Source organism: Harpia harpyja, chromosome 9 (genome assembly GCF_026419915.1).
Source record: "Harpia harpyja isolate bHarHar1 chromosome 9, bHarHar1 primary haplotype, whole genome shotgun sequence".
Lineage (NCBI taxonomy): Eukaryota > Metazoa > Chordata > Aves > Accipitriformes > Accipitridae > Harpia > Harpia harpyja.
The window spans coordinates 20,530,553-20,602,641 of NC_068948.1; the positions used below are offsets into that span (position 1 = coordinate 20,530,553).

At 37.7% G+C, this 72,089-nt stretch overlaps 2 protein-coding genes and 1 long non-coding RNA gene across 3 annotated transcripts in view; 1 reads left to right on the plus strand and 2 right to left on the minus strand.

Annotated features, from left to right (window-relative positions):
* Positions 1-249: 249 nt before the first annotated feature.
* On the minus strand, positions 250-8,776 carry LOC128146006 (uncharacterized). The gene is made up of 4 exons (XR_008236660.1): positions 8,665-8,776; positions 7,535-7,627; positions 6,745-6,786; positions 250-450 (listed from the first exon to the last, which is right to left on the minus strand). It is a non-coding gene; the product is annotated as an uncharacterized LOC128146006 (long non-coding RNA).
* A 26,954-nt stretch (positions 8,777-35,730) lies between these two features.
* Positions 35,731-38,178, minus strand: LOC128146503 (leukotriene B4 receptor 1-like). The gene has a single exon (XM_052797924.1). The coding sequence runs from the start codon at positions 37,717-37,719 to the stop codon at positions 36,709-36,711; it is 1,011 nt and encodes a 336-aa protein (XP_052653884.1). The 5' UTR covers positions 37,720-38,178; the 3' UTR covers positions 35,731-36,708.
* A 15,990-nt stretch (positions 38,179-54,168) lies between these two features.
* Positions 54,169-72,089, plus strand: part of PLA2G15 (phospholipase A2 group XV) — a 20,584-nt gene continuing 2,663 nt past the window's right edge. The window contains exons 1-6 of the mRNA XM_052796519.1: positions 54,169-54,396; positions 62,414-62,570; positions 64,037-64,155; positions 65,749-65,847; positions 66,240-66,464; positions 70,460-72,089. The exon at positions 70,460-72,089 is cut by the window's right edge and continues 2,663 nt beyond it. Of these exons, the coding sequence (XP_052652479.1) occupies positions 54,255-54,396; positions 62,414-62,570; positions 64,037-64,155; positions 65,749-65,847; positions 66,240-66,464; positions 70,460-70,971 (1,254 nt within the window). The 5' untranslated portion in view covers positions 54,169-54,254 and the 3' untranslated portion in view covers positions 70,972-72,089. The remainder of the gene's footprint in view (positions 54,397-62,413; positions 62,571-64,036; positions 64,156-65,748; positions 65,848-66,239; positions 66,465-70,459) is intronic.

The following is a 72,089-nucleotide window of genomic DNA, read 5'->3' on the forward strand; positions in this document are numbered from 1 at the left end:
CATGAAGGAAAATCAGAGCTCAGGGATCTATTTGTTTCATTTCTTTAGCCCTTTAGAGGATAAAGACATAGACAAAGCTAATTTACATGCTGTTTGAACCACTTCAGTGACTTCAACATCAAATTTCAAAGAATCAAAATATAACAGTTCAGTTTCCTAATCTATTTCCTAGATCAAAATACATCTTATTTCAACCAAGGTAACGTTAATGTTTGGATAGCAAGCTCACCAAAATACATGATCCCATATTATAGACAAATATGCATGTATATCTACATGCATATATACATAGATCCTTTGTTATATATTCATTTTCATTCCTCACCTTTCTGCTCCCTCAGAGTTTTCAAGTTTGGGCCAAAGGCAGACACTTGATCTGTTCCCTTTTAGCATTTCTGGCTTCCTTAATCTTCCTTTAGTTTATATTTTTCTATACTTTCTCTCAAGTATCTGAAAATGCAGAGTATTAGCTGAGTATATAGCAACACGGAATGATCAAATGTCTGTAGAGATCACAAGTTTCCTACAATAGTATTACAAGTATAAATTGAATACGTTTAATGTCATTCATGACTTATAGTCATTACTGTCTCCCCCTTCCACCCAATGAAAGGAAGTGACACTTCAAAGAAAACTGCCTTAATAGGGTGAAATTCACACCTGCTATAATGCCAGTATACACTTCATATTTTTACATTTGATTTGAATGCGACTGTCTCATTTTTCTAACAGCAGTACATAGGACCCTTTTTTAGAATGACTACCTAGGAGAGACATGATCATTCCACATAAACGCTTCTTCATGATACCTTTCCTCCACCCCTCCCAGCAATGCCTTCATGTTTGAGCAGCTTCACTCTGAAGTTACTATACCTATGCAACTGTTGCTCCTTATGTAGCCCTTAATAATTGCCTTCCATTTGGATTATGCTGTTGTCATGTACTCTGCATAAGGCTGCACCTTAAAAACCTAATAAAATGAAGTTCATGTCAGTACAGCAAGGACTACATCTGAACTGCTTGACTCAAAGCAATTTTTTTTTTTTTTCATATGTTGGTTATGAACTACAAGTACTACATACAACGGGTGTATGATCTCTTATATTTCTTCCTCATTACTCCTTCCTTTGTGTACATACATGCCAACACATGGCCACAGTTGCAGTCCATGTGCCTCAATTTGATATCCTTGATATAACAAAAGGCATGACTGGCAGAACTCTCTGTGAGGATTCAGAACCTCAGGATATCTGCTCCTACTTGGAAATGGCGTGAAATTATATTTTAGCCACAATTCAAAAGACATTTGCTTGACAGGGCCTTTGGAAGCGGATGAGGATATGCTTCCATTGATTAAGAGTGTAGAAAAGACCTCTGTGTATATCAAGTCAACTCCAATGGCAGGCATTAGTCCAAAGCTGAATCATGACTGAATTTTTCCTAGGTCATGCAAAGATCCCAAATGTGATGTACGCCATATTCCTGCAAAAGATCTCATATTTCTTACCATTTGCACAGTTTCTCAATAAGTTTCATTGTGACATGACAGATGTCAGTTGTGAAGCCAGCATTCAGCACAGAGCTAACTTGTTGCATTCAAGTTCAACTATTGCTTCCTGCTAAGCAGACTCAATAGAACTCAGCAGATAAAAGACTCCAGTGGGCCTTGTAAAAATTCATTTACTAGCCCTGGAGAATACATGGGTAAATTCCTGTTGGAAGTTAAAGCAAGAAGGGAAAGGCTTTATTGCCATTATTTTTATATAAATTAGTTATACTTTCTAGGCTCTGGATCCATTCTGAATAAAGAATGCATTGCTAGTGTCATGCTTGACGTACCCTATTCCTTTGCACTATTTAGATGCATTTTATTCCACCATGGTAAGATATGCAGTGAATGCTGGTTTTAAGGTTATTCATATACTTGCCTTGATTTTCATTTTGAAAATTCCAAAACTGTGTCCTTTGCCCATGGCTAAAGGGTAGAATTATATTAATGGAACATAACTGTCATTTAATCTCTGCAAGACCACACACTGGCTTAGGAATGCAGTGAAGTATGCTTTAAAAAGCTGAAATCAGTGTGGGATGCCTTTAAGTAGACATAATATCATGATGCATTTGTGTTTGGCCATGAAACTATGAACCCCTTATAAGAAATGCTCTGGCAGATGGTAGTGGCACAGTATCCCATACCAGTGCTCTGCAGTTATTGTCTTACCTTCAAATCAAATGGTAAGTGCTATCAGCTGAACCAAAATCTCATAATGGATTTTCTCCTATGGACTCATTCAAATAATAATCCATACTAATTTGTATGTTGTTCAGGAATAGTAGAAGGATGTAATGTTAAGCTGTTCCTAGATTATTTTTATGGTTGGACCACTGTGCTGATCAAACACCATTCAGATTTGCAAAGTCAGTCTTAAACGACTAACTCTACATGAAGAGATTCTTGGTTTTGTTTGTTTTACAAAGCATTATAGGAGAAATCTCTGCTCAACAGTTGCACATCTTTTGCCTTCTCTTTCTCTTTGCTTCCTTCAATTTAATTCTAATAATTCTCCTTAATGTCTTGGGAAGATGACAGTCAAATTCTACCCAATGATTAGACTTTTACCCCAGGTTTGTGTGTTCTCTGGACCAATTTGAATTTTTTACCCTGAAGAAGAGTATCAAAACAAGTAGATATATCTAAAAAAATATAGGAGGCATGTTCAAACAGTAATAAGTCTCACACTTCATATGCACTACAAAGAAAACCACAGGATAATAGACACATCCAATTTTAAATATAAAATATGTATGTTTATATACATATAATAATGACATGTGGGAATCAGATACGAGACTTTCATAATGTAGAGGTGATAGACAGAAGCCTTGAAAAGTCCATGGATATTCTTTCACTTTCCCTTTTTAAACCGGCATTTTTCTTTATAGCCCACCCAGAATTAGGTCACCTTTGAAAATGTTCTTAGGCAGTGACTGTGCAATACACCCAAGGCAAGCAGACAAACATACTGCTGTTGCAGTTGCACTGCTGTACAGTTTGTCCCAATGAGGCAGGAGGAGAATTTCAACTTGTTAGAAAAAAGATATGAGTCTTTTGTCTTGAATTGTGGCTCCAGAAAATGGAGAGGAAAATTTACAGTCCATAGGAACATTCAGCAGTAGCAGTGTTTGTTAATAGAAACACTACATCAGGTATGTTAAATGGTAAATGTCTATTTAGTTGCTCAGTTTAGCTTTCACCATTACTACATTAACCCTTACAGCAGAATATGGCATCCTCTGCTTGAACATTTTCTACTATGTAGATCAGGGTATTCAAGCTATGATCCAGAAGGCAAACACAATTCACAACTTAGTTCAGCTCTCATGTGGCCTACAGCAAATCGTTTTTCATATTTTGTGTGAATTGTAACTAGTTAACATGGAAGTATGTACTAATAGTTGGCCTGCCAAAAGCATTTCAAAGATCTATTCAGCCTCAGAGTAAGTGAAATGTTTCCAGATCTGGTATAGATAAAGTTTACTTTGTGAACAGTTCTGTCAGCTGAAAACAATAATACATCCCATTTACTCATCAGAGCTTCTACAGCAGAAAGTGCAGCCTTCTTGGGTCTACTGTCAGAAAAGGCAGGTATATACTCTCTAATTTCCTTCAAAGTCATCTGCTTGCTTAAACACCCAACAAAGACTTTTTATGACATTTAGGATGATTTTACCCATAGAGTACCAGGGAGCATTCATACGATCCTTTCTGCTGCAGAAATGCTCAGTAGTTCTGCTGCTCAGAACTGGTCGAGATGACAGGAACAAAAAAACAGGTTATGAGTTATAGCATATTCAGTACTCTCAGCAGCATTGCTAAGAGAATGCTGGACTAGAGTTTAAGAAACTGCTAAAGTCATAGTAAACTGAGACATTGCTCTGCCACTTTTCATCATAGTGGGGACGGTAAGACTACTGCAAAACTGGCTGAGGGTATTTAAGCCTCTGTACATTTTGTTTCATTGCATTGTACTACCAAGGGAAATTTCTACAACTTTAATATAGAGATGATACTCAAGTCTAAAACTTTAATGGTTTGAATAGTTATCAGACAACAGGCTCACATGACCACCTGCAAATTTGAATTTAATTCTGAACTTAAACTCCGTTCAGAAAAATCTTTAATTTGACACTTGCCTTTTCAAGCAAAACTTCTGAACACAATTTTTGAAGTTAAATACTACAGCTAAGCTGGTTTGACAGCTTGCCACTGCCAGAAGTGGGAGGTCCTTCTTGTTTCCCCACTCTTTCCCAGCTTTATTTATCCCATCTCTTTGTACCTGCTGTGGTTGTGGTCAGACTCTAGCTCAGCCAATGCAACTTGTTAATTCACCAGTAAAACACCTTTTAGTCACCAGGCATTGCTCTACACAGAGTCTGTTACTGCCAGAGCCTACATAAATAGAGAGGCATGCAGTCAGGAGCAACACTAAAGAGTCTTCCCCTTTCAGCAAACCATAAGACTGGCCAAAGCCATGATGCAACATCTCTCTCATTGCTTACACACTGTAAAAAGCTGATTTTGTGTTTGTAACCAGGAGTTTAAAACTTGTTTTGGCAAGTAAGTTTTTCAGGGAATTTTCAGAAGCTTTGACTCCCTAACTATCCTTTAGCTAAATTAAGTTGCAGTTTCACAACATTTTTCTTTTTGGGGGTTGGCTGGGGCTGGAAATGCTGTTTTAACTACAAGTTGCTTTACCAAGTACTGCCGTGACGAATAATGACCATGATATTATGCCCTTATAGGGTCCTTCAAAGAAATATAACATTAGTATGAGGTGACATAAGAACAGACTTCCTTAAGGTATCATAACTGAAATGTTATGGCGTACATCCTAATCAGTTTAGTACAGACCATATTGATCTAAAGATGTTACAGTTATTTAGTTCAGATGCATGTGCAGAAGGAGACAAAGCAATAAAGTGAGATTAAACAGTAAGCAGCCAAACTCTTCATTAGTTAATGGGTCATACACTCATAGCTACTTAGCAGTATTTTGAAATATCCACAGCAACTCTTTCAGCCTCTGGGTCTTTCAAATTACTTTTGCAATTTTACATTTTCAAATCTTTTCAGAGTGATAGCTAAAGCACAGATGTAACAGCTGAGGAAAAAGAATAGTATGACACTATCCTTAAACTTTTTATATCACCAATGCATGAGACAGAAACTGATCTTGGACAAGAATGTCAGTGTTTGCTTCCCAGAATATCACAAAAACCTGATGGTGTGAAGGACAGATCTTTTCAGCATATCAGATGCACAAACATATGTATTTTGAGTGTTCCCTTTAGGTAGTTCTGAACATGCATCTATAGCAGTATGCACAGACATACCCTTTTGAACAGTTGCTTTCTTTAGGTATAATTTCAATCTGCTACAAAGTGATTCCGGTTTTCAAGAAGGGACTCCAATCTGATGATTGGAATAGTCATTTTAGACACATCCTGTCCCTATTTGTTAACCAGCTTTGCTCATGAATAAACACCATGCAGCCAGCTTTTTTCCTCCCCATCCTACCTTTTAATAACAAAAGCAGCCTGAGGCCATCGAGCCTTCCGCATCACCTGTTAATCTCCAGGAAACAGCGCCTTTCTCAATTGTTGTTGCTTAACTAATGCAACGTTTAACACCCCAGATGAATCAGCACTGAGCTACTAGTAAGCTTCTGACTCTACTGTCCCTTCAGCTCCACAATACTAAATTTACTGATGAAAGTGTCAGGGCTTAGATGACCTCCATTTTGGGAGGTCATTCTAGAGCCCACATTTGCCTCTGATACTTTCTTACCTCTTCTTCCTTTGAATCTGTCTCTAGATTCTGATAAACGCAATTCATTTCTATTATGTAGTTAATTCCGATTATCAGAACTCATGACATCTATATAGTTTTTGTTCTTCTTAGCTGGAAAGGTCCTAGATAAAGTTTGTGAAGTTTAGGGATTCAGGGTGTAGTGCAATATCTACAGTGATTCCCTGTATGACCTTATTAAACATCAATAAAGTATTCTGTTGGTAGAGCCACTGAAGAGACAGCAGTTCCGGTGAACAGAAAACAATTTCTCTTTCTCATCTGAACTTAACAAGAAATTCCAGTGGGTGATGCAAACATGAGGACAGAAGGATCAACAGATTTGTTAGGAACCCTTTCCTCAACAACATGCATATGTATTTATACACACACACACACACATATGTATTTAAAATGTATATTATATAAGTACATATACACACACTTTTTTCCCCAAGCAGTTATTCAGAAGGATGGCCAAGGATGAAATCTCTTGATGTTTTTGCTGGAGTTATAACTTGTTCCTGTACATAAATTTTTTTGTTTTCCCCTCAATTTCATCAAGCACTATGGTCTATGTGTAATAAAAATAGCATCAGTCAGCAAGATTCTGTCTTCAACTGTTAACGCTTATAACCAGCAAATAAAATGACGCAGATTTTTTTTTTTATTTCTATTCTTGTAATTCCTCACTATCCCAACCAAGAAGAACACGTTGTCTTTTAGGCAACTGCTCTAGTAATGTTTTTCTTCTGTCGTACATATGATCTCATCCACCCTCATCAAGGGGTGAGGCTGTGGGCTGTGTTTATTGAGCAGCCTCTAGTGGTTCACTATAGGAGCTACCCTAGGCTATAACTTCATGTGCTGCAGTTGCAGCAGGTACCTGCTCATACCTTGCACAATGCTGTCCAGGATGCTCTTGACCACATGCTGGCCTATGGACAAGGATGAAGAAAGACAGTAGTAAGATAATAAGCCAGTAACATTGACCTTTGTGCCACAAAAGTTGATTTGATCCTGAAACGTTTACATTCTGGTAATGGCTTAAAGGAAATGCATAAAACCAAAAGAAAGAAAGAAGAAATAGCCACAGGGTGTTTGATTTGTCCCGAGTACAGTATGTGAGGGGAAGAAAAAAATAAATTTCTGACAATGATATTTATCTTGGACCTTATGTATTCATTCTTCAAAGATGCTACAAATTTCCCATACTATACACATGCAAGATTTCCAAGATATCTCATATTCTAATGTGAAAGTCTTCTAGGAATTCCTGTTCCATTCACAACTTCAAAAATCTACAATTTGTGAATCTACAGCAACACTCTAGCAAATATAGCAATTGCTCACAGGAAAACCAGTCCACTATGCAAGTCTTTTTAGCTGTTCCTTCATGTTAGTCAGAAGAGCTAGGTATTAGAGATGCCAGAGTCACAAGACTAGCTAGACTACCTTTTGAAATCTTTAGGAGCCATTAGGTGAAAAGATGGAGGCTTAAGGTATGCCTTGAAGATCAAAATTGAGCTTATTGCTGGGAATGATAAGCCCCAGTTGCTTACCTTCTAATTGCATGCTATTAGGAGTTAATTTGTGATAGTGTGTCAAAACTAGTTAGTGAAACAGTATCTGACCCAGGTAAGATGTTGAACAGTAGAGAATGAAATTGCAGGGGTAGTAACTGACCTCTCAGCTATCCACATTCAGAGACTGGGTAGTAAATTAGTCCTGTTGCTATTCTTTTACATATTCATCTGCACTGGAGTGGCTGATGGTTCCCTGAAGGAAAAATACTGCATATGTGAGCAGGATGAGGCAGCATGTAGGAAAGCAGCCAGCGAAAGAAACCTTATGTTTCAGATCAGAGCTTTTATTGCTGCTTCTTAGTGCAAAAACTTCAGCACTGAGCTATTCACACTGTAATCCTTCCTCATTTAATATATGGCCTGTAGAGAACATTGTACCAGAAAGAAAATCAAAACTAAGTACACAGATTTCACAGATAACAATACCAATCTGGTTCTTATAGACTCATATAGACTCCACTTTTGTTAGAACAGTTTGATTTACCTATCATTTTACCCATTCAGGAGATTAACTGTGGCAAGATACTTCAGAAAGGCTTTTTACTTTCTGCCTATGCTATATTTACTGTCAGTGTCAGAAGTACGCTAGTAAGCCTTAGGTGACCAGATTGAGAACAGCTGGAGCTTCCATCCACATAACATGCCTACAGGCCCAAGAGCCCATTTCAGCTCAGCCCTGAGCCCTTTCCTTAGCCATGCTGTACATGTACCTGTGTTGTAGGTAGCTTATCCTTCTCCAGTGTGATCTCTGGCCCCACCTCCTCCTGCTGCTGCTGACTGGGACTCCTAGAATAGACCCTATCTTGTTAACTTGCTTCATCCAGGGCTGTTGAAGGATCATGACCTCTGCGCATGCATATCAGGTATTGCAGGACTAGCCCTTGCCCAGCAAAGGGGCAGTCTGTGTAATAGCCACCCATGCCTCCAGGTTTGCCATCCCCTCCCAAACACATGGAGCAGCCCCACTCTTACTGGTCCTTAACAGAGAGGTCAAACCAGGAATAGCTTCCCGGGCCTGAGCTGAAATAGGGCTCCTGGACCAACTGGCAAGAGGTGTGGGTGAAGGCCCCAGGTGATGCTTGTCAGAGCAATAAAGGCCCATCAGTGCAGCCACTACTCTAACACTCTGGACGTAGGTTCCATGTATAACTTACCTTCATTCTGCACAGTTGATATCTTCCCCAGTGACACTAAATACTGTATTTTAAAATAAAATAGAAAAATACTAACTGATTTGCAGTTACAGCCTGGGGGTAATTATCTTCTTTAAAAATAAATGTTATAATAACCAAGCTCTTCAGTTTTGTAAAGCAAGAAATGATCATCTTATGTTGGACATTACTGTTGACTTCTTGTTGAAAACAGAAAATATTTACAATGTGCATTAATCTTAATGGTTACAGGTAAAATCAGATTATCAGAAATAGACACTCACCATTTGAATGAAACTTATCTGAGATATTCCTTATCTCACGGTCTGAGGATGTTGAGTTTTTGTAAATAAATTAAACTGTAAAGGATAAAAAGTATAGAGAAGACAGAATCAGACTCTTCTTGGAGGATGACTAAAAGGACAGAGGCACAGGCTGCAGAAAAGGACATTCTGATGACATATTAACAGATGCATTTTTTACCATGGTCAAATGTCCAAACACGGACCCAGAGAGGTGAATCTCTATGTTGGAGATATTCATATCTTTATTGGACATGCCCTGTGTAACTTGATTGCATCACAGACCTCCAGAGGTCCCTCCCAACCTATACTATTCTATAATTTTTCTATTAGAAAAATCCATAAGAATGATTATATGCAATAATCTCTGAAGAGTGCCACTCAACTAACATTTAATTCAAAGAGAAATTAACATGCATATCTATTTTCCTAAAATATTTTTTTCTTCCAAAATATAACAGAACTGTAATTTATGAGTAAAATCTTCTGGATTAGGAATAAAACTGAAACTTGTACTTACAAGGTACAGAAAAAAAAATCTTCAGATGTAAAATTGGTGCTGTTCACTTGTTAGGTTGGAGATTACCAGAATTCATCACCTGGCTCCAGTTGTACCAGTGTAACTGGTTTACCCAGTATTTCTGGTTTTAGTTCATATGTACACTGGTACAGTATAATTTTTAGGAGTTCTCAGAGGTCAAGGGTAACAATCAATCTGACTATTTCTAGCAGGCTCAAATGACTCAATCATATTGTCATATGACAATAAAATTTGTTGAGGAAAGTTAAAGATGACTTCCTCATTTTGTGGTGAAAACATCAGATTATTTTACTGTCTTCTCTTCTGTGAGGGTGCCAGGTAAATTTCAGGATAAGTCTTGGAGAACTTCTGTCACAGGCACTCAGACACTGAAATAAATAAGCCATAAAAAAGTTAAAATGAAGGCTTCATAGGGATGAGCTTTCAATGAGAGTAACCTATCTTTTAGTTTCCTAAACTTTAGGCTTCCTCTTCTAGAGATGTCATTGAAGCGTGAAGATAACAGGCAATCAAAAGCAGTCACTGACCTTGCTTGTAGTTGAGGCCAACCTTGGAAGCACAAAGTCAGTAACTTCCCTACTTTGAGACACCTTTTATAAATATTGGCTTTTGTTTACATGTTTGGAACATACAAACAAAAGAAAAAAACCCAGATTTTTGGGCTGGGAAGGTAAAGAGGGGGACATCATCAAATATATCAGCTGCTTCAGACCCAAAGTTAGTTCTCATGATGAGGCCAGCAAAATTCTTATTTTGTTTCTGTATGTCAAACATGTCATGAACCACCAATACGCTTTATGTCACAAAAAGCAATCCTCAGACACTCTAAACGTCCTGCTACTATAAAAAAACAGCTACTATAAATGTGTTACTATATTGTATTTACACTGGGCAATCCTGAGCAAGCTGTATGGGGAAATATATTTTATGTGAGAGTCTTTATCTAAAGTTTTCTTGAAGCTCAATGAAATTACAGAAGGGATTAATAGAAATTCCCCTAATCTGACTAGGAAAAGAAACAAAGACGACAATCTGCATATACCCCAGGTACTGAGATCACTCAGTTTGCCTTTGAGCCTCCTAAACCAGAACTGCATCATACCTATTTTTACCTTTCTTTCTGTCTTACTCCCTTCTTTTCTTACAAAGGAAAGTAAGACCCTTTACCTTTTCCTTCACAGGCCTAAGAACAGAGCTATTTCCTGTACTGGTGGTAGGGGAATAAGCCCTCTGGGTATCCATACAGGTGATGGTGCAGTAATCAGAGACAAGGCAATTCAATAGGAAGGCACTGCTGCTCACTGAATTGATAACAGCACTCTCCAAGCTTGACAGTCATCCATCTCAGCTAATCTCTAGGTTTTAATTGAGCTGTATAGGAATAAAGCTTCCAGGTGATTTCAGATTCTGTGGACAACACTGGTAAGTACAGAAGAACAGAGAGATTCACAGTCTGAAGTACTCATCTATATATCTTTTTGAGTATAATAAGATTAGTGTAATCAAGTGGGATATTTGGTCCTTTGTTATGGGTAAGAACTGAATTACTTTGTAATTACCCTTGTGGCCTTCCTACTGATGGTTTAGAAGCCTGAACCCTGATAGAGCAGCTGTGTGTACACATAGATAGGACTTCTGTTATGTTAATTGGAATTACATTTATTTATTTGGTCCTGATCTTCTGAGATTCTTCCATATTAAATCTGTGATGTAAAAAGAAAGAAACTCTCTCTTCTCAGAGTATTATCCAGTATAACTGAGTGTAATATAGATTGCTTTTCAAAATTCCCCATAACCCAGTCTGTATGTTCATCCACACTTCAGCAAAGTTGGAAACCATACTCTACTATCTCAGCATATCTTACATTTTGCCTTTTTTCCTGGTTAATCTCCCAACTAATGGTTCATCACACCCCAAAAACTCTGTCCTCCAAATTTTGCTTCTGACAGGAATATTAGTTTCCCTTTTTTTTTTTTTAAACTTAGTGTCAGAAAACTCAAAGCTGAAAATTTGTTACTCATAGAAAACCATAAAAATAAAAAAGGGACTCTTCCCACAATTGGAACTCTCCCCAGGTTCTTATATGACCGTTTTTCACCTATACCCTTATGTTGCACATAATGAGTTTTACCTTTAAACATATATAAGGCTGGAAACCTGGAACACAGGGAGTGTTCTCTCAACTCAGGTCTTTCCTCAGCTGCCTCCCTTTGCTTTGGTGAGTTTTTCAAACTCACTAGAAAGGTCAGCTGCCACTATACATTCTGGAAAGCTGATAAAGCAATTGAGATTCAACCTCAGTTGAGATTCAACCTGTTATTGGTCATGTTCCCTTAAGAATGAGCCATAAACTAGCAGGAAGATATAATAGGAAAAATTCTTTAACCATTAAAATTTAAGAGCTGTCAAGAAATCTCAGTTTCATTTCCTCTGCCACTTAATTCTTATATGGAATCTTGGGTAGAGCAGTAAACATCTGTGCCTCAGTCCTCTCCATCTGAAAAACAGGTTTTGTTTTCCTTTGCTAGGACCAGTTTGTAAGCATGAATAGTAGCTCAGAGAAATGCTCTGAAATTGGCTTCTTCCCTAGAATATTGAAAAAACTGGAGAGCCTTTCTTTAGCCATCTGTGATGGAAAAGGACTTAACTGCAAGGTTCAAGCAAACAACTTGAACTTCACTCACAGACTTAACTGCAAGGTTCAAGCAAACAACTTATTTGAACTTCACTTACAGACTTAACACGCCACTATTACAGGTTTTACAGATACAATGGAGGAATGCACTATTGCAATTTTTTAAGGCAAGAGTAGTACATTATTACAACCACAAGCGATTCACAGACAACCACAAACGCATTTACAAACTTAAAGCATAAGCAATATTCACTTACCCCTCCGGGTAAGGACTCTCAATCCCAGGGAAGTTACCTTGACTGGCATCCCGATCAAGGGGGGGAAAGGGTTTCCTTTGCAAGCCAACTGTGTAGTTAGAGAAGTAACTCCCCCCATTTCCAACCTGAATCTTAGAGTTTTTATCCCCTGACTTGTGGAATGGTGTGTATGACTATGTCTGAGTGGATTATGATATATGCCTAAATGGATCATGTATATCTGAGTGGAGTTTCCCCTTATCTTTCCTTCATTGGTCTGTGATTGTTTGAATACACAAGGTTGTCATTTGAAACTGAAGCTGAAACCCTCCAGGTTTTGGGGTTTTTTTACCTTGCTTCCTCAGCAACTGGATAGTGGTTGGATTGAGACTCAGGGCATACTATTTGTTAAGGGATTTCAAGGCTCAGTTCAGGTTTTGGTTCTTTGAATGGTGCAGCCACTGCCCTGTTTACTTTAGGGTTTATCAGACAACCCAGGGCTAAGCTGTCTACACAGCTCCCCGTGAGTCGTGTCTGCAGAGAGACAGGGCCTCAAGGCAACCCAAGGCTGGGTCACTTTTGTAACCCCCCATGAGTCGCCTGTGTGCACTAGACATGGTGAAACTCATTTGTGAACTATGAGCCAGACAATCCACACACCATCTTTAACAGAGAAATTATTCTAGCAATGAAAAGTCTTTATTAGAATCCAACAATCAAAAGAAAACTTCCTACTACTGAAAGATTCCTGCTTAGGGTAATAAAATTTTTTTTATTCATAAAAGCAGTACTCATTGGGCAGCTACAATGTGAGCCAGCCTACAACTCCCCACGGATTTGGTTCAGCCAGTAAAGGCAAGCATAATATATGTATGCTGACAGTGTCATAGGAGTTACAGACACAGCATCAAACATGACAAGCTTGTCAGGAATGTACTAATCAGAAAATGCTCAGATCCAACATACCTAGACATTAAAAGCTTTTTCCTAGTGACTGCAAGAATATGAAGGAAGTGAAAACAAGAAGGAAAGGAGATAAAACCACTTGAAAACGCTGTGCTATTCTTGACACACAATGCTAGAATTCAAGGCCATTGAAAATAATTCTTTACTATTCCTTCACCGAGGACTGCAGCTGTCCTCATGAACATCACATTACAGGGAAGCAGCTACATAGTTTGCTGGATCAAGGAGAGAGTAGCTCTACAAAAATCCAGAGGCAAAACCTGAACTTGGATTAGACCCTCATGTGACAGCAAACACTGATCATCAGTCAGAGTGGATCAAAGGGGTCTGTAGCAAACTCCTTTATTTTACCTAGTATATTCCATGATCTTTGTTCTGTCCAAGGATTGTGGATCGCAATAGCTTTGTAACACAGCTGACATTTCGCATCAGCAGGTAAGCCCTCGGGTAGGGACAGAGAAGATAGAGCTGTCTAGATTTTATTTATTATCTCCTTCCTGGCTAGCCAGACAGTTTACTAGTCAAAACTTGTTGAAACTGACTTTTATGTTCTGCTGGTCAATCTCCTGCAAGTTAAGGTGTCTGCATATTAGCTGCTCTTTATTAGGCTTTTGTTGCCTTTCAGTGTATTTCTGTTACCTTGCCATATTTGGAATACTGAATACTATCATACTACTGAATACTGAATATTATAATGAGAAATGATGTCTTACTAGCCTCTACTCCCATGCTACTGTCTGTTCATAATAGCATGATCTCACCTTTCCATTGCTTTTCGTTTCTACAGTCCAGACACAGAGGAAGTTTTACAAATCAATTAAAAGGCACACACTGTTTACAGGATCTGCCTGTGCCACGCTGAAATGCGGTCACACTTGAAGTGTAAGTCAGCTGCCTGAAGGGAGAGAACCAGTAACACAGACATCTCAACATAGAAAGTGGAGAAAACCTTGTCTAATTGAAATTAGAGGGGAGAATTTATGTAGGAAATGTAATTATCATACTGGAATTTGGCAATGACACCTGGATCGACATTCTTTCATAGGGAATCAGAGATTTTTGATGACTGCAGGCAAGAAAAATCTTGGGTTTGCCTTTTTCCAAAGCAGCTGCCACTTTCATTACAAGACTGATCCAGTATTGCCAGAAAGACTTTTTTCTCCAAACTAAAATTTACATGCAAATAGAAAAACAAAACAACTGAGGTTTTTGCATTAAAATACAAATTGGAAAAAATAAGTCTATGTAATTCTATCAAAGCCATTGTTCAAAAATCTACAAGCCTTCTATTGTTTATTTCTTACTTTACTTTTACATAAAGTAGTTTAGAACAATTCTTTCTACAAAAACGTTCTAGTAAAAAAATAATTTTCACTAAGATTCTTTTAAAAAACTTGTAAGAATTGATTGGCTTTAACAGAGGTCAACACTTAAAGTTGGAGAAATTTATATATGTCATATATTACAAGAAAAGAGCCACTGACTGGTCCCTGAGCCTCCCTCTCTACAACATCTGGACAGCTCCTGAAAGTTCCCTTTCCACTTAGCAGGTTGCTTCATGACTTTAAACCACTTTAATATGAATGACTGAAACTTTCATTTCTCCAGAAAACTACTGTTATATAAGAAGATGACTTTGCTATTCACAGTAAGAATGGCCAAGTTAATGATAAAAATGTGGGAAAATGTGACTCAGTTGACTCTGACAGGGTCATATAAGAGAAAATATAACCCCCAAATCAGGTAGTGAAAGGTTGTGGTTGATGGGGAGAGGATGTGTACGGCAGGGGATGGGAGGGATGGAGCTACCACTATGCTGACAGAGGTCACCCTGTTCATCTTCGATTGCTGTGGAACTGGACCCTGATTGAGGATAGCCCTGGCTACCTGAGCAACCTGGACCCTGACCCATGGTAAATAATCACCTCAGGAAGACAGGGATCTCAATTAGTGTCTTATAAAAAACTAAGTCATACACTTTATACAGCACAGTTGATAACATACAAAAGTTATTAAACATATGAAAGATTGAATATATATTAGTAATGTAAAAATATAATGATAAAATTAATTATAAGGGCCTTTTAATTGTTGCCACTGTTTATGTTTACATACGTAAACTTGGTGCTCTAACTTTTTGTTATATTAACTTGGAAATTTAGTATAAAGGACTTCAGGTTTACACAGAAATTTTGGTTTCTGAAACTTACAAAACTGTGATGTCTAATTATTTCATGATGATAGACTGATATAAATGAATATGACTCAACTTTTAGCATCAGTTTTTTCCACTAAAGTTCAAGAAAACAAGAGTCAGGCAGAAGGGCTTCGGGCTCAAGGACAGGCTCTACATTCTGCATTGTTCAGGGATGTATGGATCCCTATGTATGGCTGAAACAATAAGGATCTTGTGTTTTAGTGCCTGTCGTGGTTTAACCCCAGCCAGCAACTAAACACCACAAAGCCGCTCACTCACTCCCCCCACACCCAGGGGGATGGGGGAGAAAATCGGGAAAAGAAGCAAAACCCGTGGGTTGAGATAAGAACGGTTTAATAGAACAGAAAAGAAGAAACTAATAATGATAATGATAACACTAATAAAATGACAACAGCAATAATGAAAGGATTGGAATGTACAAATGATGCGCAGTGCAATTGCTCACCACCCACCGATCGACACCCAGCTAGTCCCCCGAGCGGCGATTCCCTGCCCCCACTTCCCCGTTCCTATACTGGATGGGACGTCACATGGTATGGAATACCCCGTTGGCCAGTTTGGGTCAGGTGCCCTGGCTGTGTCCTGTGCCAACTTCTTGTGCCCCTCCAGCTTTCTCGCTGGCTGGGCATGAGAAGCTGAAAAATCCTTGACATTAGTCTAAACACTACTGAGCAACAACTGAAGACATCAGTGTTATCAACATTCTTCGCATACTGAACTCAAAACATAGCACTGTACCAGCTACTAGGAAGACAGTTAACTCTATCCCAGCTGAAACCAGGACAGTGCCATATGTAAAATGTCATTATTTGCTTAGGAAAAAATATCAGTTATGTAAAGTAGAGAGCATTTTTATTTGGGAATTTTCTTTGGTTTGAACATCCCACTAATATTGGTGTTACTCCAGTACTACATTAGTGTGACAATGAGAGAATGAAACTCAGCACCATCACAGAATCGGGATTATCTGTCTAGTTTTCTCTTCTAAACTGAGATAAAAATAATATCACTTATAAGCTCTGACCATTCAAATGTCTTCATGTTACTATCTTTATACCTGCTATTAAATGTATTGGGACCCACATACTTTTTAATGTGAGTATGCAAAACTGGTCTTTTCTAATCAAAATACTTTAGGCATGTTTCTTTCCTATGCCCATGTCACAGATGAGACACCTGAAGTTAACTGAATTACCAGAAGGCAACTAAATAGTCAGAGGGATGCACAAGCTTAGGATGCTGATAAAAATACTGATCCTAGGTATATACCTCATTTCTGCTGCATAGAGGTTCAGCTGCCTATGGATCAGCCCCTGACCTACCATAGTTTCAGAACACCTTGCTACAAACTGCAGTCTAGGAGATGACCTGAGAGTGGCTTTGCAGTTCTGACTAACGAAGCTAAGCTTGATGTGCATCCTGCCTCTGTTCTTTGTTGAGGTTCAGCACAGTTGCTTGTGCAGCTTGTGAAGCAGTAGCTGTATTGCTGCAATTTACAATCCAACACGCTGAAGATAAATATCATAGATTTTGGTGTTCTTTAACATGGCAAGCTGTAAAATGTAGAAAAATATGTCCAAAAATATGCAAAAAGTCAGTAACTGCTGCCTGAATGGCTGTAGCATCCCTGAAGACCAGCAAGGTGGACAGTATGGGTGTGAACAACTGCAATCATCCAAAGCAAAGTGTCCCTGCTCATGAATCTGAGCTGTCAGTCATCCTCTGAGTAGAGACAGTAGCAGATACACAGGTCTAGAGATCTTGTGAGCCAGCTGAATCTAGGCTGGACCAGATCATTAAACCAAGTCCTCAGGCAAAGCTAAGAAAAGAACCAGGTAATTTTCTTCTCATTTTATGCCCATATGCACTAGTTCACATGTAAAAACTAGTGATCACCACAGTGAAAAAGGAAAGCTGTATTTAAAGTATCTACTTAATAATTCCTCTGGTGACCTGAAACTTTAAACTCTCAAAAGCTCTGATTCTGACAAAAGATTTTTCAGCTGATTCTCTTAATTTGCATCCTAAATTGACACAAAGGGAAGAGCCAGCTTCATTGCTAGCTTGGCTCAAACTACTGTTGAAGCAAGCTCTTCCCAGCAGTGATTACTCACTGCAACAGACATGTTTTTGCTTACAACCTAACATCCACCAACCCTGCCCCAAGGGGAGAATAGCTACCCCACCTGTCAGCATGCAAGTATGTTTGGTATGTTCAGTCACATTCACTGGAAAGCTTGTGATCCCACTAACAAAAAGATGAAGGTTTCTTATTACTTTGAGGCACACTTTCAGAAGACCAAAACAGTGGGCCAAAGAGATACTCTAAAACTGGGAAAATAAATTTGCAAGATTTTACACTTCTATAAAAGATACAGGGAACCCCTAAAAAAAAAATAATCTTTTTTGAACTTCTGAAACCCAGTGCAGCCTCAGGCTGTTAACTCAGCCTCATCCAAAATTCAAAATTGCTTTTGGGTGACACAAGCTTCATGTTTTTAGATAATTTCATAATGTTCTGAAATAATCTTTCATAAATCCAGAATAATTAATTTCAAAAGTATTATTTGTGCTAAGTTAAAGAATATTTCTGTTGTCGTTGCTTTGTTCTTCTTATTTCTTGATATCCCAGGCTGATAGGCTGGGATATTCTCACAAGGTAGGAAATGCTAGGAAAGTCTGCCATCCAAGATCTGGGAAATGAAATTATTAAATATCTGGACTCTCATGAAACTGTGGGATGCAAATAGGATCATGGAACAGAAAACTGTTCAATAGTCCTATCTACAGAGTGGTGTTATCAAGGTTTTGCATCCTTCTAATTTGGGCAATGCAAGAGTTCACCCACCGGAACTGTGTGGTCTGGAACAGCGAACAAATAGGCTTGTATCCTTTTTTTATTTAGCAATGTTAAATTTCCCTTTTAAAAATATTTTTCTTATTTGCCATTTACCCCCAGTAAGACTGCATGTCATCTCCATTCTTCTCCCTTTCTTCCCCAATAAAGATGAGGGGGTACAGCAATGGGGTAAGACAATGCATGCTGTGACTGCAACCATGAGTGTTGTTCTTCATATAATATAGTAATCCTGCCTCCTAGCTATGGCAAAGCTTGGTTAGTGTATACATATAGCCTTCACTATCAAAAGAATACAATGTAACTTAGCTTTATCATACATATTTTTGATCCTACCGTGAAGATCTAAATAAGAAAGTTATTTTTAAAGGCATAAAATTACATTATTAAAGGCTGAATCTGTCTACAGAGGAAATAAAACATAATCTGTAATAGTCCAGGCTGGGTTTAACTTTCACATCCTTTAAGCTCCATCTCTCTGCTGATGCTGATTTTCAAATCAAAGGGCCGGTTCAGACAGAATTTTTTTCCTCCAGCAAGAACACTTAAGGATAAACAATAGCTATGAAAAATTTTTAGCGACACAAACCAGATTGTAATTTACTTCCTGTTTTAAGACTGACTGACAAACTTCCAATTGGAGAAACTTTCTCACTAGCAATGATTTGTTCTCACGCCTCCTGCCTTTCCAACTGGTGAACTGTTATTTGTGGTGATGATTAAGCACTTGCTTAAACTTGTCAATGGAATAGATATAATTTTGAAGGTCACGGAAAAGAAATAACCTGTAGAACCACACCTGAAAACGTGTACTGTCTATTTGCAATTATACCAAGAAAACAAACAGAATGTATCTGTAAGAAAATCAGGCAAGTAATGTCTCAGTTCTGCTTCTTTTACTATAATTACCTGACTGATCATCTTGATGTCAATTTACCGGTTACGTTTACGACTGACCACTCTTGAAATATTTGCTGCTCTCTAGTGGCTTCCATAAAAACAATAAAGCACATTTCTACACTGAAAAAATGCAAAACCAAAAATTTACTTTTCAAATGCTTGAAGGAAGGGACTGTCTTGATATTCTATTTTCTGTAGCAAAGTCTGTTTAAAGAGTTCCCTGCTCCCATTCTGGGGTTTGGTACAATGGTTCATACAACTGCTTGTGGGGTGCATGACAAAACATACCCAAACTGATCTGTATTAAAAATAACCCTTTTTCTTAGGATGTTAAGGGTTAAGATAACCCTAAGAAAAAGGGTTATTTTTAACACAGATAATTTCCCTGATTGCTTAACCATGTAGGCTCACAAACAGTTGTACTATTACCACCAAGGACCATGCACGAGGATAGAGGTACAAGGTGAGCAAACTTTGTAAACCTTGTCACTGAGAGAATATACTGTGCACCCACGGTCCAAATTCCTGATTTCTTAAACATTTCTGAAGACTGACTGTGCACAATCAGCTCTTGCTTTGGCAATAACCAGAACACTACCAAAACTAATCAGAACGCGTGCAAAACAAATGTATACACTAGTCATACACATTTTATGTTTTAAATTAAATCTTTCAAAAATGCTGTTAATATCAGTCAGAGGTTCTGCTCACATCTTTCTTTTTTGCCCCCACCTCAGCCTTACATTTACAGGCCTCAATCAAGTTGGTCCTCCACAGTCATTTTCACCTGTCATCCCAATATTTCCAGCTAGACACCAGTTTTTGCTGCTCGTTTATTTATTTATGCCAAACCCTGCCTTTCACACTATCCCTTAAACCTAGAAACCCCTGCTCAAATTAATTAGTATTCAACTTAAAATCCAACCTCAAGACATGTTTTTACTTTGATGCTTACAGTAAACTGCCAGTTATCAGTAGAGAGGAAGATTGCATGCAGAGAATTTTGATACCATAAACACTGTTTACTTCCAGCTTCAGGAAGTCTACTAAATATGGAAATAACTAGACTTGTTGCTCTGTGTTGTTTCTTATTTATTCCATTAAATTAGTTTGCTACAGCTACTGAAATATACTAAATGAAATAAATCTCTCTGTATTGTATTAAGAACATGAGACAGAAAGCTGGCCATTGCTGTATCTCTTCTGTTTGATACTGTAGTTGTATTAAGTAATATCCATGTGCCAGGAGCAAAGTTGCCTAATTTACATTTATACTTATGGTAGTGCTGTGCACAACTCACCTTTTTTTTTTTTTAAATTTTAGATCCATACTGATTTTAACTAAATTTAGAAGCAAAGTTCTTCTTTCCTTAAAGCTGTTAATAAGATATAGTGAATTTTACTTTTATCTGCCTTACTTTGGAAAAGGAGTTGAAGGACCAAAGCCAGGTCTCTTACTTCAATTCTCACTCCATATCCCAAAGGAAAAATTCAGCCATCTGTAAAACAGGAAAGGAAATGTAATAGACCAAACTCTATCAGATCAACTAAGTTTCACCATAATAGACTAATCTGATTCTACTGTACAAGGAGGAAAATCACCAATCCCAGAATTTTATAAGCAGAAACTCAGTGTATTCCTGATTTCTAATATATTTTCTGTGAATACACATACACACACACACACTGGAAAAGGGCTGTTCCTCATCTTGTGAATGTATGCCATTTTTGCATATTTTCAGGGGAATCTATACACCTGCAGAGTCTAGCATGTTAGCAAATTAAAACTCTTCTGAATGTTAACAGATCAAAACAATTCTTTTAGTACTACTATGTTAATGATTATCAATGGAAGCATTACCTATGTACACTGGCCCAGAAAACATTGGCCGAGAAGAGAAGGTAACTATGGCTTGTTACGTGAATAACGCCTTGATAAATAGCTCGTTAAGAGCTTCTTTGAATTCCTGTCTTAGTATGCCAGGGATGTACAGGGTCAATAGACATGAAAGCTTCCATAACTTTTTCAAAAGCACTTATGTTACAGTCTACTCATCAATAGGTTGAGACATAGTTTGCGGATAAAAAACTTTATTATTGCAGCAGTAGCTCACACAGTGTTAAAGGACAATTCGCAAACAGTCACAAAGCAGATTCATTTTATAGTTAGACTATTCAATTTGTGCATGATGTCATGCATTTATGGGGACAAAAGGCAAGAAAATAGACATACAAAATACTGAGCAGAATTAATCAGCTCTGTGTTATAGTATAGCCTCTGTTGTCAGATACTATGTGAGTCTGCTTTCATTTGCAAATTCAAGTTGGACAGAAGGAAAATTCATAGGATAGTTTACAGGACACAGGCTTAGCAGGACTTGTATTAATGCCTCACTGATACAATAGCTCAAACCTACCATTTTGATCCCTCTTCCAATATTTTATATTGTGAGCTTCCTTCTTTTAGCACCAATATGACAAAGGTGCTGTAAAACCTCTCAAAGGGGGGACTTGAATGACTGAAAGATATGGCTAAGGAAACAAGGGCAAGAGGAAACAAGAGGACGGATGTAGGAGAAACAAAAGTTTAAAAATCATTATGTATGTTATAACTGTCAGGAGAGATATACAAAGAGAACACATTGATACAAAGAACAAATACACCAAAAGTATCAAAGGAGTAGCATGATGTACATGAGAAAGTCAATCTAATGGGAAAAAAGCTGCCATCAAATCAGAAAGTATTGATTCTATTTCCAAATTAAGTACTTTGGTTCTAAAAAAAACTTAAGTGGTTACTTAATCTACTACATTTTCTGTTTGTAAAGTCAGAAAGAACGCTTAACTGATAGGCAACACAGGAATATAAACATCTGCATGTAACCTTCAGGCCTATTAAGTTTCATGCACTGGAAATGAGATTTACACAATTGCTTCCAAACACATTTTCTCATACAGCCAGCCCTCCATACATTTGCTGAACAGTGCTCCAGCTTCCCTTTTCTTCCCTCATCTCACTGGAAAACAGACACCTCTTGGTCACAGTCCAAATCTGAAACCCTCCAGCCTACAGTCTGAGCACTTTCCCACAACACCTGAATTGAGCACCTATGCTATGTGATCTATGGCATGAGGACATGCTGCTGTTCGTTTCAGGGGGTCTCCTGTTTATGGAGCTACAGATGTAAGATGCTACAGAACTGGAGAAATTAAAATCCCTAGGTTGATGGAAGCATCTTCTGAATCAAATATTTGGCTAGATCCATAACACCAGGAAAAAGTCAAATCTCTGACTCAGCCTATTTGACAGGGGTTAAACAAATGCGTGAACAAATTTGGCTTGATAAAAAGTGTTGTCTCTTACTTTTCCTGAGGCTCTTTTCCTATTTGCTAGTGAAGTCTTGCTCTGCTACAACTTCTTATGGTTTTTTTCTGGGAAAAAAAGACTGAAATAGAAAAAAATATATAATTGGAAAAATACCCCAAATTAAATGTTCTACAGAAAGTAAGCAATTGTAGAGAGAACTATGTTGTCCAATAGCAAACAGCATTCATAGCAGAAAATTCAAACAGATGTAGCCAAAGCAACTACAGAAGAATGCAAACACAACGATATAGCTAAAAGAGGAGTAATAATGAGAACAAAAGGTATATTGTTAATACAAATGATGGAGTGGAAAGAATTATAAACAAAAAGTCACACACTGAAAGAAAACATCAAAGTAAGTATTGAGTGAATGTGTTCAATAAAAAACAAGAAAACCCATCCCACTCCTGGAAATGTAAACAAAAGGAGTACTAAGAGGAGAAAATGTCACCAGAAAGATGAGAGAGATGCCAAATAGAAAAGATTAACAATGGAAAAAAGTCATTGAGGGCCACAGAATATTTTCCAGCTTGCTCTGGAGGTTGGATTTGGAATGAGGAAGATGAAGGTGTGGTATTTATACCACATAAAGTTAAACCTTTAGTTTAAGAAGATAAATTGGGAAGGTAATCTTATTTTTTAATATAGTTGATAGATGAATATGATCTTCCTCTAAATTCCTTTAGGAGCAACTTACTTCTTTCTACAGGTTAAACAGGGGAGTCCAGAGGGTGACAAGTGGTTAAGCCAAATAAACAGTTCTTGGAGGGAGGGCATTCAGTCCTGTCCCCCCTTTCCAGCTTCTTTTTCTTTTCTCCCACATCTTTCTTGTGTTGCCTCTGGAGTTTATCTGATCTCAAGGTCAGGCAACAAAACTCACTAACCTGGCAAAAATGTACACCTTTGGAAGGTAGGCAAGGGTAATTTTTTGCTGTTTTAAAAGGTTGAACAACATGCAGTCAGATGAGTTCCAGAGGTGGCTCAAGGTAAGCAATGGGATCACGTAGCCAAGAGCAGAGAGGATTACAGGAGAAGGGCTGAGGGAAAAGAGAAGTCCTTTTTGGCAGTATCAAGCTCTTAATTTAATTTAAGACATCTCCTGAAGTCATAGGGAGCCAGTTTTGTAACTTAACGACCTTAGTTAAATACTTTTAGATGGAGAGAACTGTGCCACTGCCATCATTTATGTACATAGAGGAGGGGCTATTAGTATTCTTAAGCAATTTTCAAACTTATATCTTCAGATTCTCATGTTTTTTCTATTCATGTTAACCAAATCATGCCCCCAAAAGTTTGAGTAAAGTAGAATTAGTAATATCCTCAACTGCCAACCTCTCCTTTCCTATTTTGCTCCATAGCCCCGTTATTTTATTATATGACTTGAAGTATTATATGCTTTCAAGAGGAAGCTAGCATTAGATTTGCACACTTGTGTTTTTTATTGCAAATCTCCTTATGCCTGTTTAGTTTTCTTTTTAGCCTCAAAACCTTGTATTATGCAAATAGATCAGAATCTGCATTTTCAAATTTTCATTTCTCAGTGGTGTTCAGTGTTTTCTTATTTATAGAGACTTTGGTTATATATTAAAAATTTCACTGCTTCTTTGATGTACCTTATATACACTTTGATATACCTTAGTCAGGAAGGCTTTGTATGGTATTCAGGCTAAATTTAGCCAATTTAATACTAATTTTTTTCTGTTTATACTATCCTGGCTGCTTGCATCTATTAAATGAAGTTTGAACAAAAGGTGAAACAAGGATACTACTGCCTATAGGTACAGATGTACAAACAAGCTACTACAGGGCATGCTAGGGTGTGAACACATTACATGCTCTGCAGAAGCTGTCTGCAACCTCTTCTTTCTCTAGTTTATTATGTGCTATTGCTACACAAAAGAGAACTTTACGATACTTTGTTAGCCAACAGAAACTTTTGTACTATATATACATATTCAGGCTAGGTGACTATGCTGGGCCCTTCTTTCTTAATATACAAATTTTTTTCCTTCTGGGAGTTACAACTTTTAAATATCTTTAGACAGTAGATGCATCTCATATTTCAAGCACATATGCACATGGCAATAGACTACACATGTGAAGGAACTGTTGTAGATATCAGAAATATCATCAGGCAGAGTAAAATACATCTCAGGAAATTCTTCCAAAAGAAAAAATCCTTGGAAGTAGCTTTCTATTTAGGAAGATTTTTATAATCTGGTTCTTCTGAAAATCTAAACATTCAGCACATACTTAATTTTAAGTTTGGGAGTGGTCATACTAAAGTAAATGAGAGTAAATAATGCACACAAGAGTTATGCAGGAACAAACTCCTTGCAAAATTAGGGATTTTCCTTGCTTTTATAACATATACATTTGATTGACTTACAACTTTAGTGAAAACTATTTATTTATCCTGTGAAAAAACATGACACTCTCTATATACGCAATCTCTCCCTATATACAACAGTGTATGTGCATGCATAAAGACGTGCACACAAACGCAAACTGTTACTGCATACCGATTGGTTCCTTGTGTTGATTGAGCAAAAGGTAAAATGACAACTCATTAGCTCATTAAATCTTTTCTAAATAAGTATCAGCTTCTCTGTATTCTAGTGAATATGTGAATATTGTAGGTTATAAAAGAAATAAATGCCAGAGGCAATGAGATAGGCGTGTTACATAAAACTGAAAGCTAAGTGAAAAAGCTGTGTGTCATCTGCACCATCCACCCAGTTCAACATACTGAGCAACAGGGTGAAAAATGGGGACCTGCGAAGGCATGAATAATAAGTCAGCAAAACTAGCTTCCCATTAGATTGTTTTTTCTAAACACAATGATTCATAATGGTTAGTCTGACCTGGAGACAATGTTTAAACTCCTGAAGAAAGCTGTCCATGATAAATACCTGAAACCAAGGTAATACCTGAGATAAATACACTGTAGACTGAGAAGGAAATCCATTTTAGATGGATGTATGAGAGATGTAGCGTTCATCTTCTTTAGCTTCTCTGAAGTGTAAGTTGCCCCAAATTAAACTCAACTACAAAAAATCTGTCCTGTACCATTGTGCTCATTACATCTAAACGGATAATATACAACCACTTTGAAACATTATTTTAGAGGTCTGATGTTAAAACAACAAATCATGACACAGAATACCAGAAAACATACTTTCAGAAAGTAAAAATCAGGGATGATACAACAGAGGTCTTTAATATATGAATAATTAAAAAAATTAAAGCTTGTATTATCAATGAAAAATGCTAGGTTTCAGAGTGCATTTCTAATTTGTTACAAGTCTGAGTCTACAATGTTTTTTTGGTTCTATTCTGAAACTAGAATAAAAACCACTCCTTTTGTTCTGTGGGCTTCTAAGGCATCTTAACGTAGCCTCTGGGCTCATTTCTAAAAGAAGGGATTATATGTGATGGACATAAACAACTATTTATGCATGACCTTCTCTGTAAATGTAAGAAGTAACAACCTGGGATTCCACTTTGACCTCTGAGACATGTTGAAATCAAATACCTAAAGAGTACGTGTTCGCTCTGAAGACTGTTTATTTTTTAGTTTCTGCAAAATGATTTTTCCAGATAAAAATTGCTGTTTGAGATTGCTTTGTGACTGACTATATATTCCTTGCTTTTGTTTAAAACTTCTTTAGAGCCTTTTACAATCAAAAGCTAAAACTTCTGCTTTAATTAAGATGTGGGAAGCTTTGTCTATAAAGGCAATTATTTATATACTTAATATATACTTCATATATATAACTCTTTGCTCATTCTAACTATACTCTGAGAAAATGTTTCTTTTTAAATTTTAATGTATTATTTTAATGTAACTTTTTCTCTGTTATTTCTCCATTATTCTCAATGCAGGAAGCCACTTGCAAAACCCTACAAAGTTTAATTTTGTACTAGTTTAAGAATTCTACCTTCATGAAATAGCAATTCTATAAAAAGCCAGCAAAGTCTTTTAATGATAAAATTTTTGAAGTATTTTGCCTACCTGTGCTGTGTGTTGACAATTTTGTTAGATCTATACTTAACTATGGTAATATATTATTACACTTTTCTAACTCTAACCCTGACACTTGTTGTGTAGCCTTGGGTACCTCCCTTCACCTTCTGTTTTCCTATCTGTAAACTGGAAGTAATAATAGCACAGACTAGTATCACAAATGGCACAGCCTGTCAGTTGTGCAGAGGGTTTTTTTCTTGCATGCAGGTCATCAAGGCAGCATCTGTAATCCATTCTTACCTCTGGCTTGCATTTTGAGGCACGACAGAATTTCTACAGAAATGTTTTATATTAAATACAAAACTGAACTTTTTGTCCAGAATCATCAACCACCTAAAGTTTCTAGGAATGTGAATTCTGCTCAGAAAAAACACAAACAAAAATCTTCTTCTGAGATACATGTCATGTTGGGGCATTAAAAGGAGTGCCCTCCTGACCCCCAGCTTATATCCTGAGGCAGTAGATAGGGTTACTTCATATCATTGCCTTAGCTTGTATAACTGGTCATAAAATTAAAGCATTTTAAAATTCCTGCAAAACTACTTATTTCTATGAACACCTGCAGCCCTGGTTTCCATAGGCCAGTTATAAACTTAGTAGAGAAATATTTCTTTACTTCCACTGCCTTTCTTACTATGACATCCCCCTATTTTCTTGTTGATTGAATGGAGTCTCCTCAATTCTGTTAACCACTGCAAAGAGGCAATTTCCCATTTCCTGAGCCTCTTTTTATACAGGTTAAAATCTTTCTTCCTTAAAGAGAATATATTTTTGTGCTGTATTGGTTTATTTGCTATCATGTAAACATCAATGACACATCCAGAGTTAGTGTTTAAAAAACAGATTGTAGAGATAGATAATTAACTGTTCAAAGCAGTTCATGATGTTACAGAAAAAGAGATAAATCCTTAGGTTTTCTTGCCTTTGGATTTTTTAGTAATTACTATTCCTTTACTACAGCTCTTTGAAGAATTGAATAAACTATAACATTAATTAAAATAAGGGAAGGTGCTAGCTTAAGAGGCTAATCTTTATCTTCTGATTCAGACAAATCAAACTGGGTTTCCCTTTTTTTTTTGTGGTCCACTTCACAGAAAAATACTGATCTGAGGCATGTTTCCACATCACAGTTACAGCCTCTACTGGGCATCAGAGACACCATCGTACTTCTCCTTAAACAGGAATGATGGTGAGCTACTTTGCACGGGGAAAGGGGAGGAAGTAGAAAAAAAAGAAAGTGGTTTTGGCTAAAGCAGCTAAGGTGAAAAGTAAGCCTATGTTTACACTTAGCCTGAAAGTATGAAACTTCACTTCCCGAGCTCATCAATGCCACACTCTGCGCATTTAATTTTGCCCATAAATGCAGAAAACAAGAAGGGATTTCCTGGGCATACAAAAAGTAATGGCAAGGTGGGACATTTGAGGGTGTATCTATTGACCACTGTCTCACTATGCTACTCCGAAATGCTGAAAAAGAGCTAGAAATGAGTACACCTGAAATCAAACTCGCCGCTGCAGAGCTGGGAGGTCTGGCACAGGGTAAAGCCACATGGGCAGCTCCCTGGCCTGGGGCAGCAGGGTCCCAGTTCCTTCAGAAATGGTGTTTCCAAGCTGTTTTAAACATTTAGAAACTAAGCAACTATAATAGCACCTGAAGCACAGAAAGGGGTGTTACGTCCCCTAATGTAAGGACGAACGTGTGTGTGAGGAAAGTGTAAAACAGATCATGCTGTCAGGTCAACTCAGGCTAGAGGCCTGCTCACCTCCTGCAGCTCCCTCACCTATTGGTAAAAAAGGCAGGAAAATGCTCTGTGGGTTCTTAAACAGTTTCATTCCCTTTGATATAGCTTAATACTTGTGGAGAACACCAGTAATTTAAAACATTAAAAGAACATCACTATCTCTCTGTGAAACAATCAGAGTGCCTAAAACTATCTATGCATGTAAAATTATATAGCAGCAAGGAAATGAGTATTTTATAGTTAATGCAATATGAATTTGATGCTTGGGAAATGCATTATCATGTTTTTAAGCACATACCAAGCATTTTTTCTTTTTTGCTATTGTGCTCAGGACACTAAATATTTAACTTTATTCAACAATGGCATTCATCTAAATGAAATGAAAGATCATATCACATGGCCAATCCAACAGTTACATTGGGCTATTTAAGCATCTGGTTAACTCCAGTCAAAGTTCAGTGATCCAAAGCAGGTGAAACTCTCAGTGCAGTTTGTGATAACATCTTTGTGATCAGTGCATGCTTTCCTAGCTCCTTCACTCATAGAATTACCATGTATTTCCAATGGTGAAAACTTAAGACTTAATTTTCTATATTTCAGAGGAAGCAAAATATCTTCCAGTGTTTCAAACACAGAGAAACTGTGATAAGACTTGAAGACTTAAGGAAAGAAAAAGGGTTAGATGTAGGAAAAAGACTCTCAAGGTCTTACATTAAAATTCTTCTTCAGATGTAATACTAAATTTACAAGGAAAGTAAATATGAGTGAAAAAGTGGCAACCTTGAAACATTATAAAGCAAAAACAACATAATTTTTTCTTTGAGTCTCCCCCCCTTTATACAAAGTTGCCCAATTTAAGCCATTACATAAAATGGCAATTGAGGCTTGTGGGCATTATTCCATGAATAATTTACATTATCCTCTTCTTGTTCTTTGGTGTTTCCATTGCTGCTGAGAATCTATCAGGTCCCTGAGTGCACTAACCACCCCTAATGACCCTGATTAGCTCCACCTGAGGTCTCCAATCCACAGACCCTGCCTATAGGTCCTGGAATCCATATAAACTCAGGCCTGGAGTTTCAGTCTATACCTAAGCTACGTTGTTAGAGTGCCTGTTTTGAGTTCTACCACAGCCATGTTTCTGCTTGGCCATGTACCTTGTTGATACAGGCCCTGACCTATGGACTGACCTCCTGGCTTGACCTCAGCCCTGACTAACCACTGTGGTCCTGCTTGGTGATCATTGGGCTGTATCTGATGCTGGTTATTCTCAATGGACCTGATCTTGATTCTGACCCTGACATATAGATTGACTTCCTGGCTTGACCCTTGGACCAGCCTTGTCTGCATAACAACAAACAACAGGAGCCCTGAGTGAACCCACAGAAAAAGAAAATCTTCAATTTTCATGTTACTTTAGTCATCACAGAGCAAAGTAAGGTGTGTAATGTAAAATGGCTGGTTTTTAGCGTAACATACAATGCGAGTCTTGGGGTAGAATGGATATTTAAGGAAAGACATGCGTAGAACCCTTCAATTCATGAGCTCTTCTTCCCAGAAGTGCTTACAAGAAGTTCTTCAACAAAATCAGTTTCTTCTGATTCTGATCTTTTTAAAAGTAGGATTAATCAATTAGTGTAATGCTATTCAACGTGACAAATGTAAGAGGATTAAGCCAAGCCTTGTTCATGGATAGACTCTAAAAGCACTATGTACAGAAACGAAACATTGCAATAGAGAAAAAGGGAATCTGGAATCGATTCTCTTTGATTCTGTTTTCTGCTTTACTCTTAACACTTCTCCTTTTTTCTAAAAGGCAAAGATTTTGTGATTTTCTTATCATGGACATCTTTAAGACTGCAAAAACTATTCCTAATTTTATCACAATGAAGTGAAGACCTTTTGAAACTTTTTGAGAGCACCTCAAAACTACCAAGAGCCTCGAAATCAATACTATCACCTGGGATGAGATGTGAGCTACTCAAGTTCAGGAGTCAGGGTCTAGCTCAGCATGCTTATTGATGGTTTTGTTGGGAAAAAAAAAAAAAGTTGTTTTCAGCATAGGCTGAACCAACTAGATCACTCTGAAATGAATAGGACTTGGATGCTTAATACACCATTGTGGTTTTTTGTGAACCTTTCTGTCTCAATGACCTGAATCTTAGACTACGGTTCACAACTGAAACAATGGACAAAGTACCTCACCAGTTGTTTCAGTGACTTTAAGAGTATTATAATTAGGCCTAACTTTTTTAAATGGAAGAGCCACATGGTGGCAGGAGAGAACAAAGCATGTAAAAAACCTGCTCTGCTAAATGCTTCCTTCGATTTTAACTACATAATGCTCCCTTCTACAGTGCAGCTGAAGGTTCGTGGTTATATTTTTAACTCTAATGGACACAAACATAGTTCATTAGTTACAATGTTTAAAAAAATGTTCATGACTTTTAAGTTTCCGATACTACTCACTGAGTTCAATAGGGATTATACAGTGAATGTTAATATTACAGTAACTGTTGAAGTTATGTAGTACAGTTAAGATACTGAATCTGCAACATGTTTTTAGATTGTCTATATGCCACACCTTACCATAGTATGAGGTGTCAATGACCAGAAGTGATCTTCACATAGCTATTTTCACTTTTATGGTGACTCTACCAGGTTAATGACAGGCCATAAATGGTGTTTCAAATTCATAATTCTCTGAAAATGAAGTATTCAGATCTTCATTTTTTATGTAATGTGCTACATTATGAACAGGTCTGCTATACAAAAATGAAGAGTCAGATTTTTCACTTTAAAATCTACTAAAAGCAGTCCAAACTACTAATCCTCTGATTTAAGACCATCAGGGCAAACACTTCACTTTGTGGACATTCGTAATTACAATACACTAATGTTTCTAGATGTCTCGGTACAGTTAGCACTGTTTTCTAGTTAATAGCCAATAGAAATAGTGATGTACTTAGTTGTACGCACTGTCAGTACTTACGCAATTGCAGCCAAAACTGGAGTGTAGACAGTTACCTTTGCAATCAAGATGCAGTTCAGGTAGCTGATTTCTATTAAATTAAGAATAAGTGTATTTTGCAGTTGTAGCAGATGTATAATCTTCCTAACTTAAGACTTGTGACTGTTTAACCTGTACTGGAAGACTTTATAGCATCCTTTCCATTAATTCCATCGCTTAAATCACTGACTTCACACATTCCATAAAAACAATTTTCTTCTGATCTAAACCTTTTTTCAACTCAAATGAATCTAGTTTAAAATGTTGAATCTTTACTAAAAACCACCAGCATGACTTAAAATCACTGATTTAAGGGGGAAAAAGGACATGAAGGAATCAAATAGCATATGATTCTATTATCTCCATACCTATCAGTGCAAGAATTTTCTCAGTACTCTAAACAATATTGTAAAGTTTCTGAAATCCTAGTGGCCATCATCATAGCCCTGGTCATGCCCAACTCTTAATGCTAACAGGAGCTGCATAAGCTACTCACCCTCTCAGAGGACAGGGCTATGTCTTTAAATTGTGTTTTATTGGATTTTTTTTCTTTAACTTACTAACAACCAGTGGAGATCTAGCTGAGGAGTTTTCTAATAAAGAACTGTTTTAGTGATTAACTGATCTGACAAGAAAGCATTTACAAAAACCTGAAACTGCCTTGCAACAGAATAGTTCTCACTTCTCTCTCTGTTGTCTTTTTATACTCAGCTTTCATAGCTGAACTTCTCAGTTTCATTCTAAGGCCATATTCTTCTTGATAATATTAACTGAATTATTTCTCACTTGCTTTTCCACCCCAATCAAATATAAATTTTTCCTTACTCTTCCCTTTTCCCTCTACATGCAGAAAAGGGAGTAATACAAGAGTTATAGGATATAAAACCAGAGAAAAACTTCCCCATTGTTAATATTTGCTAATTCTGCATCCTCTAAAATATTTATTATGGATCAGACTCTTACTTGAATGTGAAAGAATTTGCATGCCTATGTACTCTCCATGCCATCTTCTGTGTTAGCTTTCAGGTTCTTTTACTTTCACCCAAGTCCTGCATGCAAACCTTTCTTTTAGTCCTGTTAATAGTAATCCTATGAGTTCCATAACTGTAGTCTTAACTGTCTTTAAAATGTCTCTTAACTTTTGCTCTACTTCTTCCTAGACAGTGTTCTGCTGGTTTTGTTAAAGAAAAAAAAAATTCTTTAGCATAATGCAGTTGCCCTGTTTCTGCCTGCAAATAAGGATCTCTGTGATTTCCCTTGTGTTACCTCTTAAATTGCAAGTTGCCTCTAAATACCCATAAAGCTCCACTGTTTTAATGCAGACCTCTGTAATAACTATTTTACCATGATGCTTACAGAACACTTTTGATGTCAGCAGGCAACAAGAGGTGTAAGATTGATATGTTTTCTTTGTGTTCTTCTTTATCCTTCTTGTATACTGGCTATGTATAAATTAAAAATACTTCAGGCTCTCCTTCAATCCTGTTAATACAGCATGAATTCATTTTATCCAGCATGATCCTACTACAGTAAATGTGATAAATTCCTGATGTATACCCACGGATGTTCACAGCAAGTTTCAGGCTGGGTAAGACTTTAATGTTAGAAGATTATTAATTTTTGCAAACATGAGAAACTCAAACCATCTGGTCACCTCCTAGTACTCAGTGTTCTAAGCAGTGTTGCATTGATTCCACATAATGTTCCCTGTACTTCAGTGTAATCTGAGGTGATTTGACTCAGGTGACTAAAGTGTCCCTCTCTTAGCTCAGCCTTCTTGCTTGCTGTGTCATGAGAAATAGCTGGACACTGAAACCACAGAGACAGACTTCATAAACAAGGACGGAAGAGTTAGGAAGTAAGAAAAATAAGAGGAACTCAAATGAGATGAAACATTATTTTTCTCAGAAGGGTCTGAGTGTCTCAAGAGTTACCAGTAAGACTGCTCCCACCTCCAAGTCACTGCTCTGAACTAGCTTGACCAATCAAGGGAAGGCTTTGCTTTCTATCAATCTTCCAATATAATCTATAAGATGTATATGTAATGTAGTCAACAAAAAGCATGAAGTATCACTGTCATAAGATGTAGCATTTTGGACCAAATCTACATTAGGTCTTAGGTTTGGCTGGGATTTGGTACTTTAGGAGACGAGAATATCCAGTGTTCATTGCCTGAATGGGCCTATTGGAATCCCTGTAGTTTTGTGATAGAGCACATTAGCATAGGTTAAGTGGTAAATCTCACTACATTGATAGGCCTGATGTATACCTGTTCAAGGAAGAAGCAGTCAACCACATCATCAGCTTATACTTCTACATTGACTCTTATGGACCCAGTTACATCATGGCTGTGTTGCCAAAAATATTAAACCCATGGGTTTTTATCTGTGCATACCAATGTTTGCAAGAATTAACTCTACTTGCTCTGTAGAAAAGTGAAATTAGTTAAGGTTGCTGTTTTAGCATCTTTTACCACTCCTTAAACATCCTTCAAAAGAAACATACTTCTTAAAGATGACTGACTACTGGAGGCAGCTGTCCAAGGCCATTAATATGAACATAAGAGGACGGTTCTAGCTCCTTGATGGACTGTATGTTTTACAAGTACTTCAGTACTGCAGTTGAGTATAAAGCAGTGGAGAAAATGTGAGAACTGAATATTGAGGCAGAAAATTCATGCTATCTACTGTCAAAGCACAGAAGTAGAATATAACTTATGTGCTGCTTTTCAATCTCGTGACCATAAGAAACATTCTCATTGTTTAGTTAACTTAGTTTAGGTCTCTGTACTAAGTACTGTAATTTCAGTGGAAAAGCAGCAGCTGGTAGTAAATGATTCTGAATCCTCAGAGTAACAGCTTTCAATTCAAAACTGCCTTAATTAATAATTTCATTCTTCCCTAGAATGCATTTACTGATCTGTGAATCTTACTAGTTCCCTTTTTAAGACTCCTGGATGCTGGGCAGAATGCAGCCTGAGCAGCAAAGTTCACTTGTCTGTGAGTGACAGGATAAATAGAAAAGAAAAAAGGTCTGTCTCCTTACCTTCTTACCCACTCCTTCTCCTTCCTTACCCACTGATTTAAAAAACCAACCAAACAAAAACCAAACACCACTGCAGTAGGCAGTATTGCACAGACTATATATCTGGCCACTGATTGCTTTATAGTCTGTCCTGGGTTAGGCATAGCTGAGCATAAGGCACTTAACAAGCAGTCAGTGCTCCCATAAGGCTTGTTGAACAGCAAATGGAACAAAAAAAGACTGCCTCATTCACGAGACAGACGATACACACACAGAGATGGCTAGGGGTTTAACCCAATTCCTAATAAGAAGATTGATTATAGCTAGGTATAGGGCACAGACTGATAGAAAGGATAATTCCGGTTGGGTAGCTTGTACTAAAGTTTGTCTGGGTCTTTTCCCAACCTGTAAATTGTGAAATGCTTGGCTCCTTGTGGCCTAGAACTCTAGTTCAGTAGCAGTACTCGTGCTTACTATCTCCTCATCTGTTCTGTGGTGTTGAATAGTGAGTGATTCCTAGCTCAAGAACATATTGGGCAATACAGCTTCACTTTTTTATGCAGTATATAACTAAAGTTGCTGCTTTTATTGTGAGATAATGCCACATTGCTATATTGAATATACTAATAGCAATTAAAAAGCCATTAGTGAGGTAAAAAAAGAGTGGTAGGTGGATGGGGTAAAGTCTAAGTGATTTCATCTGCTGCTTACTCTTTGCTGCAAACAAGGTCTTGCTAAAATTTTATTTACTTTAATTTTGGCGAAGGAGTCCTATTGATGGAAAGTCCTCTGTGGTGTGGACTTTTCTCCTATTGAGAAGTAAAAATTACTTTTTCATAACAAGCAGGAATAACAAGCACATATGCAAAGTTTAGAGAAATATTCTTCCATTAACACATAAGGATTTTACTTCCCCATGTTTATTTCCGTTTACAAGCTAAATTAATACAACTCAAATATCCTTGGTTGTTACATAATCAGATTTTGAAAATTAAGTTCTAGTTAGTATTTGTAATTTCTTGGTAAAGATGAGTGACATAGCTATTTAGCAGCTGTTCAGAACAATGTACAGGAAATTACAATATGTTTCTTAGTAATCCGTAGTTATCTTGATCTTACTACAAATTATTGACTTTAACATAAGGAAGAGTAAGCATAAAAAATTTTAGGCACAATTGAAACAAAAAAAACTTCAAAAGCAAACACTTCATGCCATGCAGTTTTTCCACAGTCAGTTTGCACACATTCACAAAACTACAATAAGGTCCTTGCAAGCACTAAATTTATCGGTTTCTTATGGCAAAGTCCACTTTATAATGCTTTTATTTGTACGGTGAAGTTCTTATGATATTAGAACTTTGTACTGCTACCATAATTTTCTTACACATAAAAAATAGTATCAAGGATCTTTCCTTCCCTCCCACCAGAGCCTGATCCAATTCCTCCATAATTTAATGGACATCTTGGAAGCTTAACTGGATCAAACTTTTTGAGGATACTTATAGTATGTATATTTAATATATCAATAGTTTAATTGCCACTGAAGTATACAATGTATTTGACATCAAATATAGCATGAAGTCTATAACTATGTTTGCCATACAACACAGAATTCTCATACCTCCTGTTTTTTTCTGAAGAGGCATGTCACACTCCACATTTTATTTGTTAAAACCTATTAACACAAGATAATTCAGTAAATGAGCTTGACTGTGTAAACAACCCTTATCACTTTCAAACCTAAATAAAGCAATGAATAAAAACAGCTTTATATTTTCCATCTACCCAAACAAGTTTTGTGTGTTGTTAATATACTTCAAAACCATTTTTACCCATATCAAGAATTTAAGTATGCTCTCTTAAAATTTTAGATTATATAAGGCTTTTTGAGCATCTAACAATTGTTTCTGAAGGAAAACTTAGTTTTAAACTTTCAAGGCTTCTGTTTTCCACATACAGTCCTCTTCTGTTTTCTGCACACAGACTTTCTAGAAATCATAAATAATTTCAATGGAAAGTAAAAAAGCGTATTCCTTACACTTTGAGCTTCTAGCCACCTTGCTGAGGTTCTCAGCACCAGTGAAATAGTGCTAATTTCATGATGTGGATACTAACTTAGGAACTGAACTAAGTTGTCAATGCCAATTCTTTTATAACACACAAAACAAACCCTAGTAAATTTTACCTGTCTCTAGCTTTACCTAGACTGCTTAGCAAACAAAACTGAGAGTATGAGGAGAAAGGACTACTGAAGGAATGACACAGAATCACATTATTCACTAAGTCTATATTCCCTGTTAGAGATTTTCTGTGCTTACTAAAGTATCTTCTTGTTTGGTTACAACCAAACTTTTCTTCTTGTCTTCCTCTGTTACAGTCTGACCCATCTGTTCAAACAGCTTTGATATCTTGGCAAATCTCAGGTGATTCCGAAATCTTCGTGCAGCAAAAGCGTAAAGTAGAGGATTAATGCAGCTACTGATGAATACAAGTGCTCCAGAGATGTATACTCCTCTGCCTACAATTTCATCCAGTGCCAAAGACAGCTCCTCGTTAGAAAGTTCTATCTGAATTGAAATAATATCTAGGATGTTAAAGAGATGATGAGGGAACCAGCATAAAATGAATGCCACCACAATGCTGGCAATGAGCCGTTCCGATCGCCGCTTAGATTGGTAAGTCATTCTGCTTATTCTTCTTGCAACACACATGTAACAAGTGCAAATAATTAAAAAAGGGATTACAAAACCTGCAAGAGTCTCCAGCAGAAGATAAGACACTTTCTGTCTATTAGAAGAGTAGCTGCGACATGTGCATAGTAGTCTACCATTCATTTCTTCTGTCTCTTGAAATGGAATGACAGAAATGCCGAAAGTAATAGACAGGAACCAAATGAGGAACACGATTAAAGAAATCTTTTCTTTCGTTTTGTATCTTTGAATTGTGAAAGGGTAAAACACAGCCATTAACCGCTCCAAGCTCAGTGCTGTAATTAGAAATATACTAGCATACATGCTGCAGTAAATAATGAAAACCAGTATTTTGCAGAAGATTACTCCGAAAACCCATGAGTCAGCAAAGGAATAAATCCAGACTGGTAAAGTAATCAGTACAAGGACATCTGCAATGGCCAGGTTTAAGATCAGCAGGACTGAAGGAGATACTTGCTTCGTTTTTGTACAAACAGTCCAGACGACGATGCAATTTCCAGGGGTCCCAATAATAAATGACAAGCTCAGTATTATGCAGACTACTGACCTCACAATATTCCACGTTGAGTGGATACTGCTTTCCTCAGCTTGACTCATTCTGGAAATTCTTCAGTTCTTCTTGGTTGCCAATATCCTCGGTGCTTTGCACTCTGCTTTTATTCTGAAGGTGTTAGTGAACTACTCAAGAGAAAGTTCTCCAACTGACACTCTGTAGACTAATGTGGCTTATGAGCTCACATCCTAATGCTCACTCTTACAAACATCTGACCACATATAACAGCTCCTGTTGTTTAGGAAGACAGTGTGCATTTTCGCATACAAAGCAAAAAAAAAAGCCCCCAAAACCCCCAGTGCAACACCTGACTTTGCTTTTAGTTATACATCCACCATGCTTCAGCAGATTTTAAAGCATGTCAGTGGTCTTTCAAAAGTGTCCCTATTTAAAGAAGCTTGCTACTTTCTTAGAGTTAATGATCTAATCAACAGCTATGAGGAGAAAGAAACCCTCTTTATGCTATTCTACTCTTGTTTGTACGAATAACTCAACATTTCATTTTATAAAAGCCAAAAAAAGAGGGGTGGCAGATAAACCACAAATGTGCACTATATGTTTGACATGAAATTCCATTCCAAAACATAAAAAATTGTGCTTACTGCCTTAATGTCATCTTTTTTAATTCAGCAGAAGACAGTTGATCATGCTTTAGAAATATGCTGGCATAAAGGAAATCAACATTTGTCCTACAGTGAGACTGTACTGGTACAGTGGGTGGGAGTTGTATTTCTAATGCTTTGGGAAATTTCAGTCCTTTAGCCAAACACTAACCATGTGAATAGTCTGGATATAGGGTTATAGGAGGAAATGCTCCATGTCAGAGAGAAAATACATTATTATGTTGTCTTCCTGCTGTGCCAACAACGGGCTATGACTTTATCTCCTAGGAAACTTGGTAGTCAGTGCAGTATTCAAATCCTGTGTGAATCCTAAGTTCTTCAGTGTCTGGCCAAAGAATATGAAAATATTTTGCAACCCTGATGTCAAAACATCTTCTTTTGAAGTTCATTTCTAAAAAGTTAAAGGAGGAACTAAAACAGCAGCACCAACAGAAATGTTCAAGAGTCACAGAAGTGAAACTGGAAGGGTATTTTCCATAAAAAAGATGCACAGAAAAAAGGAGTTAGGCATAGCGCTCTCTCTTAAATTTAAGACTGTGATACAGATTATTTCCCTAAGTGTTGAGGTAGAATTTTACCAATCTGGCAAATGTAGTGCATAATATTAAGCTGAAAAGTATCTCTGACCATGGAAAAAGGATTGCAACACCCCCCCCCCCAAATCAGCTTAGCTGATTTTGATCTCATAAGAGCATAATGAGGTCAAAAGCAAATCCAGAATAACTCCACTGAAGTTGAGTATTATATCTTCAAAACACTATTTGTGTAATAAAGATTTTAATTTGCATTTAATCTGATACATGATTCCAGTTCCTTTTGTTTTTAATGACATTTAATACCAATTGGGTAGGGGAAAAACCCAAACCAGTTGTTTGTATTCTAAAGGGAATTTCTGAAAACTACTTGTGAAAATTAACTAATGAAAGGAAGTGCTGGGCTATGGCTCTTCTTCTAATGAAATCACCTTTATACACATCATTATTTCTCCAGAAGTAACTTTGGAAGGGCTCCTTATTAATTTATTGCCAGTGGCCTATCTAGACTGAACCAAGTTGCAGATTTTTATTGGAAAAAAAAAAAAAATCCTCTTGTCACCTGATGCTACAGGGACAGGCAGGTTCTTTTAGGTAAAGTCTGAATCTAGATTATGATTATTGTATCACATGCTGATTATTAAGAATTGGACCTGATCTGCAAAGGGCCCAGGTGACTAAAAGCCTAGGTAACTAAAGACTTGAGAGAGTAAGAAAGCTATACTGATTACTAGAAATTCTGCTTAACTGAAAGCTATGATAATTGCTAAAAATTCTGTGTAACAATAAGCTATGCTAGCTGCTAGAAATTGTAGATAACAATAAACTATGCTGATAATTAAAAATTTTTTCATAATAAAGCTCTAACTGTAACTACAACCCTGTGTCCTGTCCTCATTCTACCAAGAATCCCTAAAAGAACCTGTATGTTCCTGTACCATTGGGTGACACCTCTCTAAGATTTTCCTCTTTAAAACTTCACTTTTGGTGGCAAAGAGCAGTTGTCTGTACAAATATTGGTATCAGTATTAGTGTAGTTGTAATCCAGTCGTTTATGGATCTGGTTGAACTTCAGAAGCATCTGTCCTTACATTTTTCAGAAACATGTTTCTCCACTTCAGTGCAAGTTTGCTTGCCAGATGGCCTCTGCCTCTGGCTGTATCTTTCATTTAAACAAGAAAACAAATGAATCTCAGAATTGCAGCAACAGCCTGGGATTTCTGTTTCAAAAAAGGTCCCAGACAGGTGTTGAAATGCTAAGACTTCCTTGAGTAAGACTCTGAAGACAGGCTATTAGACTTAATATCACAGATATTAGAGTTAGCATTAGCTAAGGAGCATGTTTCTGAAGAGCTCTATGTGACTGTTGGATCACTATGAAAACTTTAGATTGTTTGTAAGCTGTCTTTAATATTCTCTAAAAGTCTCTGACTGTTATTTGTCAAATTTCCACTAGTAGTATACAAACTTTATAGGAAACTTAACAAATATTTCCATTAACAAGGGGAGCAGTGTAGTATGTTCAATAACATGCTAAACACAACAGTGGCTAAACAACTCAGTATCTTACTCATTCTAGTGACCAAATGTGGGTGGAGCTTTTAATGTATGAATATACAGTTGGACTTCTGACCACGTAAGCTCTGGTCTAAGTTTATTAACAGCAGTGAAATTAGGCTGCATTTCTGTGTTTAAAAAAAAAAAAAAGGAAAATCTGTGAAGTTTTTTGTATGCATGCATATTATATGTAGTGCAACTTTCTGTTAACTCTGTTACCCTTAAATTGGCAAATAACTTCTGACAACTTTCCAAGATCAAGGTCTATGCTACTGCTAAGAAACATTTTGAATAGAATTTGCTTTGGCTTAAATATTAGGGCTGTTTTTAATTCATCTTGCAAATTATTTATTTTTCTTTGTATGCGTGCATGAGCTTCCCTCTGGTGGATGGTCTGTAATTTACACTACCACTGAGCATTTTCAGACAGCTGTGTTTGGACCACTAAATGTAAATTATAATTGATATTTCCAGCTTTTGCATATTTATTCTGAGAATTAGAATTTCACTTCCAGATGCTGAAAGTCTTTGGCCTAACAGCCTCTGCTCGAAGTGCATCCACCCCTCCAAGCAGTAAGAGCAGCCTGTAACAATTTACAGAGTAGCTGATGCACGGGAAATCTGTATCACGTAACTTGTATGAATAGCTGCACCAAAAATACTTTCTAAATCCTCTCTAATTTTTGTCTGCAGAAGGATCCCCTGGGTGTTTTTCTAGTAAGTGATTGTAGAAGAATGATCACCAAGTACTGTGTATCTGCTGAGATGCTGGAAACTGACGTTAGTAACCTTGTTTGCCTGCTAATGCTGCAGGGAGGAAATTACTAGTCTAAACCCCTTAGTTCTTCAGCCATTGAAACAAGGTAGTATTTGCAGGATTGGTATAGCTGTCTTACAACAAACTCAATTCAATGGTGCTATTAACGACAGTGTGAAAGTGGAACACTTTGCCTTGATCAGAGAATTATGGGCTAGTTCATAGCTGATCTAATGTTGCTTTCTTGATGACAAGAGGGTCTCCTATAAAAATGGGATCTCATGGTGGTGTGCAGCAGCTAATAATGTCTCTGCTCTGCAACTACTGCAAAGGAAAGTGCAGTGTAGGAAAAGACACGTACCAGACATTTCTAAGCTCTTGCAAACACTGTGACAGCAGCCCATGAGGTAGCAAGTACAAAAAAGAACACTCTCAGTGCTTCTTTACCACCAGAGAAAATAACTTAGTGAAGAGCTACCCAGGGATCAGTTCCAGAATATAATAAAAGATGCGTACCTTGCACTATAAATAGAAAGTTTGAAATATTCTGTGCCATGTGCATTGTTGTTAATCAGTCTTCTAATAACATTACAAAATTATATCCCTTAGCCAGCTCAGTAGCAAATAACGATAGTTATATATGACTGACCAGAGAAAAGATTTCCTGTTTGTTATGTTCAGGGAAAACTGAGGAGTGCTTACAAGGCACCTGTTGTACATGCATCAATACTCGCTTACATATTGGTACCTTTCTTACCCTAACAGAATGATCACAGACAATCAGAACACATTTCCAGCAGTTGTGAAACTATTCAAGTATATGGTGAAATACTTTCCTTGGACAGACATGCCAGGTTCATGAGAGTAGAAGTGCTAATTAAGATAGTGTAGAACTATATTTTATCATTCTGACTATCAGCACAAATACGAATAACAATTATGCAGATATTATGGAAAACTTATAAATATATTTTCTCAACATTATTATGAATGTATACAGTTTTAATTTCCTGTTATTCACAGCACAAGCTTTCAAACAGTAAATGTATAGATTTGTTACAATTTAAGGTGAGACTTTGGCCTGTTCTAAAGCAGCTATCGCTAAGCTACTATTTGTACATACACAAACAGTTGCTAGCCAAAATCCTTATCTACACAAGCATATCTGGCACCACAATTGCTACTGGGTAAATCAAATAGATTGTTTACATACTCTTCCTTTTGAGTAATAAATTACTGATGACAAATACTGCTTGGATGATTTGCTGCCAAATGTTACTAGATTTTTTTTTATTGTTTAGCTAAACCTACTGCCATTCCTAACTCGTTTGCTGGGATTGCATGTAAATATTATACTACTATAGGATCAATGTCTCTTTTTGTTATTCAGCAGTGCAATGAAAGAAAGTCTTTAGCCGTGCATCTCTTACTGAAGGACCCGTGATTAAAAAAGCAAAACCATACTTTGCTGTCCATGTGCTGCAGCAACAGATGATAGCTGGTTTTTTGCATGTAAACCAGGCATACACTATTTCCTATAGCATACTCTTACATAAAAGGATCTGTCCATGTAGTTATCTATTTTCAGCACAGGGTGGCACTGGGAAATCATCCATATTGTTTTTTTGGCTAAGACTGCAGGCCATGGAGGTGTAGCCTTTCTCTGCACATGGTGCATGGCTTTCAAGGCTGAGACCCATAGAATTGATTGTTTTGCGTAAGAAGGTTAGATGATCGTGACTTAAATTTCAGTATTGTTTCTGATTTATTGATAACTTTATAGATAAAAATCACAATGTCTTTTCTGTCTTGCAGATCATGTTATTTTCTAAATACTCATATTTCTAGCTCTGTTAGTTCTGTTTAGATATATGTCCATTTCAAATGTTACATTCTGCTGTAACTAATACAATAAGAGCAGCTCCCTCCACAACAAAAATAACTTGGAATTGGATTTAATCTTCTATGCCTCTGAAGTAATAAAGTTTGGAAAGTTTGGCAATGATATTAACAATTGTTCTGTCAGCGTAGTTTCCATTAGTGTGTTCTTGTAGTCTCTTTGAAAAGCAGATCAAATTGCAATCTCTCATGTTGTGAAACAACCCTGCTTAGCAGATTTGAGCAGCTTCCAAGTCTTATTTAATTCCTTTAATACACAAGCATTGAGCCACTAGCTCAGGCCCTAGTGTGACATGAAGCCTTGGTTTTGTGGCCTTACACCAGGATGCTGGTCAACTGTGCTGAAAGTAGAAAGATTGTACTAATTTTATGAGGAATACAAGGATTTTCTCCTGCTCTGTAGCAGCCACCATAGGTGTGTTAGCTGAAGAAACTTGTAGAGGAACACTTATGCCCTCAGTCACTTAGTAATTAGCATACCTGGTATGTTGTTCTGCATAGCTAGAGAAGCTAGCACGTTGTACCATGCTGCTCTTCAGAATGATCTTGTCCAAGCATTCTTAATCTGAAATAAAAAGTAGTCAGGATTGATTCTGAGATGCCACACACAGCTACAGTAACAGCTATTTGCTAAACACACACATAATATATTGTATGGAAAAAGTGTAAGATACGCAATCTTCAGGCACAGGTAATTTTCTATCATTCTGTAATGTGATCTATTGCTTCTGTAGAATTTTTATTTAATATTAGAAATGGCTATGAATAGTAACTTCTCCACTAAATGAAGTAAGTGTTTTCACTGGCAGAAAGTGCTAGCACCATTTTCTTAGTTAAAAATCTAATTATTTATGGATTTTAATAGAATGTAAGGTTAACAGACTCTAAAGTCATCTGATCTCATATTATTCTTACGTTTGACTCTTGAGCCTAATAACATGATCTGGGTTTAGGCACTCTTATTTCTTATGTTCTAGTGTTGAGTCAGACCAAAAAGTCCTTTTAGCCCAGTATCTTGTCTCTGATGGCAGCCAAAAGCAGGTGCCTAGAGAAAAACACAACAACAAGCCACGTGTGACTATACTTGCCCCGCATATTCTCTAGCATTTAGCCAATTACAGCTGAGGAGTTTCCTGAGCCAGGTATGGTTTCTCTGTGTTTCATAAAGCTTTGTGGACATTTACTCTGTAGAGTTCCTAAGTCTATCCTTGAACTCATGTAAACTTTTAGCACCGCAGCTTTGATACATGCTGTCTGACAAATTACCTCCTTTTGTTTGATGGTCTCCTGTTAGCTTCATCTGGCTCCCCACAGTTCATGTGTTGGAAGAAACAGTGAATAGTTGATCCCTGTTCTTCCTTTCCATAGTCCTTATTTGACTAAACCCTACACCTGTCAGTCATTTCTTATTTCCAGACTGAAGAGTTCTTACATACATGATCAATCCCTATATAGAAACCATTCTACACTTTTCATCATCCCTGTTGCCTTCTCTCTTCATTCATTTCTTTTATATTCTCTTTGAGACAGAGGAACAGACTAGTCCGGAATTTGAGTTCAATTAAACTACAGCATGCTGCAGAGGGAAAATGAAAGAAACCAAGTTACATGGAGGTCTAAGATCCCTCATCTCAAGTCTGTCTCTTTCACCCTGCTACAGTGTAAAAAGGAGGATAGCTTGGCTGTCTATACTTAAACTGCTGTCAAAAATGTCCTTATTTTTTTGAAAATTGGGGATTAGTTTAGTTTACATTCAAACCAAAAAAATAATAATTAGCTTTTTTTTTCCCTCAATGCCAGTCTGTGCTCTAGCATTTAGAAGACTTTGTTCCAAAGGTCACTGTGTCATTCTTCCTTCATTTACTCCAGATAGTCCACAATCATAGAAATCCTCATGTGATGCAACTACCTTGTAATCCTTAAACCATAGGTTGTCCTCTGTCTGGTAGAGCTTTGTATGTCTCTCTGCTGTGTGTCCTATTATGTGCTTAAATCTTTCAAAGTCAAGTATCATTTAAATATGCCATTATTTGGTATTGTATGAAAAGCAGTTTTAATTGTGTATGTTATTTTTTCTTGGTAGCTTTGTGTCTTGTTACATCTATCTGCGTGGGAAGCATTTAGGCCTCAATGGTATTGAATCGTACTTCTTTAATATCTATTCTTTCCCTACACAACAAATGTGTGACTACTTTTTTCATGATTGCTGTTTTCCTGTCTTTTGAGTTGCTACACATTAACCAAGTTGCGTGGTATTCTACCACAATATTACTGAAACTACTGCTATAGCTCTGCTGCCTTGATTCCCCTCTGTATTAGCTGGATGTACTTCATGTTGGTACAGCAAAATGTTTGCTACGTGCAATATATCTCAATACAGAGTGCTGGTTTTCGGCACATTTTGAGGTCTGTTACCAAGTGAAAAACAGACTACATTGTAGGGAAAACATGGCTAGGGCTCTGGCTAGACACTGCTGCTGAGGATCAGTCGATCAAATTATTAGGGGTCCCCCTCATGACAAATCACAGATCCAGTCACAAACTTTATCCAATTTCTAGTTCTCTGATTCAGGTTTTGAACAATGTTAGGCTGAATCTATAGTTTAGGAGGTTTGCTAGGTTATTATCATCATGTAATACCATCTTCTATACAAGGTTATACAGACATCAAGAAGACAACTCTAAAGCATGTACAACCAGACATTTAAACAGAACTTAAATTTTGAAAATTGTTAACCTTTCTATGTTGTTTGAGAACAGTCATCTTCTGTAAGCACAACAGAAAAAATCAGTATTGTCTAGCAGCTTGCCAAAATGAGGAAATACCCAACAAAACAGAGTAAGACAGAAGCTTTGAGCGAATTGTTTTCTCCAGCTAATCGAGGCATCTTTGCAGCCCACAAACACAGCAAAACTGTTTTCACAGGTTACATTAGGGTGAGGTCCAAGCAGAATAGTTGAAATTGCCTCATAATGGTATATATCCTTTAACAGGAAATCATGAGACCGATTTATCTGCCACATGAAAGCTCATATATTTCTTGCTTTCAGCAGAAAATTTGTTTTTATGTCACATGATAGCAGTACTCATTTTCTACCACTTCTTCGGCTTGTAATCTGAGCAGCTTCACTTCCAGCTGCTAAACACTGATAAGCAAATGATTTTCACCATACCACGAAGAAACTATTAAGAGTGTTATTCTAGTAACATATTGGCAATGTAGCATGTTAGCAACATTTAAAGCATTTCAAGCTGTTTATAGCATATTAATTTAAAAAAAAAAAAAAAAGAAAAGTTGTTCCACTAAATCCATTTTCTCAAAGTACTATATCCAGGCAGTCTCTGGCAAGCTTCCCCTTTCTAACAACTGCACAAATGTCTTTAAAATATCATTTTGCAGTTTATCAGATGACAAATTAGTTCACTGCCCCCTGTTCAAAATACCCTCCACTCAGTGTTAATCCCAGAAATGGGTTAAATTGGTGGAATTTTATTCGAATTGTCATTTTATATTCTCCTTGTATTATTTGCCCAGTAGAACTATCAGAATAACTGTCCTAAGTTTGATCCTAGCTATGACTTGAACAAAAGGATTAGAATAATGACCTTCATAAGTCCCTTCCAACCTTAATTTTCCTGTATTTTTCCACTGACATGTTTGACACAGCCTGACACAATGCTACTCACGATGCTGCTGATTAAACCATTTTCCCATGATTAACCATTCCCAACTGCCTGTGTCCCTCAGCCTAGAAGGGAACTATGTCCTTACAGGACCAAGCAGTACTTTTTAACTTAACATGCCCAAGGGGTGGGATAGTAAGTATTTGTGCACAATTTACATACATTTATAGGCTATTTATCTCTTTCTTTAGAAAGTGCTATCAGCCAAACAGCAGATCAGGCATTTATTTTTACATGCACTGACAGTCAAAACTCAGATCTGAACAACTCATTTTGTTAATGTTGTTCATTTTGTTTGTTTTTTAATGTTAATTAAGAAACTTAGGTAAAATTTGGGTCGGTCTTACTTGGTCCTTAACTGTAATCAGTTTTCCTACTCATATATAGTTTTTGATGTGATCATCTGGATTTGAAGGATAGAAAATAAATGGGTGGTCCACATACCTTACATCTCCATATCTAAGACGACTGTTTGCTTTATAGATGCATCTTTTAGTGGTATTGCATACATATTTCAGATCCAAAGAGCCATAATTATAAAATGAAGAAAAAAAAATATCTTTACCTATCCCTTAAACTCAGTTAAACTCATACCAGCTCATTTTTTAATGCACCCACTAAAGAGAAACTCTCAGATTGTTTCTTATAGGCTGAAGTGAAGTCTCTCAACAAATATGATCAGAGACAGATGGTCTTCCATCCTTCAGTGTTTGAACAATTTAGCACTGAAAACAAGTGAGCGAAACTGTAATGAGAGTAGATAAAGACCAACATTCCCCTCAATAAATTACTAAATGACTGACATCAGTTTCAGTTCTTCTGGATACACCTGTGTTTCCTGAAATGGATTCACTTTTGTCAGTAGTCAGTTGGATCTAGTAGTAGCAGTGTTGTGTCTTTTTAGAAGTAACTTTGAGCTAGCAAATTTCCTAAGCCCTGTATTTCTCAGCAACTTCCCCGACACCCTGCCCAACTGGGATACCAAATAAGGTGTGACACTGGATGAAATTGCTTATTAAACAGAAGAGTGGTCTCCTTGCCTTTTCATTATATGTGGGCTAGAATCCTGAAATACTGCTGTTTGACTCATGCTACATGACAAACAAGATTTCTTTTGCTTTCTTTGACAAGTATGTCACTGTGCCCTAGCCACTCTTACAGTCTTGTAAGACGTTAGCCTTACAATAACAGTATGCTGAATTCTGCTTTTTCTCTAAATCTTCTTTTCACCTGAGAAGTATCTTGCCTGCAGATCAAAACCACCTTGTTAGCCTTCTACCTCAGAAGGCACAAATAGTTTCTCTGCACAGCAAAAAATGTCAGGTTCTACCACTCACGCAACATGCTGGGAAGTTGTTGTAATTTATGGGAACTTGTGCAAGACATAAGCTGTCCCTGAGGGTTCAACCTACTCAGTTTTCATCACAACATAGATTATATTTTCAACTCTTTTCCTCATGTATTCATCCTACACAGAATTGTATCTCCCCTTTCCATTTTCCTGTGCTGCCTTTTATTCTTTTTTTTTAATTCCATATCTTCCTAGCTTCAGTTTCAAAATTCTTCAGTGGCCCAACCCAGAACACCAACTCTGAGTAAATCTTAAGTAAAACTCCCAGTATCTTAAGTACCAGAATACTTGCTAAGAATTTCTCACTCCTGGATTCTAACAAAATTCTCTTTGACTGAGTAGGAATTTAGCTTGTTAGTCATTAGATCCTCACAATTTACTAGGAAGCTTTATTATGTGGATGGTTTACAAGGACGAATTGATCTGCTTTAGCAAAACGTGAGCCAAAAGAGTAATATGATCTCTATTATACAGATTAAAAAATTGAAGATAGGAGACATGAGTGGCAGGATCTGTTAATTGTGGATATCCTACCTTGGCAAATGGCTAGGCTCTGATGTTCTAGGTTGATATTCACGTAAGCCTGCATTTCTGTACTTCCACTATGCAATTGCCCTCTTCCCTTTTTTCTGGCCCTGTTCTGCACTGTAACCAAATTCAGCCTGAAAGAGACTGAGGAACTGATTTCAAGTCTTGTTTACTGTCCTAATGCTAGTGAGCAGCAGCATGGGGAACAATATGGAAGTGAATGTGAAGTGCTGAGGAAGCAGGGAGAAGGGAAAGGAAGGGAAAGTATCTTTGCAGCCCTGGTTCAAATGCATGTCAGAGTGTGTTCTGGGACTATGCTACTGCACTTATATGCATATACAGCTGGAGTTTAACAAGTGCAGTGACTTTCTAAAAAGTCTGCTAACCTGTCCAACAGTGGATTTAAAAAAAATTTTCTTTGCTAAAGGTAAGAAATCAATACCCTCTTCAGGCAGTCCAGAAGTGGAACCCTCCCCTGGCTAAATTGAACAAAACTGGGCTGCAAATTGAACTGAATGTCTGGTATATTTATGGAATCTTCTATATTTAAAGTTTCACTCTGAAGAAATATTATTATACAACCAAGTGCTGCTATTCAAAAAAAAAAAAAGCGCCTCCTTCCAATGCATACTCAGCTCTCAGTAATAATACATGTTTATGACTGTCCACATTTCAGGTCAGCTGCAACATGTAATTATTATCACAGGTCAGTCACAACTGTACTAAACCCAAAATACATTGTACAGGTATGACTGACTTCAACTAGGTCTCAAACCATTCTTGAGAAGGAAGGGATTAAACTTGCTTTTTGCCTCCTGAGTTGAGTTTTAAGGGCTGATACTTTTTTTTTTTTAATAAACAATTATCTTGATCTCTAGAAAGTGAAGAAAGATCATATTGGTGTTGTATGATTTTATTTTAGTCCTGGTTTTTCAAAATACCATTGTGTCAAGGAGCACTGGAAATCCTTGTGGCACAGATAGAAGAATTATTAGTGGGAAAAAAAATTGCCAGCTTCACTAAAAAAATCTGTATTCTCTAATGAAGCTTAAAACTAAACAAGTGTGCTGTTCTGAATGTGAACTTTATAGAATCTGACTCCTTGTGGCAAAGTAAAACACTCTAGTCTTTCTAAATTCCTTATACCTCTGTACATGTTAGTTTTTATCAATGCATAGGCTTATGGAGGTTTCTGCGTAGGCCTGACTTCTCACTAGTTGATTCCTTCCTGGCCTTGGGCATAAGTTCAAAATTGGGCATATGAACATAACTTATTTAAAGCTGAATACTTGGGCTGGTCTGTGATGTTTGGGGGTTGGAAGGAAGGAAATGTAACAGATCTGTATTATAATATTTTCCAAAGACAAAGAGAATTTTTGGGAATTCAAGAAGAGATGTCATACTGATGTCTGCAGGAAAAAATGAAATGGGCAGCAGATGGTGTCTATACACTCAGTAACAAGGAAGATGATGAAAGCAAATCACTGTAAATTCACCCAAATGCTATTTTTTGTATACATGATAATAAGCACCTTATTAAATCTTTTACCCTCTTTCTTGTCTAAGAGGCTTCTGCAAGTGTCCATGTTTCACTATTCTGATTTTCATTAAGGTTGGATTCTGGGTCTCAGGAATAATTCGTATTGGTGCAAATTCAAATGCAAAATCAGGATGGCTGGTAAAATCTTGTGAGCTGGTAAAGTTAAGATACCACATTTCTGAAAGATATGACTGACTATGATTGTGTTAACATATTCTGAACTTGGTAAATTCCTGAATGAAACACATTAGCAATGGGGAAAGTGCTGACATGGGCTTCTGCCCACAGTGTAGATCTGTGCCAACACTTGGGTGTCTTCACATCTTTCTTTGAAACTTGCTGTTTTTCTACTAGTGTGTCTAGCTCAGCACAATTGTGTTTGGGCTTACTTGAGCCAATACAAACACTACTTAAATGGCAAGGACCAGAAGCAAACAGGGAATTCTGTTAAATCAAATAAAAGATGTTTAAGCAAATATTAGATTTCTGGAAAGGATTGTTGCTTTTTAATAACCAGTGTGCAAACTCATATCCAATTCACGGGTTTTGTCAAGTTGCCAGTGCAAGCCCTCAAGGAGTCTTAAACAAAGATAATGCTACTGATATTGTAGTTTCTGGTGTTTAATATAGTTTATTTCTGGTGGGCTTTTTTAAAAGAAGTAAAGAATATTTTCTTAGAAGACTGATCATGTACATTAAAAAAATTCTCTACAGTGGTAACAAACTGGCCTCTGGAATATGGACAATGACTTTTTTCACCTCATACATAAGTGAAAAAGGTGCAGTACTGCTTTTATCAGTAGTTTCAACTGTAACAACTTCCTTTTTTCAATTCTAGCCAGCTTTGGATACAAAACGTGTGAAGGAAGCAGTATATAGCACGTACTTTTTATAATAATAAGCTTGCTGGTATTTTACTGGCAGTTCAGACTTGTAGATGGTTCTGTTATTTCTTGAATTTGCCTTGGATGATGACTAGTAGAATTCAGTCGTGTCGCTACACATTGTCATGTTCCTGAATTGCAGTTAATCTACAAATGCCCTGCTGTCAAGTCATTCTTTGTGGAGAAAGAGCTGGATTGCCCTTCTAACAAAACAGCACTTAGAAATAGTTACACTGACTCAATTAATAGCAGAGTATCATCAACTGTAAAGCAATGCTAAGGGACTTTTCAGTGTGTCAAGGGTACTCGTGTTTGTTGGTGTAAGTGACAATAGGACCAGGCACTCAATGTGAAAACAGAAATTTGCTGTGCGTATTTAAACAACCTTACAAAGGCAAAGAGCTTAATTTACTTTGGTTTTGAATGTGAATGGTCCTGATCTCCCCAAAGGAGACAATAACAGAAATAACTAACATATGCTACTTGATTCATCAGCTGAAAGACCGTTATCTAAAGAGCCTGGGCTTGCAGAGCAGGAGGAATAGCAATTATGTGCTCAGCTGACCTTCCCTGGACAAGAATAAGACGGAAAGGTTTTTAGTGAAGTATGAAGATATTCCCAGCTGCCAGAACAGCACACAGATTTGTAAAAGAAGTATCAAAACTGATTTGAATTGAGTATGGAAATGTCTCTGTGTGATATCTTGAGTAGAATCAGTAAAGCAATGGTTACAAAAATGACACTTGATGATCAAGGACACAAATAAGAGCAATCAAACTGGTAAACACTGACAAATGCAGTGTTTACCTCAAGACCAAAAGGCCTGTGCTCTGAGAGGCCTACAGCAGAAATGCCTTATCTGCAGAAGACCTGCCTTAGGGTAACAGGAAGAAGGCAGCAAGTTTACAGTAAGTCATACAGGCCATTTTTCTTTCTGTTAGCTCAGCAGGAAGACAGACAGTTATTTCAAAAGGATGGAACAAAGACAACAGGCAGCGAGTGAGCTTGCCCAAAATTTACAGAGGATGAAATAAAAGACTGAGACAAAAAAAAAAATCACATCATAATAGCTCATTCCTAAAAGGCATAGAAAATCTGTCTAAAAACTGCTTTGATGCTACCCAAGGGAACCCAAGAGATGCAGTGGGGACTTGACAGCTGCCATTCCTTGAACTTCGTGTCATAGCACACATGATCCTGGCCCGACTATTTGGACATGTGCATTTTGGGGCTTTTGAGTACAGGGGTATGAGAGAATGACTGTGAGTGACTGAAATCAGTTTTCTTTAAAAACTGTTTTACCCTTCCATAAGGTCTTTCACTGCATTTTGTAACATTTAATTCCTACACCAGGATCAATGTTGCAATCAGTTTTACAGTCAGCCATACTTGCACATCCTGTAGTTTGTTTCAGCAGGAGGTCATTTCAAGTCAACGCTTGCATGGTGACTAAGCACCTGTCTTTGGGACAGGCCTTTGGGTTTGTTGGATGTTGACACCTTTCCACTCATTGTAAATACACAAGGTGTGGCAGCTGCCTTGAAAAAGGTAAGTCTAGATTTAGACTTAGCCTTAGCTTCCTTGAGTGATTTGTTGCATTTTCTTCCTCTGTCTTATTTCAGGAGAAAGATGTGTTATCCTCCTCCTTCCATGTCAAAGCCAAGCCACCCCCATAATTTTTCTAAACTTCTGTCAATAGACTACGTATATGTTTTACCAGATTCTGACTTCATGCACAATCTTTTCAACATGCCTTTCTGCAGGAGTTATAAATGTTGTTGAATACTGAATTCAATGAGGCAAGAACAGCTTCAATTTTATACGTTACAGTGTGTATAGCTGGTAAGAGTTACCAATTCAATGAGTAGTTTTCTACTTCTACTTGCCTCTCACTCCCCTGTCTTCATTTGTGATATTGTTCATGCTAGTGTATTAACCATTCGAGGCAGGAATATTTCTGAAATTAGTAGACACACTGAGGGATGTAGGAAGCTGTGAAGCAGAAACTGTAGTGCCCTTGTTGCAAAGTAACCCTATCAGAAATAGCTTTACCCTGAGCATGAATTGGTAACACCTGGCTCAGAAAGTATATTTCCACAGCAGTAGTAGATACGTGAGCGAACCAAGGAAACCTTGTCTTGCCCATGAGCACAATCATGACTGATCATGAGATGTGATTACACTGCTACCAAGTACTATTTTTTTTCTCCATTTAGTTTCTGCTTCCGTGGATACCCTTCTTCCTCCTCTTCAACAACCAGACACCCACCAAATGACATGTACTTAAAACTGAGCATGTAACTCCTACTAACTGGTATTGCTGAAGCGCAAAGGCTTATATCCCTTCTGGTTTTAAATGACTGTAATTACAAGTCTACCTGTTCTTGTTACATATATAAAGGCCTAACGATTTTTTTTTAGGATTGCCAAATGCCTGACCTCAATGATACTCTGTAGCAATTAGCTGTCACATTAGTCAGGTGTTGCCTGAAGTACAGCTATGCCCATGAGCTTTTATATCAGATGCCCTGTCCCTCGACTGTGTAAGACTAAAATTCCTAGCTCTGCTAAGTATTTTTGTTTTTCCTTAAACCATTCTGACCACGCTGCTCACAGGCTACCTATTTTTATGCATATGTTTTGCAGCAAACGCCCCTTACTTCACTTTCAGAAATCGTCACGATCACACAGCTGTAGATGTAGTAACGTGAGACAAAAGGTGTTCCTCCCGCAGCGTGTCTCCCTCCCTAACTGCGTGCTGCCAGCCGGGACCAGAGGCCTCAGCCCGCACCTGCGGGGCGCCCTACCTGTCCGCTCTGCCTCACACGGGCCAGGCCGGGGCCACGGCTGCGGCACGGAACGCGGCAGCCGGGGCCCTCCGAAAGGCAGGGGTCCGCCACATTTACAGAGGTTTCTGCGGGGCCGGGCACCCAGCAGAGCCGTTGCGGCTGAGGGGAGCGCAGGTTCCCGGCGCCGCCTGAGGAGAGGCCGCTCGAGCCCGCGAGCCGAGCCCGCCTGCGGCTGCTGCGAGAAGCGAGGTCGCACAGCGGCTCCGGCTCTCCGCAATCGGCTGGTGACGCCTGCGGGGGCGGGGCCGGCTGCCGCCGGGGCGGGGCGGGCCCTTTTCTGGCCGGGCCCGGTGGCAGGGCTGCACTCTGGCGGCGGCAGCCCCGGCGGAGTGGAGGTGGTGGCTCCCGGCCCCAGGGTTATGCGTTGGGGTGATGGTCCCGCCGGCGGGCGCTAGGCTCCTCCCGTCCTCGGGAGGGAGCCCCTTCCTCAGCCTCGTTCTCCTGCTGCTGCTCCTCTGCCCCGGCGGCGGGTGCCTGCCGCGCCGCCGGCGCGCGGGGCCGCCCGTGGTGCTGGGTAAGAGCCGGGGCGTCGGCGGTGCGTGCGTCTGGCGCCGTGGAACTGCGTCGAGCCCGCTGTCCCTGCCGTCGCACCCCTGGCAGGGAGGCGGCGGGAGGCCCCGGGCGCTGCGGAGCGAGCGGGGTGCGGTGGGTACGGCCGCGGGGGTGCGCGCCCCGGCCGGCCGCCGCCGCTGCCTGGGGGGTCTCCGGGGTGTTTCGCTCAGCCACCCCACTTTGTGGGCTCCCCGGTTGCTGCGGGTACCGGGGCGGGGCGTACGGAGCGTCTTCTCCGTAACTCTGCCCCGGCGCTGACAGCCCCGTTCCTGGCCCGGCCGCAAAAGCGAAAAATACAGGCCCGGGTAGGGGGGGCGGGCACCTCACCTCGCATCGCACCCCACCCTGTGGCGGGGGGGGGACGGGACACGAACATGCTGAAAACATTAGGTTGCCTTTGCTTGTCAGTGGGCGTGGGAAAAACGGGGCTCGCTTAAATACATTTTTAGCTCATTAACTAAAAGCAGACCCTCGTTTCCCAAGTTTTTACTCCATATGAACCTTTCCTAAAAGAGGTTGGAGTCGGATGTGGGAAGAGAAGTGACTGGGTGTTACAGCAGCCCAACTACAAGCATTTAAAAAATAATAGGCTTATTTCATCGCACAAGGTAGAAAAAGAATATTGATTACTGGCCTGTGGTTTCACCTGTTAACACAAACCAGTTTGTAACAAATGTGTAGAAAGTATTCCTATAATAGGTACTAAGTAATATTTGTTAGATGCTTTTTGTATCCATTGATAAGAAGAATCATAAATAAATTTTAAATGTTTTAATAACTTGTCTGCTGAAATTGTAATTCTTAAGCATTCCAATATATTAATTAAGTGCATTTGGTGATATGTCAGTAGTCAGTCCTGTGAATGTATTCAGTATGCAGTATGTTCTTATTGTGCAATTAACCTTGATGGTAAAGGGGGAAGAAAGATCAAGAAATGGGAAAAATACTGGGAAAAGGATAATCGGTGGAATGTTGTTCAGTTTAAGCTCCATTTATTTATAATAATTTAGGCTCTGTTGTTGACTTTATTACTACTATTACAAACTTCTGACATAAAAGGGTAAATGCTAAGCAAGAACTTTTTTAGAGATGCTGTGTATCTTGGGACCACCATGTACAAATTCACAGTTCTTAATAGATGGCTGAACTAACTGAGAGGATGTAGATTTAGACGTAGAAACTGCAAAAGGATGTGCTAAGAGGCTGGAGTTAAAAAGTGAACAAAAATTCTTGGAGTTCTGTCTGTGAAGGTTAGAAGTAATCATTTATCCCATCTTTCCACTCTGTAATGCTGGGTTTTAGCAATAAGCTCTGGCGCTTACTCCAGTGCAGGCTTCTTGATGATAAAAGTGATAGTGTTTTAGTTGCTGATCCAATATTCAATTCTAGCTATGAAGGAATCAAAGAAGACTTAAAAGCAATTGGGATAAAGGGATACTGATTATAGAAGCATGGAGTTACTACTGATGGACCTACTGTAAGTATGTATGTTCCTTAAGAATGCTTTTAAAAAACATGGCTGACCTACATGTTGTTTTCCTAAGAGACATTCTGGTAAATACTGCATGGCTGAGCAGACATTCATCAGTGATTGGTTTAAAACACAGACTTTCTTGCTATTACAGTGAATTTTCATCAAATGCTACAGAACTTGCATCTCTTACTATTCTAGTCAGTGTCTGCGTTTTTAAAATTTGCTGGTTTTGTTGCCCAGTCCTGACCTGTCCAGAAAGTGAAGATTCAATGGGTTTTAACATAAACAATTTTTTGGGGTTGTCCGTATGTTTGAGAAAGTAGGTGCTCTTAGGGAGCGATTTGCTCTAACTGCCTATTGTAAAATACTGTGGTTTTTGATGTATAGAAATGACTGTCGTCGTAAAAACACCTGCACTAAGAGCTTAGCTTCAATTAGACATGACATGGGCAGTGAAGGTCAAACAAATAAAGGAGAGGAAGGAGTGACTGTCGGTTGCTCTGGTTCTGTATGAAATGTTCTCATCTTGATTCTAGTTAACTTTTCACGACCTTTTCTTCACCCTTCTTGCGTATGTGACAAGATAAGCTTTTCAGGAATTACTGTGATGAGGATGGTAGAAGGGTTTAGGACAATCATTTAGGGAGGCATTCTAAGTGCTGGCTTAACACAGGTGTTTGGGAGAGGGGAGAAAAACATACATTGCACTGGAACCACAAATGCAAAAGGAGATGGAGAGGTGTATGCAAGGCTGCATAATACAGGCCTATACAAGCCTGAGGTGGTTTTGGAGCCCATACAAGAGAGGGGATACAGCGTTGATCCTCCTGGTTTATCAGGTTGGCATCTAGACCCTTAATTCCTGATATGTGTTCAGTTTTTAAATATGTTTTTATCTTGTAGTAAATATGGTCTTATGATCTAAGCATTCACTTTTGGTCCACTTGGAAGGTAAAACTCAAGTAGAAAGGGGAGTTAACAAGTTTGGTCTTATTCTGTGCATGGCAAGCTGGCTATCTGATCTTAAGGAATAAAGAAAGAAGGAATGCTGTTTAAAGGAATGTTGTCAACATAATGATCACTTCATAAATGTTTTAGACTGGTGATGGTCACAAGACGCAGTGTAACTTGCTCTCAAATTTTTCACATAATGACCCCACTTGCAGTTGCAGCCTGTGCTTATGCAAGTAACGGTGGAGGAAGTAGAGCAGTAGTTTGCAAATATGGGGCATTGCTCATACATGGGTAACTTTTGTTCTGCTCCCCAAGTACTAACAAAATACTGCTGCTAGGACTATAAAATCTGAAAACAGATGAGCTGCTTGCATACAACCTTGTAACTATTGGCTGTAGTTGTGGTGGCAACAGATCTCGGATTTGCAGAGACCTCTAACTGGCTCAGGTGAAGTGTGGTTCTGTGAAACAGCTAAGCCAATCTAACAGCTCATTAGTGCTCCCCCAGATTTCCTTGTGCCTGCTTATTGGCCAGCTTGTGGAGTTGTTTGTCTTGATAAAGCATGAGAAAATTAACCTGTTGAGGAAGAAGTGATTAATTTTGTAGTTGAATTATCTTAATGGAGGAGCTGGCACAAGGAATGTGGAGAGTGGCACCACTCCATTTGGATTAGGTTATTTTTTAAGCTGATCTGTGTATCATCAAATGGTGCCTTAGTAGCAGAAGCTACTATGCCTGAAGATCATGCTTGTACATACCAACGGAGCAAGACCAGGGACCAAACTGACATGGGTAGTAACTGACAGCAAAATACTGCAATGCAATTGTTCAGTTTTCCCTGAGCTTTAAATAACAAAGCATCAAAGGGTATTCATATAATAGTGGTACTAGAGAAGAAGAAACACAAGGTAAAAGTCAAAACTTTACTTCCAGAGTCCTGCCTGAAGGCTTGATATCAAAGACACAATGCTCATTAAAATGTAAGGTGATTCTCTCATTTTTGGGGAAAAGGGGACTACTTAAGATACTGAACTGCTTTCATGCCTTTTTTTTTTTTAAGAGTTTCCTAGTCAGCCAGGACAATATATTCACACAGGAATATCTCCTTTAAGATCAAGGATAACCTACTCAATACCTCTGCTCTATTGACAATATCTACTAAAATATATATATATATATTCTGTACAAATACTTCTGGATATCTGCCTCATGTTTACATGCAATTATAATATTTTTGCACTTAACAGTTTGGTTATATATGCAACATGCTTGTCTTCTAATGCTTGCAGTAAGAAGTTCCTTTATTTTTGTGGTTGCTCTTCCTCCTTCATTTTCTCATAGTCCATCGATAATCACTGCATACTATCTCATGTCTTATCAATTTTGGGAGCTGATAACCTGTTGTTATAAGATCAGTGGTGGATTCACTGAACTCTTTACCTTTTAGAGCTGACTCAACACAATTACTATATCAATGTTCTGATACCTTCTGCAAACAATTTGTTAGGTACTTGGCTAAAGTTTTCTAGAAAGACACCTAAATGAAGTTTGTTAATAATTGATTAACATGCAAACGAGGTTTGTCTGTGAATTCCTGCTGACTGCTAATTGAGGTGTGTGTGTTTGTATGGTCAGCTGGCTAGATGTCAGGAGTGATTTAAATGTTTATGCCTCATGTGATCTGAGGTATCTAGAAGTATCATGTGAGATGTTGTTTGTGTTCTTGTTCCTAATTTTAAACATAAGCCTTTTCTGTGGCAGTCTATCATGGAGTCTATGAGCTACTTTGAGACATTCTCCTTAGAGAACTGTGGTCAGAGTTTAAAATTAATTTTCCAGAAAACTTGGTTCATTTTGAAGGCATGATAATTTATAGAACCAAAAAGATGACAGTTATTTGAGGAAATTATACCAGTTAAAAAGTTACAATAGCTGATATATATCCAAAGGCATTTGCATTTCAGATAAAAGTGGTAAAAAAGTACCAGTTGAGGGTTTCTCTGCCACACAAACAATAGCTGCCCCCCCCCCCCATTATATAGGTACAATATTTTCTTTTTTTTTTTTTCCCAAATGAAATTTAAGATCCCCCTATTCATGGCTTTTGTTGAATGTCCTTTTCTCTTTGCTTCCTGAGCAGTATTAAGGCAAGTCACTTTCCAGGGTGCAATTTGCTTATTGTCTTCTGCTGGGAACTGTGAATCAGTCATTAAGACTTAAGGATAGTGATAGGCAGGAGTGTCAATGTATCCTAAAGCTAGTTATTGTAGTTCCCAGGAAAAGTCTGTAACATCTTTTAAACTCTCAAATGAAATTTGTAAATGTGCTTTCCAAAAGCTTAATCAAACAAGAACACATCCCAGAAGGAGATCTACTAGCTTTGTCAGGGCAGTTGGGGGGGGGGGGGGGGAAGGAAAGGATACTATAAGATGGGAAGTGAATTGGGTTCATGGCTGTATTAGAATGAATTCTGTTGGGATTACTGTCTTTGTGAAAAATGAGAATATGCTAGAACTAATAGATCATCAAACCTGATGGAAACACTTTCTGCTGTATATGAAATATCTTTATATTTCCAAATGTCACAGTTCAGAAGTTAATACATGTATTACACAGCTACAAATTAGGGAAGCAAGGGTACTGCTTGAGATCTTTTCTTGGACATCCAGTTTTAACTAGTGCTAATGTATTTTGCAGAACTAAACTTGCCAGTTTTGTACATCTGTGAGGTCAGTCTGCAGGCTTTAAAAAGTAAGAACTTTCTGTAATGTTTCCAGCAAAAAGGCTTAGAAACTACAGATAATGGTAGATGAGAAGATGAGAAAAATTGCTTACAGATTACTCTGCCCACAGATGCTTTCTGTGTATGGCGTGAAAGCAAAGGGAAATGTGTTTTTTCTACTGCTTTCAAATTCCATCACAGAAAATTCAGAAAGGTCTGTCCTTATCCTACAGAATTAATCTTCAATGTGATCTATTTTTAACTTGTTACTTATCAAAAAGCCACTAAGTAGTTCTCCAGCCAAAATGTAAATCATTAACACTGTTAAATTGTGTGGGGTGAGGACTGAAGATCTTGCGTGTTTCTTTCCATAATGTGAAAAATCAAAATTTGCATTTTGTTCCCTACAGCTTCATCATGAACCCATTCAGCTTGCAGAATGTACTTTAGAAAATAAAACACGAGTTGTGAATTACAGTGATTAGCAGTTTCACTGTTAATATGGAAATGTAAACCTGAAAAAACCTTTTTGTTAATCCCTGCTTTATAAGCAAACAGGCATCACGCTTGTACCTGAGACTATTTTTTAACTCCAGTATTGTATCTTGGCACAGGTGGAACTTGCCCCTTATCTTTTGTTTAGAATTACATAAAATTACTGCTTTTCAACTTGTTCCTTATCATCCCTTAAGTAAAAATTAGTATGTGATGTTTCTCATCTGCTATGAATTGGACACAGGAGCACAGCCCCTATCCTCAAGCTTCTTGAAGATAACATTTCTTAACCAAATTAAACTTGCAGTTAATCTAAGATCATGCCATTAAGTCCAAGTGAGACTTTGTATAGTTTCCTGCTTTCAGTACTCTTTTTTGATACATTTATCTTGATTATAATCTGAAACTTCTTCAGTTGTGAGTCTTCCTACTCTGAGCAGGAGTGCTTATGATTATTTGAGTGCTGTTTGGAAAACTCAGCAAGTTCTTAAAACTCTGATACTCCAGATGTTTGTCTAAGTCTTCGAAAGGTATCTTTGCTGGAAGAGTTTCATTTTTACCCAAGGAAATGAGATTCCAGGGTAGAACAGAATGTCACTCTTCTACTTTGTTTTGCATTGAAACTGATGACAAAATCAACCTGTTCTGTCCTTGGCAGGTCTGCTGCTGCAACTGGCCAGCCATGAATGATTGATATAAATAGAATTATACTCTGTTCCTTTTCTAATTAAAAGCACTGATACAGCACAGGCACGAGACTGTGGAACAAGCTGTTGCCTTATAGTTCTATAAGCAATAACTAAACAGCATTTTGTGAGGTTACCAGACTGAACTTCAGTAAATTCTTTCTAGGGTGTGATGCAATACTATAATCTCCCTTACTATGCTTTCCAGTATATCAGAGTCCTTGAAATATGACCTAAAATAAACTGTGGTCAGCTACTGGGTCTTTTAACCTAATGAGAAAGTAGAGGTAGTTAATAAAGAAATCCTGAGGTGTATCTTTTCTGCAGTGGTTGAAGATTGCAAGAGTGTGGTTGTCCAGGTCTATAGTTTGAGGTTCTGTCCTTTTTCAGTTCTGCAGTGTTCCTCTGAAAGCCTGTCTGGCTTTCCAGTTAAATTAGGTATTCCACTAAAAGGTAATATCTCTTTCTTTAAACCATTGCTAAGTATCAGAGTTCTACAGAAAAACTGTTTTGATTAAATAATTTACTGAAGTGGGGAAAAAAGAAAAGCAACTGTATGGGTAGGCCTGCATTAAAAAACTTCAAAATTAAACATTGACAAGTAAATAGGATACAGTTATGCACACACTGAAAAGGTGAGAGGGTGTGGAGCTCAAAGGGGTGGGGGGAACCCTTAAGAAGTGCCTAACTCTTACATTTTTCTAATTCAGAGAAACTTTTCAGTTACTGAAGTATCTTTGCCTTTCTGGTTGTTGAGGAAAAAATGATTAAACATAACAATGTAAGAAATTTCTCTGGAAACTTGCTGTTGAAAATTGTAAGAGCATTTTTTTGAGCTTAGTTCTAATTTAGAAATAATATTCCTGTCTCTATCTAGTGTTTAAAATAAAGGAAAAGAAAATTTCATCAAAGGAATACTGGTATTTGGTATATGCCTTTAAGAACTGTGCACTTCAGAGAAGGTACAAATACAAGACCCTTCCCTCCAAGTATTACTGATGTAATGTATCAAAAAAAAAGCGAAGATCAAAACTGTTGTTGCATCCAAACATGAATGTAAAAGATATGAAACTATATATTTGGATTATTATGCTAGCCAACTAAATCTTGTGTAGCAAAAGTGCAGTTGGAGGTGAAGAAGTAAAAATAAAAAACATAAATGGAGCTGCTTTCACTTTTCACATTTTTTTTAATGTCAAACTGATAGTTTGCACGCAACTGTTTAAAGAGAACAGAAAGAGTTGCATGTGCAGTTGTAATACTCTGAAGAAAAAAAATCTTCCAGAAAGATTCAGTTTGTACTTTAAAACACAGATGATTTTAATAATGTCCAAGACCATCTGTTTTTCATACCCATGGCCTAACATGACCTGTTCCTATACAGTCTGCTTTTTGAAGATATGAACTGTTGATCCAGAACTATTCTACATGGTGGTTCCCCACTGATGATTTTGAAAATCCAAATATTGTCAGTGGAAAATGTGCATGTAGTACTTTGTTCTTACATAACAATTTTTTTATCCAGTTACAAAACTTATGGTATCTTTGGATGTAGTGATACAGCATATGAGGGCTACAGTATTAAGATGTGTATATTATAATGTAAAATGTTACACACTTTAAGTGTCTCGTTTTTATATCTTTCAGTTCCAGGGGACTTAGGTAATCAGCTGGAAGCAAAGTTAGATAAGCCATCAGTAGTGCATTATCTATGCTCCAAGAAGACAGACAGTTATTTTACACTCTGGCTGAATTTAGAATTGCTTCTGCCTGTCATCATTGACTGCTGGATTGATAATATCAGGTAAGACTAGAAATGTTGCTCTTTGCAGTTACCTCCTTTCCTTAGACTGACATGCTTTGTACAGAATGGCTGCCTTAAACTTTCTTTTCTGATTCAAGACCAGTGAAAGAAATGACTTGGAATTCTGCTAGGTAGAGTAACAGGATGAATCAGAAGATGAGGCTCTATTGCATCTGAGGTAGCTGTTCATCAGTGATGAAAAACAGGTTGTCTTAGTTTCTTCCCCTTTCTCTCCTACCAGTTACCCTGTGTTGATTTGGGCACTTAGACACTTCTGTAGGCTTACCTAAAGCAGAACATTTTCTGCTTTTTTGATGAGTTAATTAAGTTTTGATGAGGCAAGGGCGAAGGAGGTACATTGGGCAGCTCAGAGGGGACAGGCAGGAGGAATGTGAGCTTGCACTTTTGCTGTCAGTGGCAGTCTCACAGGCAGCTGAGACACACCGTGTCCTTCAAGGGCAGTCAGGAAGTCTCTGTCCAGAATTATTTTGGTTTAAAACATTGCCTAATTTAAAGCATCCAGACTATTTCATCATTCAGTCTGCTTCATTAATGTTCCTGTAAAAATTGTATAAAAACCTCTATGAAAACAAGAAATACTTAGCTTGTGCAATTTAAAAATATTGTATTGGCATGTTGCTATTTTATGTGAATATACTGAGCCGTTGTGTAGTTTTGCCTCTGCTTTCTGTCTTGCTATATGCCTTACAGGTTAGAGATTTCTGGTGTGTGAAGATTTGAGTATCAATTCAGATTCTAAGACTCCATCTAGGGGTTAAAACTTGCATTCAGAAATGGCAAATGTATTGATACGGTATTAAAAACAAATGAACAAACCCCTGACAATAATAAAGACCCCGACCCAATGCTCCAGATTCTTCGTATCTCAAATTGATTTGAAAAGTATCTACAAAACACTCAATACTGCTGTGTGTTTCCTGAGGTACCAATCGCTAGTCAAGAAATATCAAGTACTCCCTTATGCTGGTGTGGGTGTTCTAGTTAAACAGAAATGAATTATTTTCATCTAGGAGAATTTTTCCAATATCTGATTTTACAGGTATTTTATCTTCTACTGCTACATTCTTAATGTTCTTGACAAGTCTTCTCTATTATGTGGCTTGATGCAAAGTGAAATGGCATAGAACTACATAAAGTAGCTTATATTCTAAAGTTGAAGTTCAGCCACAATTCTGTATACTCAGTTTTATAGAGAAGATAAGTCTCAGATTCTGCCTGTAGAGCATTAAACCAAAATAATTGTTTGCACTGTATAACCTCTTAACCATTAGAGTACTCTTATCATGCCTGCCTGGTTTTTTTGTTTTATTTTTTCTTCTCGGTAATAGCACTTAAAGTTCTTGTTACTGCACTCAGAATGTAAGACCCAATGTAGTTGAGAGTTGTCATGTGGTAATATGACATGTTTCATGTTTTTCTCTCTCTTTTTCTTTTTTTCCCCCCAGGCTGGTATATAATCGAACAAGAAAGATTACAGAACCACCAGATGGAGTGGATATTAGAGTCCCAGGTTTTGGGCAGACTTTTTCCTTGGAATTCCTTGACCCAAGTAAAAGGAGCGTTGGTATGTACAAGCTGTGTCTGAAGTGCTTTGTCACCTGTAGGATTTTTCTAGTGTGACTTTATACAACAAGCTACTGAAATGTGATTTCAAATTACAGTTCTGTTTAAAAGTAGAAAAACTGATTTTTTTGTTGTTGTTTGGTTTTGGTAGTAGGGTAGCACATGGCTCACTTAGCTTTTTAAGTGTTTTCATTGTATTGTCTTGTCTGTGGTTTGGCCTGATAGATTGAGACGAGAAGATTCCATGTTACTTAGTCTTGTGCCAAATTTAAGTTCTCTGGATGAAACTTGAGTAGGTGCTTTGAAGACAGACGCTTTTGGAAAATGAGATGGGTTGAGTAGAAAATTCTGTGACTGAAGCTTGACAAGCAAAACCAAAATAAACCCACTTCATTTCAGCTTGGTTCTGAGTCAGACGCTCTTTGGCCTTAGGAATGAGTTAATGGGCTTGGGAGATACTGTACCATGCTCTGTAGTTCCCTGTCTTTTGTTGGTGTCAGAATAATTATATAATTACATTTGTGCTGCATAAGATTTCTGCATTAATGTGTTTGCAGGGGTTTTTTTTAGTGTTTTTGTAGAAGTCGTCTTTCAGAAAATACTGAATCTGATAAGCTTGTGTGAGTAGTTGTTAGCTGTGGCTGAAGACTTAAGTAACTTGAAGCTCAGTGCATTACTGGCTACTATGTGCTTCATAGCATGGATTTCTTTTCTTTAGGTAGCAATCTCCAGAAGGGCAGTAATGTGCTTAATGATCTTCACTAGATGACTCTCATAACCAGAACAGGGCCATATATAAAATTGCTTCTGTTCATTTTAGGGACTATATGATAAGCATTCAAGACTGAGTGAGGTTTTGCTCCAAACTTAAATATGACTGTGATATTCAATAGGGTGTTTTGACACTTAATCTTTTAAAGTGTTATTAGATGCATTTAATTGTGGTAATACTTAAACCCTATGTGTCAAAGCTTGTAATATGTAACATCTTTCAATATGTAACATGAGCCAGTCTGCAAATGTTTCCCTTCTTTGCTATTAAAGCATTATGTTCAGTCACTTAAGTTAGTCTACTACCTGATAGAAAAATAGTTTTGGGGTAGTTTCCAGAATTTTGCCCTGGGGTACACTGTAAGCATTTGTTTCCAAGAATAAATGTTGGTGAGGTCCAGGCCAACCTTTATGAATGTATTATATACTCTACCTGAACTTAATCTGCAATCAACAAAAGCTAGGACTCTAATGTAGTAATTTCTTAGATGTCTTACCCTTGAACTGTAAAGAATACGTTTCTGCTGCAGAGAATTTATCCATTCTGTGTATACCACGTTTTGCTGCCACATTTGATAGATTAGCCAACTAGTAGGAAGTTTTAATAATGGTATTCTCTCACTTTTGGGGGACAGCAGGCAGAACTAATTTTGTTTAATACGCAGCTTTCTAGATTGTCAAAGATTAAGACTACAGTTTTAATGTCTGAATATATGGTATCAGAGATAATGCTTCCAGAACTTAGTTTGTTTCGCGATAGTGTCTGACGGCTGCTTCCAATGCTAATCTTTTCACTGTTCTGTTTCTTATCTGATGTCTACAGGCAGTTACTTTTATATGCTGGTGCAGAGTTTAGTAGATTGGGGCTACAAACGTGATGAAGATGTACGAGGAGCACCTTATGACTGGCGAAAGGCACCAAGTAAATAACATTGTTACTTGAATAAAATTTTGACTCTCCCAGACAGCAAAAAATGTTTTGGGTCTCTTCTCCCATCCCACCTGTACAATTATACTTAAACTTAATTTTTACTAGTTCTTGGGCCTGGGTACCCCTGGACCCAGATGAAAGTTGTGTGGTGTGGTTTCTTTTTTTCCTTGCTAGTTAAGACTTGCTTAAAAACAAAACAACAAAAAAGCCACACTACCAAAACACATCCCCACAAAACTACCACCCTTCCCACTTAATACTGGAATTTCTAAGCTCTGCATTATTAATTCCACAGACAGTTAAAAAATTAACATTTTAAAGAATTGTGTTGATGTTCAGCATTCACAATTAATAACTGTGTAACGTGTATATGTTTACTTCAGATGAGAATGGAGACTATTTTGTGGCCCTTCGCAAGATGATAGAGCTAATGTATGAGCAGTATGGAAGTCCTGTTGTCTTAATTGCCCACAGTATGGGTAATATGTACACCCTCTATTTCCTCAACCATCAGACTCAGGATTGGAAAGACAAGTACATAAAGGATTATGTGTCATTAGGTGCTCCATGGGGAGGAGTGGCTAAAACTCTCCGTGTGCTGGCTTCAGGTAGGTAACTTGAGTGTTTGCAATGTATTTTGTTAGCAGTGCAAGATACTAACTAGACTGTTAACTGTAAGACTGGAGGATGAGTGTTTAAGGAACTATGAAGTTAAAAATAATTTTTTCATAAGTGATGGCAACTTTGTTTCAAGCCCTGCGACCAGACTGTCATTCTTTATGTTTGTGGGAGCGGACTGAATTTTTTTACATCCCTTAACCAGGAGCTGTGTTGCCTCTTGACCTCTCCTAACCTATTTTCAGCAGATTGTTGTCATCTTCTGTTTGGCGTGGTGTCTTCTATTTCTGTCACTTCTGTCTCCAGCCTGATTGCTCTCTGTTCAGTATTGCAAAGCTAACAAGGACTCCAGAGCATTCAGTTGTTTCCTTTGATTAAAGATCACACAGCTGCTTGAGGTTAACATTAAGGGAAACTTGTAGACATGGTGGTGAAGTGGTGCCTGCAGCACAAAAGCCTGTTGAAGGTTATAACTCTACAGATAAGGAGAGTGTATCTTTGAGATCGTGGGTTTAGCATACTAGATATGCCTGACACTAAAAAAAAAAAAAAAAGCGTAACCTATTTCACTAAGTAACTGCAAATGACTGATGGAAAAAGTTCACTTACCCCATCATGTGATACCATAATTATTTCATGTGCTTTGGCATTTAGTTCATGATGTTTTGGGCTTGGTTTTTTTTAGCTTGTTTCTGACTTGTTAGCTTTGGATATCACTATCTTCCTAAACAAAGCTGACATCAGAAACTGGACTTCATCAAAATACAGAACGCACAGCAAGTCCCAGCCATGCATGGACAGATCAAAGAATACTTTGCTTACCAAAGGCATTTGATTCTGAATCATAGTGCATAGCTCAGTTACTAATTAGAAAACTTAAATTGGATGTTTGTATTGAGTTATACATTGTTAAATCTATTGCAATGGCACTGTAAAAATTAACATCCCTTTTCCCACAGGCTTCCCCTGACAAGTTTGCATGCTACAGAAATGGCAGGAAGTGAGCAATGTTAACTTCATAAATTTCCACATGATTATATAAAATTCCACTGTCCCAGATTTCTGTTGGATTAAACTTTTATGCTTCATGTCTTGTTCATCCTTTGTAATGTCTCATCCAAAGTGGCTAGCTATACAAATGCATAATGAATAGTTGAATTTCTACTAAAATGTAGTCATCTTTTAATCTGTATCTCTGTAATAAACTCTGTGTTTTAGAGCAGAAATTTAAGAATCACGTGGGAAAGTTAAATGGGCAGAACGTAATATCAGGATGCACATTTTTATGCTAGTTCTGTCTAAAATATCTGTAGTAAATCACCACCATCAGGCATTTAATACTTGGATTACATTAGTCTATTAAAGAGTTTCTAAAACTGATGTTATCAGGATGTTAGTACACAGAGGAATCGTTGCTTTAAAGAAAAATACTGCATTGCTGCAGGAAAGACAAGGCAAGCTATGAATGCATTCTTTCTGCTCCCATTCCTGTTTATAATGTGGTAATGGCTAGGAACTGTATGTCAAATCCACAGTTGTGTTATTAAAGTGGTAAACAGTACGCAGGTGGAATTATTTTCTCTAGAACTTCTGTAATACTTTCTGCTACTTATTCATGTGCTTTGCAAGATCAATACTTATATCATTACAATTCCAGTGCCAATAAAGTGAGGAGGTTCTTCCCACTACAGTGACCAAAGACACAAAGTTCACTCTGGTGGCTTGGTGTGGGTTGTTTTTTTGGGTTGTGGTTTGGTGGGGTTTTTTTTGTCAGCTTGAGATGTGTCTTCCTTAGACCTAATACTTTGTTCACTATAATGTCAGTTACAGTCTGCCTGCTGACTTAAGCATGGTCTTGGTTGTACAGTACTTCTGCACTTCAGAGAAAAGCAAAGGATTTGATAAGCATTTTGTAACAGTTCTGTAAGAGAAGGCTGGAATAGTCAGGTTCTGTGTTTGAGTATTCTACTGGAAATAAATTTTGTAAGCATTCCTTTCATTGTTCAATTCAGAACTTGGGCTTTCTTTGTTGAAAACTGCCAAGTAGTATTCAGTAGCTTAGTGATGAGTGCATAGTTAAGTATTTATACTACACAGTAATATGAAACACATTTTTCAGGACCTTTGTGATTCTTGCTGTGCTCTTTTGAGTTTCCTTTTTATCTGTTTCAGAGTTATACTAGCAATGTCTCCATGTAGTCGTCCTAAAGATGGCATTAAAGACTGTGCTTTAGGTCTTCTTGCTGAAGCAATAGTGCCACCTTATGGAACTGAAAAATATACTTTGGTGCTATTTCAGGAATAGTGGTTTTAGTTTCAGTATTTCAGTTTCTATGGTGTGGTTGACCTGGATCACTATGTGCTGTAACCACCTGGACCTAATAATGGAAATTCTGATTCAAAGTTCAGCTGACAAAAGAATTGAGGTGTGCCAGCCATTGTGATAATGGAAAATACATCTGATTAGACAGTCACCATGAAAATAAACCCGGATCTGTCTCAGAGCTTTTTTAAAAAAAAAAAAGTTTCTAGTAATCACTGTATCTGCCACTTATTAAGCAGCTTTTAAGTTTGTGAAGATGCAAGAATAATGGTTAAAATATGAAGAAAGATGCATATAAACTATAACTTAGTCATGTGTTAGTTTGAGCCATCTTTGGAACAAACTGCTAAGAAAACAATGGACTTGATGTCTACAAAAAAATTCTTGAAATGTTTTGGTCAAATATTAGTTCTGTAATAAGAGTAAGTCTAAATTTGGTAAAATGTAACAATTTTGTTTTTATTGGGTATTGGATAATTTAAGACCTTTATTGATAATAAGCTCTAGCTCTCTAGATTTATATTATATTAAGACAACATAATGCCTTGGAAAAGCTTGGCCAGCTGAAAACATTTCCCAAGCATAGCAGTTATCAACCGGTCTTTCAAGAATTGTTGGTTTTGTCTGTTGTCCACCCCCTTCCCCCCACCTCCCTACCCCAGCAAAGATGTAGTGTAGGTTACCAGAGTTGCTAGAAATATTACTGCTACATTAGAGAAAACCTGTGTTCTGAGCAGCACAAGTATTTTAGCAGCCCTGAAATGCTGACTGGAAGGGAAGATGCTGATACCAGCAATTTTCCATGGTTCCCACCAGAAGCTAACAAGCTCTAACTTTTTTTTTTTCCGAAGTACTATGCATAGAGACTGAATTGGTCATTGAGTGTAGCATTCTTTCTTGATAGCATAAGCAGAGACAGTAATACTTGCTTTGCTTCTGTTTCCTTTTATGATAGTTATCTTTTTAGGTAATTATTAAGAGTCTGCCATTTTCTTTCAGTTGTAGGCATGTTCTGGTAGGTTTTGTTATAAAGGGAGTGCATAAACTGGTAAAACACTATGCCAAATGGTAAATAAATCAAATGGTAAATAAATCAATAGTAATTTTTATAGCTATCCTGAATGAAATACTGCTGCTCTGCTTGTTTTGAATGTGCAAAATTTTAAACATTTTGTTAAGCCTATAAAGTCTCTTCATGAGTTCTTAAATGTGTGTGGATAGTAGTGTTTATCTGTTCCTTCAGCAAAAACATGATCTAGATACCAGAATCACTGTAAAACACATTTCCAGAAGATCATTTAAGACAAAAATTGCCAGACAAAATTTGCAAATGGTATAAATAATGCCTAATAAAAACTGATTTCTTACTCGGCTCACACAGGAAATTTTTTCTCCTTTAAAAAGGAACATATTGGAAAGGTGGCAGTGTTCTTGGTTTGTCATTCATTCATCAACTTGTATTTAAATTTGTAAGTTATCAGAAGTTAGTCTGCAGAAGTTAATTATCAAGAGAATTATAAATAAGGAAAAACTTCTCAAATTGTCACTGTAAGCAAAGGGAATAATCTCTTTATTCATGTTATTGCTGTGAGTGGTAGTAATTGCTGCTGGTTGAGATTCATGCTTTGCTTTGCGTATAATGAAATTCCACTTTTTTTTAAGGTGACAACAACAGAATACCTGTTATCAGTTCACTCAAGATTAGAGACCAGCAGAGATCAGCGGTTTCCACAAATTGGATGCTTCCTTACAACTACACATGGCCTCCAGATAAGGTCTTTGTAAGCACACCTACAGCTAACTACACTCTTCAGGATTACAGAAAATTCTACAGGGACATCAATTTTGAAGATGGCTGGCTCATGAGACAAGACACTGAACACCTGGTCTACCAGATGACACCACCTGGTGTGCGTATACACTGTCTTTATGGTACTGGTGTGGAAACACCCGATTCCTTCCATTATGAAAGTTTTCCTGACAAAGAACCCAAGATTCTTTACAGTGATGGGGATGGTACAGTAAACTTACAGAGTGCCTTGCAATGTCAAAAGTGGGTGGACGTGCAAAAACAGGAAGTGGTGATATTTGAGCTTTCAGGAAATGAGCATATTCAAATGCTATCCAATGATACTACTATCTCCTATGTGAAAAAGCTGCTTTTTGATTTGTGATACCTTGTGTTGACAGTTATTTTCCTCACCTGTGATGCCTTCCCTTAAATATGGGAAAATACCTTTTAATCCCTTGATATTTAGATATTTGAATTATTTATTTTGTGTTCTTTTTTTTAAGGCTGTGTTTAAGAAGTTGTTTGGTGTCCTAAATGATCATTTGTCCTCTATTTGTGTTTATGATGCTTCATAGTATTTTCACATTCTGCAAGTTTGCTCAAATATGCATTTTGGTGCCTCTGGTGTTGTCCAATATTCATACAGACTTTCATTTGGAGATTGTGCAGCCCCTTGCACATACTACATAGAATCATAGATACCTGAGTTCCTTTGTGTGGTCTTTGCAGGGTTTGGAGTGGGAGGGCTAGGAAGGATTGCAATTTTAGATGCCCATAAAACAAGGGAATGATATTAACAATTTGGGAAGCACAGTAAACTTTTTAAAGGGTCTTGCATATTCTGATCCACAGTTCCCAGTACCTTAATTTGTAAATGTGCATATCTACTAGCTAAGATAGGGAACAGCTCTGCCTGGAACTGTACTACCTTTGTCATAATCTAGCCTTTCTTTTATTACAGCTTTTGGGGGGAAAAAAAGATAAGTGTGTAAATTACTTGAAGCTTATTATTAGGTAACTTTTTTTTTAAAGAAGAAATTGTTCGCTCAACTTCTAGAACCTGATTACATACAATCTGGAGTCTGAGGAATTCTCACTTTGTGCTTTATTTATCAATGAGGGAAAGAAGCTAAACAGTGGTTAGTGCTTGCAATAACTGTAGCTCTGTGGAGTAGCACATAAATTAAAGCTAATTGAATTGAATACTGGCAAACAATCCATACAGTGCAGAATTGCATTTCTGGGTGAAAAGTGATCTCATGTAGTGGAAGTGATAATGGATGGTGGGCATTAATTCAAAAAGAAAAGTGAACTTCCTGAAATGGGGTGGGGAATGGAAGTCAGCATAATACAGTATGAAGTATAAACCTTGTTCTCAGTCAATACTTAAGCTCTGATCCAGTTACTGACGAAGTAGTGATTGGATGAACATTGCATTCAGCTGAAAAGCAACTCTACATTTTAAGACTAAAATCCATTTCCCATAGATTACAAGTTTCA

Excerpts from the sequence above, each read along its gene's own strand:
- LOC128146503 (XM_052797924.1), bottom strand. The coding sequence starts at position 37,719 with ATGAGTCAAGCTGAGGAAAGCAGTATCCACTCAACGTGGAATATTGTG.